At 36.6% G+C, this 72,089-nt stretch overlaps 4 protein-coding genes across 4 annotated transcripts; 3 read left to right on the top strand and 1 right to left on the bottom strand.

The window, feature by feature from the left end:
• The first annotated feature begins 17,757 nt into the window (after nt 1-17,757).
• Nucleotides 17,758-20,884, top strand: ARA12 (Subtilase family protein). Its single transcript, XM_016330285.3, has one exon. The coding sequence runs from the start codon at nt 18,252-18,254 to the stop codon at nt 20,517-20,519; it is 2,268 nt and encodes a 755-aa protein (XP_016185771.1). The 5' UTR covers nt 17,758-18,251; the 3' UTR covers nt 20,520-20,884.
• An 11,271-nt stretch (nt 20,885-32,155) lies between these two features.
• LOC148575987 (uncharacterized) lies at nt 32,156-33,014 on the top strand. Its single transcript, XM_088502425.1, has one exon. The coding sequence runs from the start codon at nt 32,338-32,340 to the stop codon at nt 32,608-32,610; it is 273 nt and encodes a 90-aa protein (XP_088358551.1). The 5' UTR covers nt 32,156-32,337; the 3' UTR covers nt 32,611-33,014.
• Nucleotides 33,015-33,880: 866 nt separating this feature from the next.
• Nucleotides 33,881-39,684, bottom strand: LOC107627442 (small RNA degrading nuclease 1). Its single transcript, XM_016330278.3, has 13 exons — nt 39,327-39,684; nt 39,036-39,187; nt 38,006-38,188; nt 37,781-37,864; nt 36,913-36,981; nt 36,252-36,389; nt 35,939-36,055; nt 35,795-35,864; nt 35,535-35,635; nt 35,160-35,297; nt 34,980-35,087; nt 34,766-34,873; nt 33,881-34,328 (listed from the first exon to the last, which is right to left on the bottom strand). Exons 2-13 carry the CDS (start codon nt 39,066-39,068, stop codon nt 33,957-33,959), a joined length of 1,521 nt encoding a protein of 506 aa, XP_016185764.1. The 5' UTR covers nt 39,069-39,187; nt 39,327-39,684; the 3' UTR covers nt 33,881-33,956.
• Nucleotides 39,685-54,812: 15,128 nt separating this feature from the next.
• On the top strand, nt 54,813-56,454 carry LOC148575986 (uncharacterized). Its single transcript, XM_088501274.1, has one exon. The coding sequence runs from the start codon at nt 55,055-55,057 to the stop codon at nt 56,204-56,206; it is 1,152 nt and encodes a 383-aa protein (XP_088357400.1). The 5' UTR covers nt 54,813-55,054; the 3' UTR covers nt 56,207-56,454.
• Nucleotides 56,455-72,089: the final 15,635 nt, after the last annotated feature.

Here is a 72,089-nt window from a genome sequence, read left to right as displayed (position 1 = left end):
GGCTGACGCTTGCGCGTCGTTTGGCTAATTTTCAATCCGCGCATTCGCGCGTATGACGCTTGCGCGTCGATGAGTTTTAAGGCCATCCACGCGTGCGCGTGGAGTGCGCGTACGCGTGGCCCTGTTTTCATCCCAAAGTTGATTTTTGAGTTTTAAAAGCCAAATTTCATACTTCTAAGTCTCCGATTTCACCACTTATGTCTTAAATCATTATGATATGCCTAGCAATGAGAGAATGGGCTAGTGAATGTGGTAACTTGCGAGTGAAGCAAGGGAAAATGGATGATCATTGAGGATCAAAGATGATTATGTGAGATGCGGTGGATGGCGGTGGAAGTGCTTGTTATGCCATGGGCCGAAGGGTCGTGATTATTAATGAATTGGCTGGTTATGGATTTAACCGTGAGCCGGATGGCTAGATTATTGCCGTGTTACGGCGGAGCCATGATTATGGCTAAGTATAAATGCATATATGCTGTTGAATGAATTGTGAATGTTTGCGCTTCCACCATCAGAGATGAGGGTTTCCCTGGGAGGAAGCAGTGGCTAGCCACCACGTGCTCCAGGTTGAGACTCGAAGCTCTTGTGACCCTATGTCGTAAGTGTGGCCGGGCACTGTGAAAGGCCCGGATGAGCTCGCCCCCGTAAATATTTACCAGTGAGGGTGATGGATATGGATCATGATTATGATCAAGTTTATGATGAGTATAACTCGAGTTGGGGATGCGCGACAGAGGGACAGTCCAATGGTTAGCTACCAGGACTTGTCGGGTTGGCTCTATAACCGACAGATGATATCATCAGCCACTAGGGACAGGCATTCATCATATGCATACTATATGAATTGTTTGAGATTGCCTATTTGACTGCATATTACTTGCTAATTGCCTAAATGCCTTATCTGTTCCTATTTGTAAATCTCTTGTCTGATATAACTGTGTTTGCTATATTATACTTCTGCTGGTGGTTGGGAGGTCTGAAGGAATTGGAAAGGGAAGTATTAGTTAGACTGAAGGATCTTTAGTTAGTTGCCACTTACGGTTTAGTTTGTTTATAAGCTTTGATATTATCTAGAGGAAGTTCTAGGATTGCCTTCGGCTTTCCTCTATTATTATGTATTATATATGTGGAAGCTGTTACCATGCTGGGGACCTCTGGTTCTCACCCATGCGGATTTTGTGGTTTTCAGATGCAGGACGTGAGGTTTCTCGCTGAGGCATGCTGAAGACTTCTGGATTAGCGAAGATCCTTTGTTCTCGGGACTCTGTTTTGGTTTATATATCTTGTTTAGATACTTTTATCTCCACTAAATAATACAAACTGTGATGACTCCTCTTATAGGAGATTTTTGGAGAATAGGGTTCTGTATTTGTGTCCCTTTGGGTTTCCTTTGGGGTTTCCTTATTTTATTATATGTATATATATATTGCTATGCTTGGACCGGTTATCTTCGTAAACGGATTTGAGTTTTGATATTCCCATTTTTGACACTCTTTTGTATATATATAATCTCGCGGTATCTTATCCCTGTTCATTACGTTATCGATCGGAGTGTTGTACTTTCGAGTTGTGATTTTTGTTTACCCCTTTTTCTACAAAGGCTCCTAGTTATAACCAATCATTCATACTACTATATGTACTAAATTTTTTTATTTTAGAGATCGTAATACCTTGCCATCTCTAGATTATGACTTAAGCATAAGACTCTGTATGGTAGGGTGTTACATTATGGTATCAGAGCAGTTCGTTCCTGTAGAGCCTGAGGAATGGACTGACTATGCTTCTGTGCATTCTCTGTATGTGTTTTATGTGCTGCTAGTATATCTACTTGATATAGTTGGCATAAATGTTCATGAGCATGCATTTGAGACTTTGAAGCACTAAACTCCCGATATTGAGACTGATCAACTTAATATCGATTGTTTGGTGTGTATAGGAACCAGATGGCATCTCGTGTACGCGGTAGAGGCCGTGGGAGAGGTCGTACTAATGCTCGTGCGCCAGAGATTAACCCTAATGACCCGGTGAACTTTATGACTGCGTTGGAGAACATGGCTGCTGCTATGCAAGCCACTGCTGAGGCTCTCGGTCAATAGATGAACAACCATGGAAATGACGGAAATGGAGCTCAGGGACCAATGGAGATCAGAACTTTCGCTGTGTTGGTGAACAAGTGTGGGGTTGCTGAAGAGTGTGTGAAGAGGGCAGCCGCTGAGAAAGGAAGTCACATGGGATCATTTCCACAGAACCGAGGGAAGAGCTTTACACCTAGAGGTCTGCCTTTCAAGAGGGGAGGTTCCTTTAGGAGGCCCAACAACAACAACTCCCAAGGGAAAAGGTTTGGGAAGCAGCCTCAGAATGATCAAGCTTGTACTAGGTGTGGAAGTCACCATCCGGGAGCACCATGCAAGGCCGGATGGGGTTTGTACTACAATTGTGGAAAGGCAGGACATAAGCTCCCAAGGTGTCCGGAGAAGAAGAAACAAGGTGCCGGGGAGGTGCAGCAGACTGGTCGGGTGTTCACCACCTCAGCTGTGGGTGCAGAGGGATCCGAAACACTCATTCGAGGTAACTGTGAAATGGCTGGTCAAACTTTAAATGCTTTATTTGATTCGGGAGCATCGCATTCATTCATTGTATTTGAGAAAGCCCATGAGTTAGGATTGAAGATCGTAACCTTAGGTTATGACCTAAAAGTGCATAATGCTACCCATGAAGCCATGGTAACTAGGCTAGGATGCCCAAAAGTTTCGTTTAGGTTCAAGCAGCGTGATTTTGTCCATAATTTAATCTGCTTACCGATGATCGGTCTTGATCTTATCTTGGGATTGGACTGGTTATCTGAGAACCATGTCCTGCTTGATTGTTCTACAAAGTCGGTGTACTTTATGCCGGAGGATACAGAAGGGTCGGTCGTGGTGAATAATTATTACTTGAATTCGATGATGGTGAACTGTTCTGGAATCAAATGTCAGGGTATCCTGTTGTTAACCACTGGTGTTTCGGGTGATGATCAAAGGTTGGATCAGATTTCGGTAGTGTGTGAGTTTTCGGAAGTGTTTCCCGATGATATTGAGGAATTTCCACCTAACCGAGAGGTCGAGTTTGCTATTGAGTTGGTGCCTGGGGCGGGACCAATCTCAAGTGCTCCTTATAGAATGTCACCATTAGAAATGGTCGAGCTAAAGTCTCAGTTAGAGGAATTGTTGGGTAAGAACTTTATCCAACCAAGTGTTTCCCCGTGGGGTGCTCCAGTGTTACTGGTAAAGAAGAAAGATGGAAGTATGCGACTCTGTGTGGATTACAGGCAGCTGAACAAGGTTACCATAAAGAATAAGTACCCATTGCCAAGGATTGATGATCTCATGGATCAGTTACAAGGAGCTGGGGTTTTCTCCAAGATCGATTTGTGATCCGGTTATCACCAGATAAGGGTGAGGGGTGAGGATATCCCTAAGACCGCTTTCAGGACTCGTTATGGTCATTACGAGTACACTGTAAGGTCCTTTGGGTTGACAAACGCTCCTGCAGTATTCATGGATTACATGAATAGAGTGTTCCGTCCGTTTCTAGATAAATTCATTGTTGTCTTTATTGACGACATACTAATTTACTCCAAGACTGAAGAGGAGCATGCGGAACACTTGCGGACCGTGTTGCAGATTTTAAAGGAGAAGAAACTCTATGCGAAACTATCTAAGTGTGAGTTCTGGAAGAGTGAGGTGAAGTTTTTGAGTCACGTGGTGAGTAAGAAGGGAATAGCCGTAGATCCAACTAAGGTGGAAGCTGTGATGGATTGGAAGCAACCAACCACAGTAACTGAGATAAGGAGTTTTCTGGGTTTAGCTGGCTATTACCGAAGGTTCATCAAAGGCTTTTCGCAATTAGCTTTGCCGTTGACAAAGTTAACCCGCAAAGACACTCCGTTTGTTTGGACTCCTGAGTGCGAGGAGAGCTTTCAAACATTGAAGAAAAAGTTGACCACTGCACCTGTGTTAGTGTTACCTGAGCCGAACGAACCATTTGAGGTGTACTATGATGCCTCATTAAAGGGTCTAGGATGCGTGCTGATGCAGCATCATAATGTGGTGGCGTATGCCTCACGACAGTTAAGACCTCATGAAGTTAGTTACCCTACGCACGATTTGAAACTCGCTGCGATTATGTTTGCCTTGAAGGTGTGGAGGCATTATCTCTATGGGGTTAAGTTCCAAGTCTTCTCCGATCATAAGAGCTTGAAATATCTCTTTGATCAGAAAGAGCTTAATATGGGGCAGAGGAGGTGGATGGAATTATTGAAGGACTATGACTTTGAGTTGAATTACCATCCGAGAAAGGCGAATGTAGTGGCGGATGCGTTAAGTCAGAAGTCGTTATATGCGGCTTGGATGATGCTTCAAGAGGAGAAGTTGCTCAAGGGATTCGAGAGTCTAAAGATTGGTGCTCGAGAAGTATCTGGAACCTTGTGTTTAAGCCGATTAGAAATCTCGAGTGACCTTAAGTCCGAACTCCTAAAGGCTCATGAAAATGATGAAGCGTTATGGAAGGTGTTACCGGCTATCGAGCAAGGAAAACAGTGGAGAGTGTCAGAAGAAAAAGATGGGTTATAGAGATTCAAGGGTAGGATCATTGTGCCGGAAGTTGGCGCTTTGAGGCAAGATATCTTAAAGGAGGCACACAAAAGCGGATTCTCCATTAACCCGGGAAGTACTAAGATGTGCCATGATTTAAAGGCGAAGTTTTGGTGGCCGGGTATGAAGAATGATGTGGCGGAATATGTTTCAAAGTGCTTAGCTTGTCAAAAGGTAAAGATTGAACATCAAAGACCTTCTGGAATGTTGCAACCTTTAGAGGTTCTGCAATAGAAGTGGGAAAGTATTGCAATGAATTTTGTGTCGGGATTGCCAAGGACTAGGACTGGTTTTGATGCTATCTGGGTGATTGTGGACCGACTGACGAAGTCAGCTCACTTTTTGCCCATCGGATGACTTACACCCTTGAGGAGCTAGCTCGGTTATACATAAAGGAGATTGTGAGACTCCATGGTGTACCTGCTACTATAATCTCTGATAGAGATCCTCGTTTCACTTCGAGGTTCTGGGGTGCATTTCAGAAAGCTTTTGGAACCCGATTAAGCTTGAGTACAGCGTACCATCCTCAAACAGATGGTCAATCTGAGAGGACGATCCAAACACTAGAGGATATGTTGAGAGCTTGTGTTTTGGATCAACCGGCGAGTTGGGATCGGTATATGCCATTAGTGGAGTTTGCATACAATAATAGTTACCATGCGAGCATTGGAATGGCTCCGTATGAGGCATTGTATGGGAGGAAATATCAATCTCCGCTATGTTGGTATGAAGCTGGAGAGAAAGGCTTGTTGGGGCCGGAGATGATAGCTGAGACCACTGAACAAGTCAAGAAAATCCGAGATAGGATGCTTACGGCGCAGAGTCGCCAGAAGAGTTACGCCGATCAAAGGCGGAAGCCCTTGGAATTTGAAGAAGGAGATCATGTTTTCCTGAAGGTTACTCCGACCACAGGAGTAGGTAGGGCGATTAAAGCGAAGAAGTTGAATCCTCGATACATTGGTCTAATTCAGATCCTGGAGAGGATTGGACCGGTAGCGTATCGGATGGTTCTACCACCTCATCTTTCGAACCTGCACGATGTGTTTCACGTGTCACAGCTTCGGAAGTACACTCCTGATGCTAGCCATGTATTAGAACCTGAGTCGGTTCAGTTAAGAGAATATTTGACGCTTCCAGTGGCTCCAGTTAGAATTGACGATACTAGTATCAAACGGTTGCGTGGAAAAGAAGTTTCATTAGTCAAAGTGGCTTGGAGTCGAGGCGGTGTTGAGGAACACACTTGGGAACTTGAGTCGGAGATGCGAACGGATTATCCGCACTTATTCTCAGGTAATTGAATTTGAATTTTGTGGGCAAAATTCCCATTTAGGTGGGTAGAATGTAAGACCCGGTTAATTAATGACTAATTAACTCATAAATGAGAATTTATTCTAGAAAGTCAAAAATGTTATTTTTATGGCTTAATATGATAGAGGAGATTGAGATGAGAATTTCGGTACCAATTTTATAGAAATCGGACCAAGATTGGACCGAACGGGTCAAACCGGTCCAATCGGACCCAAAATAGACCCTTGGCCCAATTAAACTAAACCAAAACCCTAGTTTTCAGCACTCTCTCTCCTCACTTATCACTCAAACACGCTAAAATGGAGTAAGGGAGGGGAAGAACACTCTCTCAAACTTCTATCTCTCACTTGATCTTCAAACTACCATAAGTTTTGATCTAGAACTCCGATTGCCGCACCGTTTGCGGCCACGCATTCATCACGGAGAGCTCTACAAAACCCATACAATCAATCTTGAGGTAAGCCACGTTTTTCTCTTCGAAATTCCAGCCCTTACTTTCGAGTTTCATGGGTGAAATGTTGAGATTTTAGGTTCTTTGATGTTATAGGACCCAACTCTCTTGAAGGAGAAGGTTAATCTTGTCTCCTTAGACCTTGGGTGTGGTAAGATTCTCAACCCTAGTGTAATTTGTTGTTCTATGATGTTTGGGTATTGAGATGTTGTGTATGGATATGATTATTATGGCTTAGGTTGTGTATATGTGAATATTGGAGCTTGATTGGTGATTTTGGAAAGCTTGGAAGAGGGTTTTGTGTGATAAAAATATGTTCTTGGAGGTATTGAGACCTTGAGAGCTTGTGGACAAGTGGTTTGGAAGTGCTCCGGTTGAGCGTGGGAAATCGGCTAAGGTATGGTTTCGGTTTTCCGTATCTAATATGTAATGTGGTAGGAAATACTTAGGCTAGGGGCCCTAAGATAGGCATTGAATTGTTGATGTTGTTGAATGGTTGAGATATATGATGTGATCATATATGTGATTATGAATATTGATGCCTTGATTGTGTGATATATGAGAAATGTATGTTGTGATATATGCTTGATGGATGATTGAGGTTGAATTGATGGGTGGTACCATGTTGATGGTGAGTATGATGTTGATTATGTATAATGATGGTTGATTGGAAATGGTATTATTGGAAATTGGGATGAGGGAGGATGTATGACATGATATTGTGTTTGTCCTTTAGCCATTTGATTGAGAAGTGTTAAAAGGTTTGGATGGTGATTTTGGGAAATTTGGTAAAATGTCAATGTGTAAGTTGAGGATGGCTTGATGTTAATTTTGGTACATTTTGATTGATTTCAAAGAAAAGGGATGAAATTGGCATGTTTTGATTGATTTTGAAAAGAGTTGAAAGTGGCTTGTTTTGAAAATGGCACTTTATGGTTTTGTATGAAAACATGGTTTTTGGGCATACTTTGACGGGACATAACTTGGACTATAAATCTCTGATTTGTGCCAAATCTATTTAGAAATGAAATTGAATCCGGGATGTCCATGTCGTTCGAAGAACGGGTGAAAAACGATTTAAAATGATAAAGTTATGTCCGTCGGAAGATTGGGGGTTGAATCTGTAAATTCTGCAGCTTTTAACTTAGAAAATTTTTAGCAAAATGACCCCCCCGCGCGTAGGCGCACTTGGCGCATACGCGCCGTTCTTCGAGAAAGCACCATCCACGCGTGCGCGTGGTGTGCGCGAGCGCGTCGGTGTGCTGCACCAAATTCCCGAGAGATGTGCCAGAGTTGTGCCAGTTTTGTGCCTGGGGCGCAAGAGCACCCACGCGTACGCGTGGCTGACGCTTGTGCGTCGTTTGGCTAATTTTCAATCCGCGCGTTCGCGTGTATGACGCTTGCGCGTCGATGAGTTTTAAGGCCATCCACGCGTGCGCGTGGAGTGCGCGTACGCGTGGCCCTGTTTTCATCCCAAAGTTGATTTTTGAGTTTTAAAAGCCAAATTTCATACTTCTAAGCCTCCGATCTCACCACTTATGTCTTAAATCATTATGATATGCCTAGCAATGAGAGAAGGGGCTAGTGAATGTGGTAACTTGCGAGTGAAGCAAGGGAAAATGGATGATCATTGAGGATCAAAGATGATTATGTGAGATGCGGTGGATGGCGGTGGAAGTGCTTGTTATGCCATGGGCCGAAGGGCCGTGATTATTAATGAATTGGCTGGTTATGGATTTAACCGTGAGCCGGATGGCTAGATTATTGCCGTGTTACGGTAGAGCCATGATTATGGCTAAGTATAAATGCATATATGCTGTTGAATGAATTGTGAATATTTGCGCTTCCACCATCAGATATGAGGGTTTCCCTGGAAGGAAGCAGTGGCTAGCCACCACGTGCTCCAGGTTGAGACTCGAAGCTCTTGTGACCCTATGTCGTAAGTGTGGCCGGGCACTGTGAAAGGCCCGGATGAGCTCGCCCCCGTAAATATTCACTAGTGAGGGTGATGGATATGGATCATGATTATGATCAAGTTTATGATGAGTATAACTCGAGTTGGGGATGCGCGACAGAGGGACAGTCTAATGGTTAGCTACCAGGACTTGTCGGGTTGGCTCTATAACCGACAGATGATATCATCAGCCACTAGGGACAGGCATTCATCATATGCATACTATATGAATTGTTTGAGATTGCCTATTTGACTGCATATTACTTGCTAATTGCCTAAATGCCTTATCTGTTCCTATTTGTAAATCTCTTGTCTGATATAACTGTGTTTGCTATATTATACTTCTGCTGGTGGTTCGGAGGTCTGAAGGAATTGGAAAGGGAAGTATTAGTTAGACTGAAGGATCTTTAGTCAGTTGCCACTTACGGTTTAGTTTGTTTATAAGCTTTGATATTATCTGGAGGAAGTTCTAGGATTGCCTTCGGCTTTCCTCTATTATTATGTATTATATATGTGGAAGCTGTTACCATGCATGGGACCTCTGGTTCTCACCCATGCGGATTTTGTGGTTTTCAGATGCAGGACGTGAGGTTTCTCGCTGAGGCATGCTGGAGACTTCTGGATTAGCGAAGATCCTTTGTTCTCGGGACTCTGTTTTGGTTTATATATCTTATTTAGATACTTTTATCTCCACTAAATAATACAAACTGTGATGACTCCTTTTATAGGAGATTTTTGGAGAATAGGGTTCTGTATTTGTGTCCCTTTGAGTTTCCTTTGAGGTTTCCTTATTTTATTATATGTATATATATATTGCTATGCTCGGACCGGTTATCTTCGCATCCGGATTTGAGTTTTGATATTCCCGTTTTTGACACTCTTTTGTATATATATAATCTCGCGGTATCTTATCCCTGTTCATTACGTTATCGATCGGAGTGTTGCGCTTTCGAGTTGCGATTTTTGTTTACCCCTTTTTCTACAAAGGCTCCTAGTTATAACCAATCATTCATACTACTATATGTACTTAATTTTTTTTATTTTAGAAGTCGTAATACCTTGTCATCTCTGGATTATGACTTAAGCATAAGACTCTGTATGGTAGGGTGTTACAGCTTTGATGCCATTGCTTGGAGTGAGAAACACATCCTTTTTCATAGCTTTTTTAGTATGGATGATGTTTCTATAAAGAGCCATTTTCAGGTACTTGCCTGAGATGAAATTCGGGTGGCTAGGGTTTGTACAGCTTTATTGAGAGAACTAGAGAAGACTCCTCTTGGTGACATTCGGCGCACTTTGACTGATCTACAAGTTGAAGTGGCATCCTTAAGGGAATAAAAAAAGGAGTGGGAGGGTGAAAAGGAGTCCCTTATTTCTGACCTTGGCAAAGCTCGGGCGAGAGTAAAATAATCTGAGATTGTCCTAGCTATGGTGGAGGGCTTAAAAAAAGAAGACTGAAGAGAGTTATACTAGGATTTTTGGAGCGAAGCTAGATTTGGTAGATGAGATCACTAAATCCAGGGAGAAATATGCCGAGCTGGAGGAAACCATAGATGTGGGAATGGATGAATTGGTGGAAAATTTGAAGGCCCAATTCTGAGTTGTGGCTCCCGAGGCAGACCTCTCCATATTAGTCCTGATAATGTGGTGGTGGAAAGGAAGATAGTCCCTATGCATGAGGAGGAGGAGGATACTCCTCTGCCTGACCCGATGACCTCGGGGGCTCGGGCCGAGGGAGCTTCTCAAGGTTTTTCTACTCGAATTAATGATGAGCCTACTCCTTCTGGAACTCTCCCGATTTCCGCTATGTAGCCTGAAACTCTGCTGACCTCCATTGTGCAGCCTGGGGACGTTTCTAACTCAACTTCTAGTGACCAAGTTTCTTCTCCTTAGCTTTTTATTTTCTAAGTATCTAGATGGCCCGGCTTTTGGGTCTGTATGAAAAATTTTAATTTTGTAATAGTTGTAGTTTAAATACTGTACTTCTTCTTACTTAAATACCTTTTTCCACTGCTTAGATGTGTGGTGGTTTTTTGCATGAATGAGTATTTTCTTATCATCCTTTACTTAGTTGTAGCTCCTGCTGTTAGCCTTTTATGACTTAAAAATTTTCATTAAGTCACTTTGGTAGCTTTTGATGCTACTTTCGCTAAGTTGAAAACGATGTCGGCAAACTACATTGGTCATTTTTTAATTTTTTATTGTAAATTTTGTTTTCCCTTAGTTATGTAGACTCCGACTTTGATGTTACTTTCCCTTACTTATAAAGTTACTCTTGCATTTTATTTTAGGCCCAACTCTTTTAAGGTCGACCACGTACTGTTTACATAACTTCTTACACTAATTTATACCTCGTCGCTTCATCTTGCCAACCACTCAGGTTGGACAATAATTTTCACGATTTTTCGAGCTTAAACTAATGCATTTAAAGGAGAAAATCAATAGAAAAAATTATTTATCATTAATAAGTAGAAATGATTTACATAAGTTTTCTTGATACTAAGGATTTTTTTTTTATTACCCTTAGCCCCTTGCTATGGTGCCTCATTAAAATTCCCTTCAGGAACACCCTTTTTGGAAAAAAAAAAAACTACGAATTCAGGAAAAAGAGTACACCAGAGAGCAAAGTTCACTTTCTAACCATAGTACCTCTTTAAGTTACATGCGTGCCACAACTTTGGGATCTCGTTCCCCTTCAAATCGGATACTTTATAGTAACCTTTCCCTAAGATTTCAGCAACCTTATAAGGTCCTTTCCAATTCGCAGCCATCTTTTCCTCGCTTGACTTCTATACTCCGATGTCATTTTAGATTAATATGAGATCGTTTGTGGCGAAACTTCTTTTGATGACTTTCTTATTGTACCTCAAAGTCATTCTTTGCTTTAATGCTTCCTCTTTTATCAGAGCTTATTTTCAGACTTCTAGAAGGAGGCTGAGTTCTTTCTTTTGTGCTCGAACATTTTCTAGTTCATCATAGAATCTAACTCTTGAAGATTCTTCATAGACTTCTATAGGAATCATAGATTCTATTCCATAATCAAGTTGGAAAAGTGATTCCCTAGTTGTGGAGTGAAGAGTTGTCTGATATGCCTACAAGACTTGAGGGAGCTCGCCTGCCTACGCTCCCTAGTAGTCGGCACTTCATCCTAGCCAGTACGACTTTATTCGCAGCTTCTGATTGTCCATTGGCTTGGAGGTATTCTACCGACGTAAACTGGTGCTTAATTTTGAGGCTTGCCACTGATGCGTGAGCATCTTATACCCATTTTCGGCTTATTTTCTAGTTAAATTTAGTTAGAATTTAGTGAGTTTAGTTATATTTTAGTGTTAAAATTCTCTTTGGATACTACTTTGAGTTTTTCTGGTATTTTTATGATTTTAGGTGAAATTCGGATCAATTTTGACAGAGTTTTGAGCAAAAAGGAGAAGTTTTGAAGCTACCCCTTGGGCGTTAAACGCCAAGCTGACGTTTAGTGCCAGCAACCACTAAAGTCAGGAGCATTTCTGCCCCCTTTGGGCGCTAAGCGCCAATCCAGGCAATCTGAATTAAAAATCGGGTAAGAAACTTCCTTTCCAGGTCAGCAAAGCAAGTCACCGACCAGGATTGTAAGCTATTGAACAACTTCACTGCTGCTTTGGTTAATGTTGTCGGGAAAGCCTTGCAACGAGTCACATTGGACGCGTCGGCCAGATATATCCTATTTTTAAATTGCTGAGATGATACCTTGGATCGATCGCGCCATCATAAAGATCCATGTCGAGGCTTTTAAAATTCTTTGGGACTCTAGCCCGCATGATCTCTTCTATGAATAGATCTTTTTCCCCAAAAGGGATTTTTTTGTCGTTCAGCGTTGTTGGTCAGATTTCATAGATAAGCTTCTAATTATAGAAGCTTTTTCTCGAGTTCCCTTCTACGTCGTACCTCCCTTCGTAGATCTCTTTCAACTTTCATTTATCACTCGATCTCCTGTTCGAGTTGCTCCAACCGGCCATGATGTCTGTGTACGAGTCTTATGATCTCAGTTGGGTATGGAGGTTCTTCATTCTCAGGTGGATGTACCTCTGACATTAGTCGTCGATTTTGAGGATTTTGTCATGTTCCTTCCACATTAGGATTACTTGTTCCTTCTTGTCGTGGGGGTATCACAAGGGCTCGGTCCTCGTTACGAGGTTCGGGCTCAGACTCAGATGCAGTGTGTCTGTCTTTAAATTGCTCGTCTGCTATAGTTAGATGTAGACTTCCAGATCCCCGATAACGGCACCAATGTTTCGAGGGTTACCTGAAATTTGGTTGTTTTTTGGCTTGGATGTGAGGTCCAGACTCCTTCTAAGACAGCATCCGACTTGTAGTGGTGCCGAGGTGCCACTGTTCGAGTTCCTCGTGAGGAAGTGGGGGTGGTACCAGAAAGAGACTCCAATGCTTAAGTTTGTAACGGTTTTAAGCAGGATTTTAGTAAATTAGGTCTTAAATATATCTGAGGATGTTAGTGTATTTATAGTAGAGTAGATACTACCTTTTGTAGAGTAGTTCTACCTTTTATGGTGGATAACTATTTCCTTTTTCTAAGAAAGTTGTTGAGATATTTCTTCTAGATAAGAGGAGATATCTTAGGAGTTAGTTACTAGGTAGAGCTGAATCATTATTATCGTGTTCGATCTCTATGAGATCGGGTATGTGTAGTAGTTAGATCTCTTGAGTGGGCTTCTATTCATTTTGGGTCTGGCTTCATTTTTGGGTCAAGGTATGAACAACAAACATAAAAAAAGGTTAAAATAAAAATTAACACTTATATAATAAAAATTATCCAGATATTTAATATTATGATCTTATCGTAATATTGTATTTTGAATTATCTTGTAATTTCAACAGAAAATTACCCTATCGCTCTCTCACAATTTAAGCTCACTCCTTATTCAGAAGAACAATAAAGCTCCCTGGAACACTTTCCTTCCTCCTCTAACACAAAATCTTCTATAACACACATTTTCTAACAAAAGCCCCCTCCCCTCCCTATATTTATTCACTCCCTTGCCGTACACAAGTTTGATCACTACTATGCATGTTTCCCAACTTTTTTCACAACTTGCGAGACAAAAGTAGCTGCATCCTTCACCAGAATATAGTTGTTAGCTTATTTAGGTGCGGGAATCATTTTTTTTCAAAAAAAAAATTATACATAAAAATATAAAGCGGCTAAGAAAGAGACAAAAGTGGTTGTAAGCGAAGCAAGAACAAGAGCATATGAGGGTCTCTACCAGTCTTTAGGCACGAAGGAAGGAGAAAAAGGTATATATAGAATTGTAAAGAGCCGTGAAAGAAGAACGAGAGACTTGGATCAGGTTAAGTGCATAAAGGATAAAGACGGGGAGGTTTTGGCTCAAGAGGAGAAGATCAATGAAAGATGGAAAAGCTACTTCTACGAGTTATTTAATGAAGGATAGAAGACTCTTCTGAGCCTTGGTCGGTTACGTACGAGGGAATAAGATCAAAACTTCGACTACTATCGAAGGATTCAAGACTTCGAGGTAAAATAGGTTCTAAAGTGGATGAAAAATAGCAAGGTAGTAGGACTCGATAATATTTTGATTGAAGTTTGGAAGGGCCTTGGAGAGAAAGGTATCAGTTAGTTAACTAAGCTTTTTAATGAGAGTTTAAGATCAAAAAAGATGCCAGACAAGTGGAGAAAGAGCACCTTGGTACCTATCTACAAGAATAAGGGTGATATACAAAGTTGCAAAAACTATAGAGGGATCAAACTCATGAGCCATACCATGAAGTTTTGGAAAAGGGTGATAGAACGAAGGCTAAGACAAGAGACACAAGTAACAGAGAACCAATTTAATTTTATGTCAGGTAGATCCACCACTGAAGTGATATACTTGTTAAGAAGGATGATGGAGGGGCATCGTAGTAATAAAAGGAATTTACATATGATGTTTATTGATTTGGAAAAAGCGTACGATAGGGTGCCAAGGGAGCTCTTATGGAAGGTTTTGGAAAGGAAGAGAGTAAAGATCACATATATTCGTGCAATTAAAGACATGTATGATGGGACTACAACTAGTGTGAAGACTCAAGGTGGTGTGACAGAGAAATTTTCTATTGGTATAGGATTACACCAGGGATCATCATTAAGTCCATACCTTTTCACATTAGTCTTGGAAGTACTCATAGAGCATATCCAAGACCCTGTGCCATTGTGCATGCTTTTTGCCGATGATATCGTCTTTATGGGAGAGTCAAGGGAAGACCTAAAAAAGAAGCTGAATTTATGGAGAGAAGCTCTAGAAGTGTATGGCCTATGCATAAGTCGTAGCAAGACAAAATATATAGAATGTAAGTTCAGTCGCCGAAGAAAAAACCCTAATACAAAGGTGAAGATTGGAGAAAACATCCTACAAAAAGTTTAAAGTTTTAAGTATCTTGGATTCATTATACAGGATAATGGAGAGATTGAATAGGATGTAAATCATAGGATCTAAGCAGGTTGATCAAAATGGAGGAGTGCATCTGGTTTTATATGTGACAAAAAAGTACCTTTCAAACTTAAAGGTAAATTCTATCGCACTGCTATCAGACCGACTATGCTTTATGGTACAGAGTGTTAGGCGGTCAAAGGGGGCACAAACATAAGTTAAGTGTGATAGAGATGAAGATGTTGAGATGGATGAGTGGTCATACGTGATTGGATAGAATAAAGAACGAAGATATAAGAAAGAGAGTTGAAGTAGCACCTATTGTGGAAAAGATGGTAGAGTTGTGTTTCAGGTGGTTTAGACATGTGAGAAGAAGACCGACAGAGCACCCAGTCAGGAGGGTGGCTGAGATGGAAGATGGACAAGGAGTGAAAGGCATAGGAAGATCTAGGAAGACCATCCACGAAGTAGTCAAACGAGATCTACATGTAAACGATCTCTCTGTAAACATGATACATGATAAAGATCAATGACATCGTTTGATTCATGTAGTCGATTCCACCTAGTGGGACAAGACTTTATTGTTGTCGTTGTTATAAATATATTATTTTATTATATACGATTCTATTATAGTTAAATCTCGATTGAATTTTTAAATTTTTTAGTTTTACTAATTCAATAATAAGAATTCACCAATATATATAAATCTAAAAGAGTATAAGAAATAAAAAGGGTTAAGTACGATTTTGGTCCCTAAGGTAGAGGCTGAAAATTTTTTTCATCCCCAACTTTTTTTTATTATAAAATCGTCCCTGAACTTTAACTTAGTTTTAAAATCGTCCTTTTTATCAAAATTTTAATTTTTATTTCGAAATTTCCTTAATTAAAAAAAAAAAGAAAACAGGTTAAATGGGGGAAGGGATCACCAGGGCAGGGGAGAGGGAAGAAGAAAGAGGAAGGGATCACGAGGGGAAAGGGGGAGGGAGCCGCTATCGTAGTGGGTTCGTCGCCACTGTTGAGCCACATCGTCGTACTGGGTTCGTCGCCGCCATTAAGCCAACGTCGCTAACCACGAAGAGAGAGAGAGAGAGGGATGCGCGAGTTGAAGGTAAGAGAGAGAGAGAGGGATGCGCGAGCTGAAGGTCCACTGCCGCCGCTGCCACCACTGCCGCCGGTCCTCACCCCTCACCGCTCGCTGTTGTTCCTCCCTACTCGCCGCTCGTCAACCGCCCGCCGCTGTTCTGCTGGTCCTCTCCACTCGCTGTGCTGAATTGTAGCTTGTTTTGTAATTTTTGTTGACGTTGCTTGTAGCTGTTGTTGAACTAGGAAACCTTTTACTGAATTTCTTGTAGAACTTCTGAATTTTTTGTGAAATTTATTGTGGAATAATTGAATTTTTTGCTTGGTGATTCTAACTTTGTTGTAGAATTTGTTCTGAATTTGTTGTGGAATTTGTTGTAAAATATCTAAATGTCATGCTCTGTTGATTGGGTGAATCTTTACTTTTGATTTGGCTTGAATCTGAAATATTGATACTGTTGAATTTGTTGATTATTGCTCAAAGTGCAAGTTACTTGAATTTCTTTAAGTATTTTGGTCTGTTTTTTATAATTTGAAGAAGATGAAAAAGATGAAGAAGCAGAACAAGAAAAGAGATAACGAAATTATGATAGAGGGTAAGGATATAATTGTCCGAAAGACGATTTTAAAATCAAGTTGAATTTTATAAACGATTTTGTAAGAAAAAAAGTTAAAGACAGAAAAAATTTTTAGTCCCTACATAATAAATTTGAAAAAAATTTAAAAAATCTTATTTATATTGAATAAGTTAAACTTAGTCATGTTGAAAGATTTATGTAAAATAATCTTTACACAAGTTACGATATCTAAGATGATTGAATAATATGTAGTTGAGTCGTGTGGATTAAAAATGTTTATGGGCAAAAACCCCACAAATTCATGGGTGAATCCAAACCTATAGGCATCTCTAATAGTACTTATTTTGGATGTTACAAAAAAATGGATATTACCAATTAAAATTTAAATAATAACAATAATAATATTGAAAAAAAAATCCACTATGGAAATCTTAATCAAGAAGAAACGTTCATATTTTTTTTGTTTTTCATATAAAACTAGTTTTTAATAGTTCGTTCCCACTTCCCACTTACTCTATCCTAATAAATTCCAAGAAGGCAACACCATTAGCAAAGATCGTGCTTGTGAGCTTTCTCACTTTCTTCCTTTTGTTACACCCGTGACCATGAATTTCTTAAGAAAATAAATATTTATTGAAGCTAGTTTGGTTGGCAGGTGGTGAGGAGAAACGAAAACCTCCAAAACGAAAATAGAAAAATATCTTGCGTTCATTAAGGTTGAGTTAACTTTATCTATATAAATACCCGTGAACCGATGTGCGTGTTTTACATTTCTTTCTACCTTTACCCAATTAATGCTGCAATCCGCAACACTGCACAATCACATATTTACAGGATGCATTGGCCATGGATGCACCCCAACCCATTATCAAATATCGATTAATTAATTAATTTCCAATAACATATCCGCTAAAAGACACAGTTGCGGGAATTCAAGGTAGTAGGTCAAAAATTGGTGTACGAAGTTAACGTTTGGACTATGCAGTTAGTGATTGAAAGCCTGCGCAACCCTGTTTAAAGCGCCCAACTAGTGGTGGAGCCTTTAATCTGCAAAACAGCTAATATAAAGCTTAGAAAACAAATCAATCATATCGAACAAAAAAAAAATTATAAAATCAACTTATATTTACAACTCTATTAACAATTATATCCAATAATTATAACTAAACTAATTTATATTACAACTCTATTGTCAATTATATCCAATAATTATAATTTTATTAAAGATAAGGAAAACATAAAAAAATTTATCTATGAATATTCAAAATACGAATAAAACTACTCATAAAAATATATAACGAATTTTATATGACAAAAATATTAAAAAGTTATTCAAAAATCTCAAAATATTCTCATCATCATTCCCACTACCACCATTAACCCTCCTCTCTCGATAAACCACATAACTACATTACAATATTATGATTATTGGATAGTTTATTAAAGATGAGAAGGAAAGATATTTTATAGTTATTGGATATAGTTGATAAATAATCCTATCAGTGCTCTAAAATAAAATGACGGGACACTCTCAAGTGATGGGCTTGCAGTAGTGGAGAAAGAAACGGTGGTAAACGCACATGCGAAAGCAAGGCCCAATTGTCTTACACTACTACACATACAGGATACAGCTACTACAATTTCCCCACTCATCACTCACTCATTTTCTCTTTCCTCCTCCTGCTTTTTGTCTCCAATGCAATAATTCAAGAGAAGCAGACAACCACCCACCGCTTCCCTTTTTCACACCACAATCACACACACATAAAAAACCTGCTTCTCCCTCTTATTTCTATTCCATTGCTACTTTACTCATCAAAACACAGAAAAATGGGCACGCCTCGTAAAGCGTCTCTTGCAGTGTTCTTACTTCTCTTTGTTGCTCTCTGCCATGGGGCAACTTCGGCGAACAAGAAGACCACCTACATAGTCCACGTGGCGAAATCTCAGATGCCGGAGAGCTTCGAGCACCACGCCGAGTGGTACGCTTCCTCTCTCAAATCCGTTTCCGAATCGGCGGAAATGCTTTACACCTACGAGAACGCCATCCATGGGTACTCCACCAGGTTAACGGAGGAGGAAGCTCGTTTGTTAGAGGCACAGGACGGTGTCCTCGCCGTGCTTCCGGAGACAAAGTACGAACTCCACACCACGAGGACTCCGTTGTTCCTGGGCCTTGACAAGAGCTCGGATCTTTTTCCGGCGTCGGATTCCTCCAGTGACGTCATCGTCGGAGTTCTCGACACCGGTGTTTGGCCAGAGAGCAAGAGCTTTGACGACACTGGGCTCGGACCCGTTCCCAGCACGTGGAAAGGCACGTGCGAAACTGGAACCAACTTCACTGCCTCTAACTGCAACAGAAAACTCATAGGAGCGAGATTCTTCGCCAAAGGCTACGAAGCCATGCTAGGTCCAATCGATGTGACTAAAGAGTCTAAGTCCCCTCGCGACGATGACGGCCACGGGACCCACACCGCCAGCACCGCCGCGGGATCTGTTGTAACTGGCGCCAGCCTCTTTGGCTACGCACAGGGGACGGCGCGTGGGATGGCCACGCGCGCTAGAATCGCGGCATACAAAGTATGCTGGATCGGAGGGTGTTTCAGCTCTGATATTCTCGCCGCCATTGATAGGGGCATTCAGGATAACGTTAACGTTCTTTCTATGTCCCTTGGTGGTGGAAGCTCTGATTATTACAGAGACAGTGTTGCAATTGGATCCTTCGCTGCAATGGAGAAAGGGATTCTAATTTCTTGTTCTGCTGGAAACGCTGGTCCCAGTCCTTCGAGTCTCTCCAATGTGGCACCATGGATCACTACCGTGGGCGCGGGTACACTTGATCGTGATTTTCCGGCGTACGTTAGCCTCGGTAACGGGCTCAACTTCTCTGGTGTTTCCTTGTATCGAGGTAACGCTTTACCTGATTCTCCATTACCGTTTGTTTACGCTGGCAATGCAAGCAACGCGACGAATGGAAACTTGTGCATGGTGGGAACACTATCGCCGGAGAAAGTTGCCGGGAAAATCGTGTTGTGTGAAAGAGGAGTTAGCGCCAGGGTTCAGAAAGGTGCTGTGGTGAAGGCTGCTGGAGGATTGGGAATGGTGCTGGCTAACACCGCTGCCAACGGCGAAGAGCTTGTGGCTGACGCGCACCTACTTCCGGCGACGGCGGTAGGTGAGAAAGCCGGAGACGCCGTCAAGAAGTATCTTTTTACTGACGCTAAGCCAACCGTGAAGATCGATTTTGAAGGGACTAAGGTAGGGATCCAGCCGTCGCCGGTGGTGGCGGCGTTCAGTTCCCGTGGCCCCAATGGTTTAACGCAACAGATCTTGAAGCCTGATCTGATCGCACCGGGTGTCAACATCTTAGCGGGTTGGTCCAGGGCGGTGGGTCCCACAGGCTTAGCCGTTGATAACAGGCGCGTGGACTTCAACATCATCTCCGGCACTTCAATGTCGTGTCCTCACGTGAGTGGCTTAGCTGCGCTGGTCAAATCGGCTCATCCTGAATGGAGCCCAGCTGCGGTTCGGTCGGCTCTCATGACAACGGCATACACGGCTTACAAGAACGGCCAAAAATTACAAGACAGCGCCACCGGAAAGCCATCTACTCCGTTCGATCACGGATCTGGACACGTGGACCCCGTGGCGGCCCTTAATCCTGGACTCGTCTATGATCTAACCCCTGAAGACTACCTAGGCTTCTTATGTGCTTTGAACTACACCGAAGGTGAGATCCAAAGCGTTGCGAGAAGAAATTTCAAGTGCGACGCGGGAAAGGCTTACAGTGTGACCGATCTCAATTATCCTTCGTTTGGTGTGGTGTTTGAATCATCAACGGGTGCGGTGAAGCACACGAGGACCCTCACTAACGTGGGACCCGCAGCAACGTTCAAGGCTTCTGTGACGTCAGATTCCCCATTGGTGAAGGTATCGATTGTGCCGCAGGTGTTGAGCTTCAAAGAGGGGGAGAAAAAGTCGTATACAGTAACGTTCACTTCATCTGGTGCGTCCCCACATGGTAATGCCTTTGGACGGTTAGAATGGACGGATGGGAAAACTGTGGTTGGAAGCCCAATCTCAATTAGTTGGTTTTAAGTTGTTAGGAAAAAAATAAAAAGAAAAAAGTCAAAAAACGAAGGTCTAATGTTGATCAAAGGTTCATCACTCACTCGAAGAGGGGTGTCTTGATTGGCTAGTGGTTAATTTTATAATTTTATAAATATAATATATTAATATTTTTATTTGTTTGAATCTAGTGAATGAAAAAAGAAAAGAAAAGCAGCTTTAAATTAATTTGTAGGTGGGACCTATGTTTTTATAGTTTGGGTCGTTGTGTTTGTTGCCTGGGGGAAATGGCAAATTGGCTAGGGTGGAGAAATTTGTCTGGGTTGTTGATTAGTACAAGTACACCGTTATAATCATTAAAGAACATGTGACCACACTACACTGGCATTGAGTCCCATTCTACTGTTGGCAACATAATTTAGAAGTCTTGCTTTTCCTATTTTGCCTGGAAGTGATTTTAATTATTTTACATTCACGCTAGTTGTATCAATCTGTTGACTAGTCTTCAAAATTTTATACTGATATCTCTTATAAGTCTACAACCAATCACCCATATTGACCAAATACTGGTGTAAAAAATGGTTATTCCTAAATGGACTGATCATCATTGAAACCGAACTTCATGAAAAAAATCGATTCAAGTCAAGTTGCTGAAAGCGTTGCATGTATTGAGATCATTGTAATATATGAAGCAGGGACATCATGACATCATGTTGATAATTTGACGTGTAGTGTAAGCGTGATACATTTCGGACACCATATTAATTCGATATTTGTTACATGTACTTCTTATATTCAATTGTATTTTAATTAAAAATAAAAAATATTTTTTGAAATAGATTTAGATATATTTAAATATTATTATATATTGGCGGGTTTAATTTTAATCAAAATTTATATTTTTAAAATAAATTTAGAAATATAATATATTGGATAATTTACTAAAATAAAATAATTAGAGTTTATATTTACGCAAATACAACCGTTTCAAACTCATTATATATGAGTCCTATTACAACTTTATATAAACCGTATAAATCCTATTACTTTTTATAAATACACATAAACCGTAAAATCCCTATTATAGTTTATAAAGAGTTAAGTTTGTACATAAATCGCTCTACTCTAACCACAGTTTATGAAGAGCTACGACTCTATATATATACTAAGTGAAGCTAATTGTTTAGAAGAGTGTCATTTTTACAATGGCTAGTGAAAAGAAGAGTTTTTTAGTGCTAGTGCATTGCTTTAATTTATTCATAAAAACAAAAGAGAGGTGTAAAGTTCACCGACAAAAAATCCTTGAGTGTATTTATCCGTTCATCGAATACGGTTGAGTTTATAGAACTAAATTATGATCAAGATGATGACTAAACATTATTGGATTATTATCCAATCGTTTGTGTGATTCGTTTTGTTTAGTGTGCAAGAATTAATTTAACTGAAACTAGTCCACACACTCAAGCCCAATATCAAATTCAACTTGAACAAACCTTGATTCATTAAGTTGTTGAACCATATAAAAGAAAAGCAAGAAATCTGCCTAAAACCAAACCTAAGCTCAAATGGTGGTCCACACCCAAATTCATTCACTCCACTTAGTTACTAACTAGGTAATTCAATTTCATTTAATTTGAAGCACACCACATCTTAACCACTGAACCAAACTCTCTCTTTTCTTTCGCATCACACTACGTGAACTCTGAAACAAAAGAAAAAAAAAGGAAGCTCGGAGCTAGAGAAAATTGAAGAACATAAAAGGAGGTTTCCAACTTCAAGCAAGAAGAGAAGGTCAAAGGGCTATAGCAAAAAGGCAAAGATCACATCCAAGAGCAAATCACAAAAATGAGATTTCCGCATTCGTGCTTCGTTGAATCATGTTGAAGAAATTCTCTATGTTACAAGCACTAATTTGGAACAAAATGAAGAAAGTAAACATGATAGTGCTCTGTTAACGTTCAAAAATCAAACTTGGGGCCAAAGCAAGAATGCACGGCTCAGATTCAAGAGGCAAGATGAAAAAGGTTGAAAGAGAAGATTGAAGTTATGGTTGCATGTTTGATTTGGTCACTGCTTCTACCATCTCTCTCCTCTATGAACGCCGCTGTTACATCTGATCTTGGAGAAGAAGTCAAACAAGGTGCAGAAGCAAGTTTCAAGCTTAGGAAGCTTCGTTCCTCTATTAAAGGGCTGAACGACCAAAGATTGAAGCGAAAAGTGAGAGCACAACGTTTGGGTTCCCATAACTCACTAAACTGTCTATTCTTCTCCTTCATAGTTTTCATTGAGTATCTCTTTTTCTCAGTTTAATCTTTCTATGTTCCGATGGTAAAAGGCAAAATGGTATTAGTGTATCAAAATTAAATTTATATATAAAATATAATGTACTTTTAGATAAATATAATGATATGTTAATATTTTATTCATATTAAAATATAAATGCTATATTTTAATCATTTTTAATTATAAAAAATTTAATAATAATATATACTATATCTAAACTCAATTTAAAAATATAGGTTAAGAATAAGATTAGACATGGTTGACACATCATGATATTTAGGTGTGTTCAAGTGTGTCTGGAAAAGCATTTTGTATTTTTTTTTTTTATTAAGATATGGTTGGACTCAGAAGACATGCGTGTCAGATGAGTGTCGAATGAGTGCTGTGTCGTTTCCAAAATGTGTTTGACATGTGAACACTACAACTCGAGAAAGTGCCTGTGTTTCATAGTTTTAGACAAATTTTTCTTACATTCAATTGTGTATTCTTCTTATCTTTAATAGTTTTATTAGGTGTTTAAACTAATAAAAAAAATATAAAACTATCTCTAAGTATAAATATAACTACTTCAACTCAAGAAGAGACACAATAAGTTAGTAAATTTCAACAGATAACAATGTTGGTCGTATTACTTTGATTCCAAAAATAAATATAGTATCAACAGATTATGGGTTTTTTACTTAAATAAATTAAATGCATTTCAAAATTACTCAATTCCCCTGAATCAGATTCTGCAACGTGATTATCCTTTTTGTATTATTATATAAATCGTCCCAGGGTGCAAAGGATTATATTAAACGTAAATCATCTTACCCTAGGACGATTAATGAATGAATTTGTGATGCAAAATAAGAGTAAATCGTGGCAGGGCTTCTTGGGTTAGTAGTTGGGCATAAATCGTCCCAGGGTAGTAGGTTTTACTAGTTAATGGGCTAAACCAAACTGGGCTGGCACGATTTACTTGTTTTTTCAGACCCTCAGGACCCTGGGACGATTTATGTGTTACTCTGTAACACTCAAAGGGGTGGGACGATTTATGGCCAAGTGATAACCCTAAGGACTCAAGCACGATTTATGCAGCCAGAAACTCTATAAATAAACGAGTTTCAAACAGACGAGCCACACAAAACATATGTTGAGGTTGTGAGAGATGGCAGAGAGTATTTTCTTGTTAGTGCATCACCGGGGAAAAATAGATGAAAACACAAGTGAGGGTGTAACTTTTTCTAGCAAAAAGCAGATAGGAGTGTTTATTACTCCGTCGACGACGTTGATGGATCTGCATAGTAGTATATTAGAGAAGGCTGGAAATTGTGGCAAGAAGCGCGTGAAGCAATTATTTTTTCGTATTCCGATATCGTTGAAGCCAGGTTATGTTAAGTTTGGGAAGTACGCGATGTTGGGTGATGACGACATGCGAGTTATATTTCATAGTCAATCAAAATTTCCCGACTTAGGCGCGCTGGAGTTGTTTGTCAGAATGGTTGACGTGGAGGGCAGTAGCGGGGGGACTGCTCCGAATCTGCCCACTGGCATCATAGAAGGAACTTCCACCGCCGTTCCAACAAGGCAACCGGCGACTCCACTTGTTTTGTCCCCATCTTTTGCTGCTGATTTGCCTGTCTCGGGTGATGACTTGGGTGATGGGCGTAGCTTCGGCCAGCTTGCAGCTGCGATGGGAGCTGATCCTGTAGTGGACGGTGCACCCGCATTCATGGAGGTAAGAGAGAGAGATCCGTTTGTGGAGGCTATAGGTGATGATGGGTCAGATTCGGAGCCACCAATTATTGGTGACGAGAGCGACGCTGACGATGACACCGCAGTTGCCGTGGGAGCTCAAACCCATGGTAGCAGTGGAACGCAGCAGTACCCTCGACACTTTACCACATTGAACCTTGAAGCAATAAACCCGGCCGCAAACTTAGATCAGCATCACCCGGTGATTCACGGAGAAAGGCCTAGCGTGATTGGCACGGACGAGTTTGAGGTTGGGCAAAGGTTTGAAACAAAAGAGGAAGCTGTACTGACAATAAAGAGTTATAATATTCGGCGGGGAGTCGAGTATAAAGTGTTTGAGTCCGACCAGTTGAAGTATCATGGGAAGTGTGTCCAGTTCGGGAATGGTTGTAATTGGCTGATCCGTGTCACTATGAGACAGAGAAAAGGCTACTGGGAAGTTAGAAAGTACAATGGACCACACACGTGTCTAGCAACGGAGATATCAATGGATCACAGGCAGCTCGATTACCATGTCATATGTGCCTCGATTTTATCATTGGTGATGGCTGATGCATCGGTGTCGGTTAAGGTGTTACAGAATGCGGTGTCATCGAAGTTTGGGTTCAAGCCAAGCTACAGGAAGGTTTGGATGGGCAAGCAGAAGGCAATTGCGCAGATATATGGAGATTGGGAGGAGTCTTATAACCACATACCACGGTGGATCATGGGGGTTCAGTTGTATATGCCAGGTACGATTGCGCTTTTGCGTACTTCGCCAGTGAGGATAGGTAATACCGTTGATGCGTCAACGGTTTTCTTTCATCGACTATTTTGGACGTTTCCTCCATGCATTGAGGCATTTAAGTATTGCAAGCCACTTATATCCATTGATGGGACCCATTTGTATGGGAAGTATGGCGGCACTCTGCTAATGGCTATTGCCCAAGATGGAAACTCGAACATTCTTCCAGTGGCTTTCGGGTTAGTTGAAGGCGAAAACACGGATTCATGGAAGTTTTTCCTCACTAATCTCCGCCAGCATGTCACCCCTCAGCCCGGCATTTTAGTCATCTCTGATCGGCACAATGCCATCAAGGCTGCCTTGCTGGCAGAGGACGGTGGATGGCTCCCACCGTCGGCATACCGGGCATTTTGTGTGCGACACATCGCGTCTAACTTCGCACTGTCATACAAGTCTAAGGAAGCCCGGAGGATTCTAGTGAATGCCGCATACGCAAAGACTGAGGAGGATCACCGGTATTACATGGATATTTTGAGGAAGGAAGATCCTGCGATGGTTGCATGGTGCGACAGGATTGGGTTGGAGTTGTGGACCCAATATCGGGATGGTGGTCGTCGATATGGTCATATGACGACAAACATCTCTGAGTGTATCAATGCCGTGTTTAAAGGCACACGCAACCTCCCGGTGGGTTCATTAGTTAAGTCAACATATGGGCGGTTGGCCGAACTCTTTGTGAGGAAAGGAAAGGAGGCCGAGTCTCAAGTCGGAGCAAATCAAGAATTCTGTCAGACCCTTGTGAAGGCGATCGAGAGGAATCTACAAGCCTCAAGGAATATGCGGGTGGATCTATATGACAGGGGAAACTCCGAGTTTGTCGTTGAGGAACTTGCGCCGACCGCGGGTAGGATTGCAATGAGTGTGTGTCGGGTGTCTCTATCCGCCCGCACATGCGACTGTGGGAACTTTCAAGCACTCCACTATCCGTGTCGTCATGTGCTTGCCGCTTGCTCATTTTGCAGACTGGATTGGAGGACATACGTTGATGATGTATACCGCATGAAGACCGTGTTCAATGTTTACAAGATGGGTTTCTCTCCGCCTATCCACGATGATCTCTTACCCGTGTATGAGGGACCTCGTGTCATCCCCGATCCTGGCATGATGCGGGCTGCAGTTGGAAGACCTCGGAAAACTAGGATAAGGAATAGTATGGATGAGGCGGATCCAGATAGACCCAAGAGATGCGGACTGTGCAGGACCCCTGGTCATACCAGAAGAAACTGTCCACAGCGCCCGGGGGCTTCTGGATCGCACGAAGGTAGCAATGCGTAGGCACGGTTGGCTTAGGAATGTTTACTATACCTCATGCCTCTTTATAGTTTGTCGTCTATTTTTTAAGTTCACATTCGTGGTAAACCTTTGTTAACGTGATATATATGTATTTCAATTCGGTTGTTCACACTCCCCAAATGGCATGTGGAAGGTATGTGTTTCGGGACGCCATCTCTCCACAAAAGCACTGATCAGTGGCTCATCAAGCTTGAACCAGTAATCATTCAACCGAGCAACATGTAATAGGTTCGCACGATCTAAGTACGGGAGTATACGATCATGCAGTATCATCTTCTGTTGCCGATGCACGCTCCTAACGCACCGTGTAGGCTGAAAATACGCAAGAATAACCACATCATTATTTCGGGTACTTATACACACACACATAGAAAATAACTTATGCCATGACAGATATTCAACTCACAGATGCCATCAAAATGGATATGTTCATAATAACATCTCATGTTCAAATCGACATTACCAATACAATGTAAAAACCATAAAAGTCACAACCGAACCGATCATTTCAACGGGTTAACGGTTCAACCGGAAATTCACCGGTTGAACAGATTGACCTCGTCCTATATATTTAAAAAATAAAACATATTAATAATTTTCAAAACTTAAATTTAAATACATATTTTCACCATTAATATCTCTACAACTTTTTTAAAAAAATTTTGAAACTCAGGCGGTTCGGTCGCCCCGGTCTTACTAACTGATATCAGTTTAAACCATTTCATTCCGGGTTTGACCACACCGAACCGGTTCGTTCCCTCATCCGGTCATATCATCAGACTGGCCCGGTTCAGGATCCCATTCGCCGGTTTAACCCTCCGACCGCTTCGTTCCGGTCCGGTTCAAACCGGTCCGATTCATTCCGGTCCGGTTCGTTCCGATCCGGTTCAGTCCGGTTCGAGCCGGTCCGAACTCCATAGTAAAATCAGCAAATTCCATGGGATTCTACCGTCAGAACCATCACCCTATGATGGGTGAATTCCATGATCTTTTAAGACCACTGATTTCTAACATCTTATACTAAACCAAAAACTAACTAAATCACTATACATGATATCCGGCAACGTCTTAATAATAAAATATTCTAAGATGCATATTCACCCTATACAATATCATCCAACATACTAATATCATCCAAAATTTAAAACCATTACAAAATTTATAAGATTACCTCTTGATCGATAAATCCGGCAACATGCGCAACGCCGTTCAGGCGGTACATATCTCCTTGGTTCGCGGCCATTACCACCGCCGGAGAGATCCCCCAACTCCTCCTGCCGACCACCTGCGGCCCGCTGCCACCACCCCCGGTGCCACTCAGACGCCTCTGCCCACCACCAGTTGCACCTCCGCCACCGGCTGGTCCCACACCCAAAACCACTTCTCCACCCAAACTCTCTCCGGTCAACAATGGTGGCTCCAATACCTCCCTCAACCCTTTACGCCGCAGCAACAACAAAGATGACTCGTGGTTGAGTCCTTAGGGTTATCACTTGGCCATAAATCGTCCCACCCCTTTGAGTGTTACAGAGTAACACATAAATCGTCCCAGGGTCCTGAGGGTCTGAAAAAACAAGTAAATCGTGCCAGCCCAGTTTGGTTTAGCCCATTAACTAGTAAAACCTACTACCCTGGGACGATTTATGCCCAACTACTAACCCAAGAAGCCCTGCCACGATTTACTCTTATTTTGCATCACAAATTCATTCATTAATCGTCCTAGGGTGAGATGATTTACGTTTAATATAATCCTTTGCACCCTGGGACGATTTATATAATAATACAAAAAGGACAATCACGTTGCAGAATCTGATTCAGGGGAATTGGGTAATTTTGAAATGCATTTAATTTATTTAAGTAAAAAACCCACAAATAAAATAGTTTTAAGTTGATTTTAACAAAAACAATTCTCAATATTAGTATTTTTTTTTTACTATCATAATAAAAAAGGTTCAAGGACAAACTTTATCTCATATTAAATTGTTCTTACTCATATCGATTTTAACATAAAAGTAAGAGAATTTAAAAGGTTTATTCATAAATCATTAAAAAATATTTACAAATTCAACCACCAATCTCATTTAAAAAAATGTTTGAAAAAATAGAATCCTAATATCAATATTTTAATTTGATCACAAACTATGTATTATTATCGATCAATAATTGTTCTACTTTAAAACAAGTAAAATAAATACTCATTGTTTTCGACCTTAAAAATAGTTAAATTTAAATATAATTAACTTTGTAAAATTTGTATAACAATAATTGTTATGTATTTTTATTTAAAACTTTAAAATAATATATTATATATATTTTTGTATATTTTTCTATACAAGGCATGGATAAATATACTAGTACCTATAAAAAATTGGGTTACTTCAACAAAATTACTTAAAATGGATAATTGTTTTGGTACTTTTGTGGAACGTTTTTTTAGATAATTTTATCAAATTAATTCAAATTTTGATGAATATCGCATTAAAAAATATTATATAGACACACAAAATTTGTTACAATATATTTAAATAAATAAGTATATTATTTTATATATTTTTAATGAATATTTTATATTCTAATATGTATTTTATATATGTGTCTAATTTGGTAGCATAAAATCACAAACTATCGGCAAGAACATCGAATGTATCAAGTAACATCACGGGAGTGAATTATCGTTCCTACGAGGATTAATGGACTAAGAAAGCAATAGTCAATTGATTATTCTATTCAGACAATAAAAAATTTAGGGTTTCAAGAACAATTGCATAGAAACAGTGAATTGAATAAGGCAAACAGTAATTGGTTAAGAAAATAATATGAGTAAAAGAGTTAAGATTTCAGAGATGTTAAATTTTTGAAAAAATGCTTTTCACTTTCTACCTTAATCATACAAGATGTCCTTATGGCAAATAATAAATAATCAAATTCTCATTCTTTGATAATTCAATTTCTCTAGTCCTAATAAATTATCAATTTCTTGATTAATTGATTTTGATAAGAGATTAAATGCTTTCACTGATTTAAAAAATCATACAATTCCTAAGAACTAAACTTAGTTGATTCAATGTCACTTATCAAGTCTAAGTTCAAAACCTAAGAATTATGAGAGGGAGTTTTCAAGCTTAATTCAAATAATTAACTCTTCCAAGATATTAAGAGAATTCAAGTCAAATTTAGAATTGTCTCTCAACACATTCAAACCCGTTAGATGAAGAACGAAAATTCTTTTTTAAGAAAGCATCAATGCATTAGTCAAATATAAACAAGTTATAACATTAATCTATTAGAATCAATAGAGCTCCTAACTTTAATCGAGGAGTTTAGTAACCCATGCTTCAAAAGAAAACCTAAAATTATAAATTGTAAAAACTATCGAAGAGAAGAGAAAAGGCATCCTCCCACGTATGTGGTTCCTCTCCTTATATATGTTTACCTCAAACCTCAAATTCAAAATTTAAAACAGAATTAAATTAAAATAGAATCAAATCTAACTAACTAATATTTTCCTTCTCAAGTCAAGCTTTACATCCTTCTCCAATTGATCCTCAATCAATGCTAGATGACATGGGTCTTGTGCCTAATCTTCACTCCTTCATTTAAAGCTTAAAGGCTTGGAAATTAGTGAGAAGAATCAAGAAGTCCTGGAGAGTGGAAGGCCCATGCGTTGAATACAAGAAGACACGTCCAACGTGGGGTTGAAATTGATCACTGGAAGTGCCTTGATTAAAGGCAAATTAGACGTTCCTCCTAGCATGTTGGATGTGGCCTTAGAGATGAGCCACTGAAGGTGCCTTGACAATAGCACGTTCGACGCATAGTTGCTCACATTGGACACAAGCTTGGAGATAGTCACTGGAGGTGCCTTGGCAATGGCACGTTGGACGTGCCATCTTGCATGTTGAACGTGAGCCTTGAGAGCTTGTTAGTGCGTGGACATACCTCCATGCATGTTGGACTCAAGGGAGAAGTGATCCCCCTGGGAGGGAGCTCCAATGGCACATTAGACGTGCCTCTAGCTTGGGTTGCACGTGAGGTTGGCTTTCTTAGAGACAAGTTGGACGTGCCTTCCTTAAGTTGGACGTGAGGATGGTGGCAAGTCCCTGGAGAGGGCTTCAAGAGGCACGTTGGACGTGCAGCCCCTCATGTTGGACGGGAGGTGAGTGTGGTTGCTTTCAACGCGGGAAAAAGTGATGTTAGACTCAGGTCCAGCATATATATTTCTAGGGTAATGCTAGGTAGACAAAAAAAAACAGCCAGAACTTGTCTTATTTAATTAATTATCGCAACAATTAATGAATGCTAAATAAGGCAAGTTTTCGCTGTTTTTGGCTAAATAAGGCAAGTTATGTTAGAAAGCTCTGAATGTTAGCATTCTAACGGAACCACTTCATTTGGATCTTTAAAGTTCAAGTCATGCTCGATAGAGTGTGCATAGATCACGTTAGACGTAGATACCTCACATTGGGCGTGAGCTGTTTTCAACGCCGAAAGGAGAGGGTCGTTCAAGGACCAAACTGAACGTCCACTATAGACTATTATATATCGTTGTAAAGTTTTGGAAGTTAGCTTTCTAATATCACTGAAACCGCTTCATTTGAATCTCTATAACTCAAGTTATCCTTGCTGAAGTATGAAGAGATCAGGGTTGCAATTTATCTTTGAATTTCCGTGGCTTGTTTTCAACTCTTGCTTCCCTAAAATGTTACTTCCTCTTGCTTGCCATCTTCCTTGTTTCTCCCAAAGATTTCTTTGATTGTCCATCTTCTCTTTTATTCTTGTCTAAAATCTTTCAACAACTCTCTACACAAATCAAAGCACAAGACAACTCCACGAAACCTTGATTACAGCACACAAATCTCAATTAAGAATAAGAAAAACACTAACTTTATTCAAACAATTAATAACTAAAAAAACTAAAGATGCTCATTGATTAGTAGCAGAATTTTATATACACATAATATAGTTGTATCAAATTAATTATACATTTCATAGCTAAAAATAGTAATTAATCCAAATTAAAAATTTAAAAATTTAGATGTTCATTCAAAATTCAATAAAATTCAATTAAATATAACAAGTAGATAATGATTTAGAGTTAATTATATGTAAAATTCAATCATTATTGTAACTATATATATAAATTAGAGATAATTATTTTGTTGATTCAAATTATAATAGCTAGTACTAATAGGTACTAATATGCTTTTTAATTCATTTTTTATAAATTAAATATGAATAATAATAACAAATATTTTTTATAAATGGTATTTTAAAAAAATTGTGTAGTAAATTTCTTCCCATCCCCTATTATATAAAAAATAATAATAATAACATATTTATTAATAATAATATTTTATTTTTTAATATTTTATCACATAATATAAAATATTTAATTTAAACCATTTTATATATTCTATGATTAATAATAAAATATGTAAAATAAATAAAATTTATTACATCAACATAAATATATATTTTAAATATTCCAAAGTATTTTTTCAAAAACTCATTCCAATGAATATATGGTGTTGAGAACTTTGGCGAGAATTCAGCTACTTCATTAGTTATTATCATCTTTGGGATAAACTTGGGTATGGGAATAGCAAACTTGTCCTAAAGTTAACACATTCCCTAGAAAATCTCCTGAACCAACACCTGTCTTATGGCACAACAATCAGCAACCAATGGAAAGTGCATTATATAAAGAACCAAAATACAAGAGTTTCTTCATTATTAGCAAGGAAATCAAAGATGGAGGCTCAATTGCGCAAAGAAACAAGCACACAAGGAGAATCTGGAAAACAAAGCATTGAAGGGCTTTCATTTAAGGACAGCCCCTATCTTCAATACAAGGATTTGGAAGACTATAAGCGTCAGGGGTATGGGACACAAGGCCACATGGAACCAAAGCAGGGTCGTGGTGCTGGTGCCACTGAGGCACCCACTCTCTCTGGGGCCCAGGTTTCTTCTGAGGCCCAATTTGCTGCTACCGAAGCCATTAGTGGTGGAGGAATCCTTAAGTGATGCAATATATTTGAGAAATTCACTTTGCATGATATGATATATCACATTGACCAATCTTCATTGCTAATACATAATTGTATTACACTTAATTTATTGGTGATCGAGGTGTGACACAACCGAATATACGATGCAACTAGTTCTTGAATTTTTCTAGTTTATGATTTTGTTGTATGCCTTGTATTCCTAAGTGCATTATGTGCTTTTAGAATTAGTGTATAGCAACCTTGTATCTGCCAAGTAACTTAGTAAGCTGTCCGATTATCTATATAATCCCTTGTCAAATTTATACTCTCTTTGTTAGGAGGCAGGATAATTTTGGATTGGTGAGATACCATAGAAGTAGCCAAATTAAAACAATACTTTATATGATTGATAAATACCGAGTATCTAGTCGATTATATTTATATTGTTACTATGTTGTCTCTGGATCAGTTTTGCATTTAGTCCCAAATCAAGACGTTCGTTTTAGATAATTGAATAATGAATTTAGTTTCATACACTTATTTTCTCTGCATAGTTTCCCCCTCGATAAGAACTAACGATAAGTGAGATCTGTCCTCCCCTCTAAACAACCCTGTTTGGCTTATATCTTAAGTTTATTTTGGTGTGCAAAATTAAGATGCGCAGTACTCCAACTAGGATTGTTTGGTTTGAAATCTAGTAATTGGTTAAAGTTGATTAATCTAATATCCCAAAATTAATTTTGATAAAGCTATATAAAACTACCTTTTTATTTTCGGCGAAGACTTTGCAAATACCGTAAGAACAATTATTCCAACCAACCTTCAACCCAAAAGACCAAGTACTCTAATCTGATCTCTCATTAGGAAACGCCAGCTTTTATTTAAAAGACAAGTTAATCAGACCCTAACTTTTACTCTCTCTAATCAAATCAGATTAGAGAAGGCCAGCTTTTATTTATAAGACACAAATTAATCAGACCAATTTTCAAAATTATTTTCCATGTTTTTTTTTTTTTTTGTTAAAATAAAATTGTTTCAAATGTTATTAATGACACCCAAGAAATAAATAAATAGAGATAAATCGCAATTGATTTAGGAATGTTGTAAAGCAAGAATAAGAATCAACATAACAAAATTGTAGTCAAACATATACCAATGATGAATGGTATTGAGCAAAAACATTCGATGTTAGATTCATCATTCTATCGACTCAACTACGAGGCAAAATTTCAATTCAAAACTAAAATTTGAATTGACATAATAGAATAAGTTTTGGAACTTAAACTGAGAAGTTACTAGAAAATATATGCAAGTATCAAAGCTAAATGTATGATTTCATTGATTAAACAATTCAACACCATTGCAATGCATTCCCAACAATATTTACTTTCTTGCCCTCTTTTTTATGGAGGCTACCATTTTATTGAGCATATTGATTTCAAAATCCTTCTTACTCGATTCTACCCTCAAAGACTCGATGTCAAGATCCTTCTGTTTCAGCTGTTCCCTCAAAGATTCAATCTCTGACTCGCTTTCCTTCAATCGTTCATTCAGGGCTTCAATCTCCTTCAACTGGGTGTCATTGTCACACTTTGATTTCTTGGAAACATGGACTTCATCGTCCGTTTGTAAACCTCTCTTCAACGCAACAGAGTCACGAGGCTCACGTGTCATCATCTTCCGAACGAAAATACTTGCAGTCATACCTGTATCTAGCTGAAATTTGACAAGCTTCTGCGGAATCCCATTTGAATCCTAACAACAAGCAAATATGTCACTGGTACAGGATTGATCGAAAGGGAACTCAGCTTTCCAGAAAGTGCATGAATATGTATTCATAATACGGTCTCCTAATAAGCCTCCTAAATACTAAATGAATGAAAAAATAGATGCAATCAATGACTTGGATTATTAAAAAGTAATTAATTCTTTCTTTCTCCACTCAATGATTAGGAGGATGTTTAGGAAAATTGAATCGGAGGATAAATCATTTCTCATAACAAAAACATGTCAAGAAAAAATTTGTGCAGAAAACTATATCAATTTCCAGGATAGGGTTATTTACTCCAACAAATCCAAAATATTTCGATTCATTTATCATTGTAGAGAATGCAAACCACACCTAAGCATTAGTTTTCCCCGGCCAATTACAAACGGAAATTAATTACATCAAATTGCACCGATAAATATACCTTTAATTCAGTGCCTTGGATACATTCATAGGCATTGTGTGCTTCCACTGGATTCTTAAATATAGCAAAGGCGGAGTATTTATTTCCTTGTCCTGCTTTCTTGGAAGGCTGCAGCAAATTTTACAAAACTCCAGAAAAAGAGATCTATGCTTTTCGAATAAATATGAATGAACCTCTTCTTTAAAAAGTCGAGACAACTATAGACCAACTCTACCTTCACTTCTATTGTGTAGTCTCCAGGAAGAACTTTATCCAGTGTTTCGCTGTTCACAGTAATTGGTATCTTATGAAGCAGCAGCTTTGCCATCTCACTTTCAGAAACCTAAAATTAGAGAAAATTAGTTAAAGACACCATCAGTACAGTATAGAACAGGTGATGTATTCGTAATCTTACTGGCTCTTGAAGTTGAACCGGAAAATCTTTATCAACACCATGCTTGATCCTTGCAAGAAAAAGTTTCATTGCTGCACGTGCATCATCTAGACAATTATGTGGAGCTCCATCTTTTCGAACTTCATAACCTAACACAGTCTGTCACAATAATTGTTTGAGAAACTACAAATGTTAGACCAATATTTGCTTCTTCATTTTTCCCATTATTTGATCAGATGAATTAATTTAGTGCAATATCCTAAATTTCAAAGGAATGAATTCCTCCAAAGGAGTGAATAGCTGGTCATAAATTCATAATGCCACATATTAAAGTAGTTTATAGCTGGCAAGCAGTATAGAAGGTTAACATAAGCAAATAAACAATTCGCTACTTGCCTTGCACAAATTATTTAAAGAAGGTCTCCTGTGAAGTGATCCATCTGAGGATTGGAAGATATATGCAGTATCAACCACTCTAACATGATATACCTTCAGCACTGCAAACAAGAACAGTTAATAAATAAAAATTAAACAGTAATACACATAAAAAATTAAAAATAAAACAGAACCAAGATAAATGACTTCAACAGAAGGTATTCAAAAACAAACGGTAGGCCAAGAAACAAATCCAGAAAAAATGTGATTGTGACATTTACCACGGAGATCATTATGCAAACTGTGTCCCACTAATATGGCTCCATTTGCTAACAACTTCTTCATGGATTTCTATGAAACACCAGCACTTATTTTCATGACTTATATCAGTAATACAGGATAACCACAATTGAACTACAAAATACCTGTATATCAGATAAGGAGCATGTGACTGCCTCTAGATCTTGAGAAGAAACACCAGTAATCTCTGTTCTATAGTCTACAATTTCTTTCTCCGGTTTCACAAGTTCATTTAGCTTGACCTGAAATTTCATGAAAATTATCTCCGTCACAAAGATCAGAAGTCATTTTTAAGACAATTATCTGGAGTGTGGAGCCTCAATTATTTTTCTTTGTAATTTCTTTTGTTTCTTTCTCTATTCTGTGTCTTTTTGTGGAAAGGGGGATGCGGGTAGGATTGGAGAATAACCAAGTACAACTAACAACGGGAAAACTTACCTCTAAATTATGGTCTACCACACATACTTTTACTAATGCTTCAGTCCCATCTTCACAGAGAACCATTTCACAATCAACAGCAAACATTTCAGTTGACTTCATTATCTTTTTTTTCCTAAGGTTTAAAATTATCCATCCCTTCAATTCAATAATAAAAAAGCAAGTTAGAAATCATACAGTCCAATCCATATATTTCTATAACTGAAGTAGAACATGCCTAAATGGTCCATTAAACTAGTAGAAAGATACATGGGTATCACAAGTATTAATAAAAAATATGAGTTAGTGCGAAATCAAGGTCACGAGAAATAATCTTTATATTGCAATATTCTCGCAAGATATCCAAGGCTTCTCCAGTTTCTTCTCAACCAAATGGAAGGTCCTTGCATATTTCAAGTTTGGACCGTCATCTAAAAGATATGTATTAAGCTGTTATATTGCACACTTCTCATGTTTCTTAAAATCTTCATGTGCAATTATTCATTCAAAGAATTGAGAATAGTTGAATAACTGAAACAGTGACATGAAAGGCAAGAAAACCCTTCATTTTCACATGGTGACCAGCTTCATGTTTACGCGGTGCACACATTCAACATCTATTGCATTATGTATATGCACAAAGGCTGACCAAACATATCAAAGCATAGATAGTACAACAAACCTCATCAATTGATGGAAATGAATAATCCAATGGATACAAGGGGTGCTGAAGAGTTAGTTGGACTAGACTCTGTTCTGCCAACACCATAAAGATTATAAAATTATACAGAATCATCAAGAAATGTAAAGGTTTAAAAGAAATAAACACCATTAAACTGTAAAGCAGCAGCCGTACGCAAAACCTTTGTTGTTGGACTTGAAAAAGATGCACATTCCATTATCAAAACTCAAACCATAGAAAGAATGGGAAGAAAAATTAGCAGCATATCATACTTCAATATTTTTGTTGTATCTTAGATAAAACATACTATGCCACTGTCAACTAGAATTCATAATATCTTGAAACTTAGATTCTGCATCCATTTGATTGAAGCAAAAAGGTTAAAGGTACAGTTTGACAATGGTATGATGCATTGATGCTTTAGACAATATAAATTATAATGCAGTAAAACAACAATTGACACAATCATAAGTACCTAACTCGTAGTATTTTTTTTAATAATGACAAATAAATAAAATTAAGGTACACACAAATAAGTATTTAGAAGAAGGTTTTATTGTATGAAATTCAATAAGTTTAACCGTTTGCAGAAACAAGTTACAAGGGTGATATGCAGGCAGAAAAGAGAAAACCAAAATCACATGCAAAATATGCAACTTTTCAGGAAGGAACAAAAAATTTAAAACAGAATGAAGAATGTATACCAATATTTGGTCATATAATCAAATTGCTTTAAATCAATCTAGCATGTCTATTATAATAGTGCTATTGCGTATTAGTAGCAGTTTAGTCTAGAAACGAAAGCTTATTTATTTAACAGCAAAAATGAGCCAGATTTCCAGAAGGAACAAGACTACAAAAACTGTACCTGATAGGGAGAATCATGTGAATTGTCTTTCAATTGGTCCAGTAAATACTGATTTGAATGATGGCGCAATATGTTGTCAAAAAACTGATTACATAGAGTAAATGGGTAAGATTTATCTAGTAATCTCGAAGGCTTTGTATTAACAATGCCTCCCACTAGAATACGTGGAAACTGGAAACAAAAAAAAAAAGGAGAATTTATATGGGAAACTCAGAAATTCTTTACCTTCAAATCATCCTCGTTTGAAAATGTTTTCAGAAATGCAGCCAATATCTCATGGGACCTCTTCGATGGGTCACTGACACCTGCCCCAAACTTTTTATCATGACTGTTCAAAAATTCTTTCCATTCTCCGAGTTCACCTTTCAGTCCTCTCTTTTGTGCCAATTTTACAATATCAACCAGCACCTATCCACATGGAAACATTAGTCATCTTGCAGGAGAAGAGGACAGCGAAGAAATAAAGGGAGAAGTAGAAAACCAAAAAACACCAAACCAAAATAAGGGGGAAGAAAAAGGTAAGATTTTGCCCATATAAATAAACAAGCAGATATGTACATCTAAAAGTCCTAGAATGCTTCATAATTTATCAAACTGATCATGGGATCACAATTATCATCCTAAATAGGCAAAGAAGTCACAATGACTTTTAGGTAACATACGATTCTAAAACTTGTCTTATGAACTCACACACTAAACTCATACTTCATAGGAAATGTAATCCTTCGCCTACTAAATGAATACTGAATAATTTTATCTGATGATGGTTAATTCTTTCAATGTTGCTCTTGAAATTCTAAAGGGAAGGGAAACAAACATGAAACTAGCATTATGATAAATAGAGACAGGTTGTTTTATTCCTAGCTTCTCTTTTTACCATAGTTAACTAGCTAAGTGCGTATAACAATAATTAAAATCCTTGTTAAATCTCATTGAACACAACTAAATGGTAATGATCCTTAACTTACTTTGTTCCCTTTCAATTTTTCTTCACAGCCAAGGGGTTTATCATGAAAGATATTAGAAAAATTAAAAAAAAAAATGGAACTGTGAACTTCTGCCGTAAACCTAGCTTTAGCTTATTCTCAGATCTCTTACTCACTGCCACATCCCTATAAACTCATTCAAGCCTCCAATACATGCAAAATGAAGCTCTTTTCTACACTCAAACTGAATCTTATATTATTAATTTATCATTATATCACTGAAAAAAATGTGATTTTCCATGGAAAAAGGAAGGCGGGAAGTTCATTACCTTTTTGTCAGCGGTGTCAAACTTTTCGTCCATGTTAGCTAGCTAGTTTAGATAAGAAACAGTGGACGGAGGAAACAGTTGTCGGTGATGGTGGCGGCCGAGCCGAAGCCGAACACGTAGAAGGTGCAACCAGAGCGGTACGAAGCTAATAGCTGGAGGAAGAAAAAGTGGGAAATTATGGGAAGGGTACTAAAATGTTCAATTTAAGGTTCACAATTTCACATTTTTTACAATCACATAATCACACCAAAACCATAAATTAATAAATCAGAAATTATAATCAAGACATACAGCGACGGCGACTGATACGAGCACAGAGGAGGCGACGATGACAGTAGCAGTGACAACGACTGGCAGCGAGTGGCGATAGCAGAGTGAGAGGCAGCACAGAGCGATAGAGCCACCGAGAAGTGGAAGGCGGGATGTCTGGGACGAATTATGAACTAAGGGGTGCCCTAACAGCCTAATAACCAGTGTTACTCTTAACTCGACCGGGCCAGGACCGGGTAACTTTGGGTAATTAGACCGAGTAACATTTTTGTAGGTTTGGGTTTGACCCCATGTTGTTAAGTCGGGCTGGATTTTGACCTAAACAACTTGAATCTGAGCTGCTTTTTGGATTCACTTGGGTCATCCATTCTTGAGAGTTGAGATGACTGAGGCGAGTGAAGAAGATTATGTTTGGAATTTTGCCCAGGATGTTGAAGACTTAAGCTGAGACCTAACAAAAAGGTTGGGCTAGTCCATCGTATTTATGGGTCAAAAGATAAACAACTGAAACAAAAACTGCTGTATCCATGTACCAAAAGAAGCACTTTATTTCTATTTGGCAAGCTATTTCGGACCTAGACCAAACTTCCAAGCACAAAGGCGCACAGGCTTGCATGACACTTGGTTTTTTTTTTTGGTGAGTGCATGACACTTAGTTTGATCCAAAAAGCGACTATCAAGGCTACAAAGCATAATTATCAGATAAATATAAAATTACAAAAAATAAATTTAAAATAAAAAATTTAAAAGTATATTTCACAAGTACATTAATAACAATCAAGTATCAAAATTAAAAAAAAAAAAACAAAACAAAAAAATAAAAAAATAAATCAATAAGATAATGATTAACAAACTAATTAAAAACTAAATTCAACTAATTATACCAAATCAATACTGCCTATGTATAAATAAAATCAATCATTTTGAAGAGTCAAATCTATTCTTATAGCAATAAATTCAACTCATTGATAATTTTTAATAACAAATTTAACTATGATAATTTTTAGCAACAAAAAGTTTAACTCTAAAGATGATTTACAGTAATAAAAAATTTTGGCTAAATAATTATTTCAGTAAGACAACAACAAATTTAACTTAGTGATGTCATCAACAAAAAAATTAGATCAGTGATATTTTTAGCAATAAATTCAATTTACAGTAACAAATTCAATAAATCCTAGTTTAGTCATGATTTACAACAACATTTAAATCAACAACAAGGCAAATTCATTTATTAGCAATTTAGCAATAGAGAAAAATGTAGGGAGAAGGAAAAGCTAGAAAAGAGAGAACAGGAGAAGCGATGATGCAAGGATTCACCAACTGTACATGGTCCACGGCGATGGCGAGGACCCAAAACCAGAAGATGACGAGTGACGACGACCCTACAAAAGGCGACGAAGCAAGCGACAACCCCACGAGTTGCTTATGCCACTAGCGACGAGGAGCCCAGGAAAGGCCATGAGACGTTGAGATGCTAGCAACGAGACAGACAAAAGACAAGATGCCGGCAGTGTAACTAAGACAAGACTCGAGTGAGACTGAGAGGCAAAATTGAACACAGATAACTATGGGCGCTGCAGTACAGGCAGCAACAACCACGCACAGCTCGAGCACTCACTAGCGATGGGAAGCCTGGCAAGATGTAAGCGGCCAAGCATAAAATGGAGGAAAGAGGCAAGACTTGAGCACACGACGCAGAGGATTCAGCGAGTGGCGCAACGACGGCGGAAAGTGTGCGGTGGTGGGATGGGTAGCTTTCAGAACTAGGGTTTCTTTTTTTAAGCGTTAAACAACATCATTTGGGGGATGAGGTGGAAGACGATCATGAGCAGATGACAATATGCATATTTGTAGCGTTGACGGTATGATGATGACGTGAGCTGGGATGTGAGAAGGTGCATTGACAACGAGACTGTCGGCAGAATGGCGATAATCTGACAACAAGGAGGAGGTTGGATGAAGCGATGATGACGCGACGACACCACAGCAGGTAGTTCAATGACAGTGAAGCAGAAGTCAAGGTGAAAAAGGAAAAAGGAAGCAGGGGGAAGGTGAGGCAACCTCGCAAATGAGGAGGAGCTTAGCTGCGAGTCTAGGAAGTGTGCAACGGAGGTAGCGGTAGTGACGAGGAGAGGCTGAGAATGAGGCTCACGGATAGAGTGCAAGGGCTGTGTGAATGACGTGAATGTGTGAAGGAAATAGGAATATGATTTGTAATATATATATATATATATATATATATATATGGGATATTTTCGTAATTTCAGATATACGAGTATTAAACAGGTATCACGGGGCGAGTACTTCAACCCTTGCCCTTGCCTCGTTTATTAAACGGCTACTCGTCCCTCACCCCGCTCGAAGAAAATGACCCCCAAAGTTATCTTCCTCGTGGATAAATCCTCGCGGATACCTTTCCCGCCGATCAAAATTGTCATGCCTAAAAATAATCATACCTAGAACCAAGAATTGATTGAAAGTGTTTTTCCATCGAGATTGTAACTCATATCCTCTCAGTTCTTGTGAATAAGGATGGTGTTGATAGACTGATCTGAGAAAGTGATAGAAAAGGACAATACACTGTGGCCTCAGGGTATGGCATTGCCTATGCATTCTCACACACCCCAATTCATCATTATCCTCTATTAATGTGAAATTCTACAATTCGTAGAAGACTTTGGTCACTAAAAATCTCACAAAAAGTGTCATTTTTCTTTGGAGAAAACTACATGAAAAGTTACCAGTACTTATTCTTCTTTATCAATGTTTCCTAACATCACCCCTTTGTTCAAGATGTAGAGCCGAGAAAGAATCAATTAACTACTGCCTCCATCAGTGCGGTTCTACTGTTGATGTGTGGAATCTCTCTTTGATAGATTTGTCTATTGTGCTCCTCCCATGTTGTGATTTCACTGAGTAGTGGTAGAGGGTGGTGAGCAAAATTGAAATAGAAGTAAAGGAGATACCAAACTAATGATGTTTGCATCTGTATATTGGAATGTGTGAAAATCCCGTAATGTGGAGATATTTGAACAAACAAAGAGGACTTCAGAAGAGATACAGGCTTCTTTATTAAAGCTACAACAGGAATTAAGTCAAAGATGAATACTTTCTCTAAGTTTCTTACTTTACTCTTTTCTCTTAGAATCTCGCTAGGGAACCAATGAGAAATCTTGACAATGTTTACAATGAACAATTATTTCATATCAAATTTCAAATTTTAAATTCTTCAATTTCAAATTTTTAAAAAATTCAATTAGTTATTTCAAACAAATAACCATCTAAAATTCTAATTTACTAAAGTATTTCGCTCCAATACTCTCTTCTTTTTCAACCGGCGGCCACTCCACCATTATCAATAATCATCCCATTTCACCGTCGCTGCTTGGCTTGACACATGCCACTCACCTTTAGTAAAAATAACTATCCACTTAAGGATAAAAATAATCATCTGCATACCTAATGAATTGAACATCTAACATATTTTAATTATATATAACTAAATCCAATCCAATCAAAATAATCATCTACATAAAAATTAAAATAACCATCCGCATACCTACTAAAATGACCATCCTAAATTGACCATTAAAATAGAAGAAGAAAATGAATAAACAGAAGAAACAACTATGATCATCCAACAATTTAATTTTTATTAAAAAAAAGGAAAAATGTATAATTTGACACATGAGTCTTATGATTTGATGTAACCATAAAATTGAAAAAACAAAAAATAGAGAAAAAAAAGCTTGAACAGATGAGAAGACACGAGTGGGAATCAAAAGTAAGCAATTGAGCGTTTGATTTGATATTATCTTCAAGCATGCGTATGTTACATCTACCATACTCACACCGTTAATTCAAACAGCGGCGTCGTTGAGCTTTTGGCGGCGCATGCGGGAACCCATGGCGGCGTCGGCTGGAGTCTGTGGCAGCGTCGGCGGCACGGTTATATGAGGGGAAGAAAATGGTTATATTCACGGTGAGACATCGGGAGGAAGACACACGCCGGCTGCGACGGAGTCGTTCCAGTTCTGGGTTGATGCGGTGTCGCGAGTACGACCCACACGATCGGAAGGTGCTGCTGGGTGGTCGCCGGTGTGGACGTCAGCGTCAGTCGGAACTCTTCCGGTGAGAAAGGACGAGAAATGGAGAGAATGAGTTAACACCGTTGAGAGAGAGGGTCTTCGTTTTTGTGTGGTAACACCGTTTAGAGAGAGAGGGTCTTTGTTTTTGTGTTCCTATATAACTTACGGCAATCCTAATTTGTTTTAAATTTCAAATTAACAAATATTTGAAATTAATTAATTGATTATAATTTAATTTTAATTTCAATTTAACTGTATTATACACATTATACACTAATAATATTGGCTCCTCATATTTTCTCTTTCTCTTAAGAATGATATTTTATTCTTGTAGCTTTTGTTACATTTTATGGGTGAATCCCTGTTCTTTTCTTTCGATCCCATAATAGACAATATATGGCATACTCATATGAAATGTAATTATCATTACTTTTGAAAAAAAAGAATATACATCGTGAAGGATTTGAAAATATATCTACAATAACTGGACTCGATTTAAAGTTTTACAGACTCTTGGACTTTTAATAGAGTTTAATTTATTAATTTCAATTCTATTGAATCAAATTAAAATTCAACTAACAATTTAACTAGTGGTTCTAATGCTTAATCCTCAGGTCAATTGAATTTTATTGTTGTTTAATTGAGACTATGACAACAATTAAATGTTTGATTGACCAATTATTTTAATTTAGTTTAACCTAATTAAAATTCAATAGAAATATAATCTCCACTTATATTGAAATAATGATTTTATTTACATGTACAACAAAATAATAGTCTTTATTGAACACTTACAAACTTGCTATAAAAATACTAAGTGAGCTCACTTGTTATGAAATAACAGTTTGATTTTATTTTTTATTTTTATTTTTAGTATTTTAAAATTTTATAATCTAAACTTCTTACAAGTTTGGGATAGACTTGAATGGACTTGGCACCTGACATCTTTAGGCTTTACTTAGCTAGTAGCAGATACAATTGGCTGTAAGTATATGGCGACTTTAAATACCAAAAAAATTCAACTTCTTTATTTGGCTTAGTCTCCAGAATGCTTTCTCTATGACAGAGTTTAGAGTCGATTGTGGTTTAGATCTGTCACATTCTTGTCACCAATGCCAGTTTGCTCTTGAAATTTTTTTCATTGTCTCCAAGATTGTCCTAGTGACAAAGAGGTCTGGACGATGTTAGGCATATACCCTGATCACTTGGACTTATGTCACTGGCTCTACTCTATAGAGATCTTAGGTTTGGTGATGCTTTTATCTTCTCAGCTATTTGTTGGATCTAGAGGGGCAGGAATAATGAGCTATTCAATCTAGATGATCCCTCGAGTGCTAGCAGAATGGTTGTAAGATCCAAAGCTCAATAATAAAGTTGCATACCATTCTCTCAATGCACCAAACTTTGTCTCCTCCCTCCTTGTGTTTGCATTAGATTCTCCTTCCTATTGATTCCATCAAATTCAATTATGATGCTAGCTTTGTTGTCTTTAGTGGTTCTGCGATTTTTGGATGTATATATAAAGGTTGTTGGTTAAAAAGTTGCATTAGAAAAGTTGAGACATGTAGTGCTATGTTTGTTGAGTTGTATTCCATATGGAGGGGATTACTTCTAGATTGGGATAGTGGGTTCCAAAAGGTACTTGGCAAAACAGATTGCTTGGATGCACCTGCCTTGGGAAATAGATGGATGTTGAGTAATTATATTTTAGAGTGGATTCGACAAAACAGATTCAAGGTGAAGGTTCCTAAGTGAGTTGAAAAGGAGGTTGAATCAAGGAACCACTTTTATTGCTTAAAAAAATTGTGTAAAACTTCTAGTTTTAGGAGATTATTTATGATTTTATCGCCTCCGAATATGCAGAATAAAAAGTGCAGAAAATAGGGAAGGAGAAAGAGCGTGCCTCGATATATCTTGGTTCAGCCACGAAGTACAATATGACCTACGTTTAGTCTCCATTACAACAATGGTAGAATTTTCACTATAATCAAGATAGATTATAATCACTAATTCCAAGAGACTCACTCTTGTAAACCACCTAAGCTATCACAAGCTTAGTAAATCACTTAGGTGCTAACCCAACCTAGTTAAGGAAAACCAAGTGCACTTTAATGCAGCACACTTTTGAAACCAAAACACTTAAATAAAGGTTAAATGACTTTTGTAAGTAGTACTCTCTTTACCTTTTGTATCTCTCAAAGTAAGCTTGAATCTAGACAAAAGAGAAGTAAGAACACACTCAAAAAGCAAAAAAACAAAGGCTGCTTTTAATATCTTCAATATGCAAGAAAATGGTTGCATCTTCCTTGGATAAAATCCTCTTATAGAGCTTGATTGCTTCCTTCAATGTTACAATCGTTCCTAATTTGATCAAGCTAGTTGTTGCATCTTTAATGCTCTTAGCCATTTTGAATAAGAATTCATTCCTTGTTTAGCTTGATAAAAATTTAGCAGCTATTCAATTGCTCATGAGCTTGATTCTTAGAGCATTTCTTGTTGTTTTAATTGTACAATCTCTTTCCAAACTTGGCTTGATATGATGATATGTATATTAATGTTGATGATTTGCACAAATCCATGTTGCTTGACTGATCATCTTTGATTGGTTTTTATAATGCTCATTATAATTGTTATTTATAATAGAAAATAATCAATTATGTTTATCGTCATAAAATACTAAATCAAATATGGACTCAATCAATATTAAAAGTATAAATAAAAATGAGATATTAGTAAATGATAATATATTCTATTGTGGAGAATAAAAGTAATGAGAACATAACATCTCACTCTAATTAAGTTTTTGAACAAATCTTTTTAAATTTTGAAGTATTAGTTTTTCGCGTATTCTTTAAAGGCAGAAACTCACCTACAGTCGACTTCACATGAAGTTGTTTCTGGATTGCTGACACGTGTTATCATTTAGTTTGAAAAAAAATCAATTTATTTTATACAAATAGTTTAATTAAAAAAATTAATTTAAGTTGGACCAGTTACTTTTACTCTCTTTTTCTTTGTTACGCCTTTAAAATTCGCTCTCTTCCAATTTTTCATAACTAATATAATAGCTAGTTGGTTGATTATCATGAAATTTAATTTAACTGTAAATTTGTAATTGAACATATTTTTACATCTTAATTTAAAATTTATGTTAGAGAAGGAATTTAGCGACTGAAAATTTGAGTAATTGAAAACAAAACAAAGCTCCTCAAAAATATAGAAATAAAGATAGAAAAAATAGAGACAGATGGTACCATTTATAACTTTTTGTTTGTATCGCAAACTCAGTTTATTCCTTCCACGCGAATTCTAATTTTTTTTCTCTTTTCTTTCGATTCCTAATTTTTTCTTTTTTGTCATTCCTATATAGATAAAAAACGTGAATTTTTTTTTTTTAGAATACCAAACATCACCTTTTCAAACAATTTGTATATATATGTTTGACGAAAATTAAATAAATAAAAATAAAAGATAAATTTAAAGAAAGATTGGTCAAGAAGGATGAAGAAGAAGAATGTACTAAATTCATCATTTAGAAATTTAAGGATAACACGCATAAAGAATTGAAATTTTTTTTAAAGGTGGTTATTTAATCTATCCAAACCGATTTTTTTAAAAAAAAATTATTTGTATAAAATAAATCGATTTTTTTCAAACTAAATAGTAATACGTTTCATCATCCAAAAATAATTAGAGTAAACAATTTCATGTGAAATCGACTGCACGAGTTTTTACCTCTTTTAAATAAAAGTTAAAAAAATATCATTTTCAGTCTTTAATTAATAGCCACCACTCACATAAACATCACAAAAACAACTTTTTCTAAAGACGCCTACGTGGTAAAATCTAAACCACACATTTTAAAGCCACACTTTTCACTTAAAACCGTAACTCTTCACAAAGAAAAGCGTCACCTAATGGAAAAAAGTAAATTAGAAGATTTAAGAGAAGAAATTATTAAACTATCAAAATTAATAGATCAAAAACTAATGATTTTAACTAATGTTAATTGTAATGACACCGAATTCCTAAAATCAATACAAAATGATTTTTCTAAAATCTTTATTTTACTATAAGTTTTATTGAAGGACTTCAAAAACCTGAAAAAACTTATATTTCACACGGAATTTCTAAAAAATGCTACCATGAAAATGATTCCCCACATCTTTATCATACTTTTAACCCACAATTAAATTCTATAGTAGATATGCTTGAAAAAATTTTAGTATCCATAAAATTTCAAAGAAATAAAGAAAAAGAGGAACCTAATATAAACGAAATCAAACAGATATTAAATAAATATTTTCAGAAAGAGAATCCCAAAAAAGAAAATTTTCAAAATATAATCAACATAACAGAATTAAAAGTAAAACCACCATTGAAATTATGAATATTGAAGAAAAATTAGAAGAAGTTACAATGCTTTTTAAACAATTAAAAATGGCTCAGGAAAATAATATTATGGAACAGGGATTTCAAATAGAAAAAGAATTAGTAAATTCTGAAAATATAGAAAATGAAGAACACATACTAGATTATTCAAGTGACGAAGAACCAGCAATTCCAATACAAGTAAAAAACGAAGCTGGAACATCTAAGGATAGTCAATCCCAATTTAAATGGGAAACAGGTTTTGATAATTATGCTTTTAAAAAAGGGTTTATAAATAAATATTCAAAATATACAAAAATACCATCAAAATACGTTCCTAAAACCCAGGAAATGGAAGGAGAAAGAATGCTCAATTTAGACTGTAAAAAGAATGAAAAAGAAATTTTCGAAAATTGGTTGAATTCCTTTTTATTAGAAGCCTTTACTAATCCAAAACTTAGTGAATTATCTGGAAGAGATATTTGGAATTATATAGGGTTTCATACTAAAGGAACTATAAGAGATTATATGACATCAATAGAAAACCAAATAATAGAAGAATTAACAACAAAAACAACAGCTTATGATAAGATATTACATATAATGATAATTCTATATAAAGAATTTTTTGGAAAAAATATTATAGATCATAGACAAGAAGTCTATAATAAAGAATATCAAGAAGTAAAAAACCATTTAGCTAATATTCAGATATATGATTTATGTAATGTAGAGTCTTATATATGTGAATATAGAATACATTATTACAAATTAAAAGAAGAAGATAAAAATCATTATCTTAGTATGTATATAACAAAACTTCCATATCCTGCTAATGAATTTATAATGGGAAGATTTATAAGAGAAATAAATAGGGGAACAATTGAAAATAATTTTGGTGGAGCAACCTCTGCAATAAGAGAGGAAATAAAAGAACGTTGTATGCAAGAAGCGACTCAAAAAAGATTTGCAAATATAATTAGAATTTGCTGTCAGGATAATGAAGACATACCCCAAAAATATGGTCTTAATAAAAATTTTCAAAGAAAAAGAAAATATCAATTTAGAAAAAGAAAATACTATCCAAACTGGAGAAAAAAGAGGTATTTTAGAAAAAGAAATAACAATAAAAACAAAAGACAAAAAAGTGACTATTGCCCAAATAAAAAAGAAAATTGTAAGTGTTGGTATTGCCAAGAAGAAGGACACTATGCAAATGAATGTCCAAAAAAGAAGGATAAAAATGATCTTACCAAACAAATAGAAATTGCTAAGTCTTATTTCATGGAACCATTAGAAGAATATGATGATAACCTAGACTATATTTTTGAATATGTCTCAGAAACAGACTCAGAGACTGAGTAATAATGCCACATTTATTACTATAAAAATAACAGAAAAATTTATAAATGCTTTCATAGATACTGGAGCAACACAATATTTTGCTAGTACAAATATAAAACTTGATTGGAAAAAATTAAAGAAACCATTAAGAGTTAGAATAGATGACAAATCAATACATAAAATTGACCAAAAAGCAGAGATGGCTGAAATTTTTATTCAAAATTATAGGTTCATTGTTCCATCTATATATATGTTAGATTCTGGAATGGATTTTATCATAGGAAATAACTTTTTAAAGCTATATCATCCATTCATTCAAGAATTAACATACATAGTTTTAAAAGCTCCATACGATTCTTCAATAAATCAAAAATCAAAACGTATAAAAATACCAACTACTACTATAGATAAGATCTTAAAATTTAAAATATTTTCCATATTAGAGACATGTTATTTAAATTTATACTTTCAGATAAATATTCCAAAAAATAATCTTGAAATAAAGATAGAAGAACTTTTGGATGAAATTTGTGCTGAAAATCCTTTAGATATTAAAAATACAAATAACGAATTAGTAAGAATTAAATTAAAAGATCCTACAAAAGAGATAAATGTTCCAAATAAAATTCCTTATTCCGCAAGAGATAGAGAAGAGTTCTCATTAGAATGTAGAGATCTTTTGGAAAAAAAAATTATAAGATTAAGTAAAAGTCCTCATGCGGCTCCAGCCTTTTATGTCGAAAACAATAATGAAATTAAAAGGGGAAAATGAAGAATGGTTATTAACTATAAAAAGATGAATGAAGCAACTATTGGTGATGCTCATAAACTTCCAAGAAAAGATTCTATTTTAGAAAAAATCAAAGGAGCAACTTGGTTTTCATCTCTTGATGCAAAATCAGGATATTGGCAACTTCGTTTAGACGAAGAAACAAAGAAATTAACTGCTTTTACTTGCCCAACAAAAGAATCAACAAGTGTGTTGCTCTATGAATGGAATGTATTACCATTCGGATTAAAACAAGCCCCAGGTATTTATCAAAGATTTATGGAAGAAAATCTAAAAGAGTTAAATGAATTTATTTTAGTATACATTGATGATATACTAATTTTTACAAAACAGGATAATGAAGATCATCTTCAAAAATTATTAATAGTTTTAGAAAGATGCAAAGAAAAAGGATTAGTTCTTAGCAAAAAGAAAGCAAGAATAGCAAAACAAGAAATAGAGTTTCTTGGATTAATTCTATCCACTCAAGGAAAGCTAAAACTTCAATCAAATATTCTAGAAAAAGGTAAATTTATTTCCTAATAAAATAGAAGATAGAAAATAATTACAAAAATTTTTAGGGTGTATAAATTATATTTCTGATCAAGGATTTTTAAAGAATATAACAGAATACACTAAAAGCTTATTTCCAAAAATAAGTACTAAAAAAGAATGGAAATGGGATGAAAAAGATAGTATGCAAATTCAAAGAGTTAAAGAATTATGTGAAAAACTTCCAGAACTTTATATTCCAGAGGAAAACGACTATTTAATAGTAGAAATAGATGCTTCAGACATAACCTGGTCAGGATGTCTAAAAGCTAAGAAAGCTATAAAAAGTTTGGAACAAGAAAAAGAATCACTAGATTCTAAATATTCTCCGAAGGAATTACTTTGCAGGTATATTTCAAGGACTTTTACTCCAACAGAACAGAGATATACCACTCATGAAAAGGAAACTCTAGCAGCAATTAAATCTCTTAAGAAATAGAAAATTGATTTACTACCCAGAGAATTTACATTAAGGACAGATTCAAGTTACCTAACAGGTTTCATACGATATAATTTAAAAGTTGATTATAATCATGGACGATTGGTAAGATGACAATTATTTTTGTTACAATATCCAATAAAAATTGAATATATTAAGGGTGACAAAAATGTTATTGCAGATACATTAACAAGAGAATGGAGTTCGTCTACAACGCATTAGATCAAGAAATTAAAAAAAATGAGCAAGAACTCGAAAAATGCAAGCATTGTCAGCAAATAAGGACACAGATCCAATCCCTCAAGAAGGCCATTGAAGCAATGAAATCAACACAACAAACAAAACCATCAGAGTTCAGCCAGCTAAGCATGGTGGACAAATCAGGTGAAGAAAAAATTTCAGAAAATAAAACAATTGCTGAAATTATTAAAAAATTCACCCAAGATAAAAAATATTATGTAATTTATAATGGCCCTATGAAAGGTGTATATGATGCCTGGGAAAAAGCGGCACCATTCACACATCAATCAAGGATAATTCATAAAGGAGGGTTTTTAACACTGGAAGAAGCAAAGGAATCTTTCAGGAAATATGAAGCTCTCCATCCAGAGCAAACCCTAAAAAGAGCAGATAAAGCTCCAATTCAAACCCAGAGAACAGGGATAATTAGAAACATTCCTACAAGGGCTAAAATCAAGGAAAAGAAAAGGGTCTGTAAATCAAATCTCAGAGAAACCCTTAACATAGTTCTGAATTGGACTGAAGAAAAAAGGGCAATTTTGGGATATTATCCTATTGCCAAAGAACAGCTAACAAAGCTGGTTATATTTTCAGATGCTTCCCCATCTGACACCTATCAGTTTTTCCAGTATGGATTAATTGATACAATTTTAATTTTTAAAGATCTAAAAATTATTAGTGAATTTTCTGCAGGATTTGTTGATGCAGTAAAGAGATTTAAAAATATGATTGACAATGTAAATCCAAGGGATATATCCCTAAAATTTACAAACAGTCAACCTATTTTTAATGAAGAAGAAGAATGCTTGGTTTCAGCACACCAAGTAATATTCATGTCCGTCTTCCCAGGAAATTTTCAACCAATTGATCAGATTCAAGATCTAACAATTTACAGTCATGAAGGAAGGCTAACCAGCGCATTAGCAAGGGTCTTTGAAAGAACTCAAAAAATAACGAAGGAATCTCACACAAGGATTAATTATAAAAGTAGAAATACTCTACTTGTGTCCAGTAAAAGAAATGAAATTGAAGAAAGAGAGATGAGACTCTTCGTGGAATTTGAATCAGCATTCTACAACTTATCTGGACTTTTAGAAAAGCTCCCTGAAGGGATAAAGAGGAATCTCTGCTATTTGATAAAAGACAGAGAAGACCACAAGTGCCAGCTATGTGCCTCAGAGATATTTGAAGAAAGCAATAATGAAACGGAATCAACCCACATGATAAAGGAAGAAGACAATGCATCTGAAGGTCACATGATAAAAGAGGAGGACAGTGCATCTGAAGCATCTCTCAACATTATTGCATAGTGACGTAAGCACTTAGGTCATAAAGCACCAACAATGTAACTGGTGCAAGATAACAAAACAATGACGTAAGCAATGACGTCATAAGAAGGGTAAGGATGGGAATTGTCCATCAAACCCAACTATTATAAATAGGTTGCTTAGGCAATTGTAGAAGCATCAGAAAACAGAAAGCAGAAGGCTAAGAGTACTCATATGCTAGGAGAGCAAGGAGGAAGCTGCCGAGGCGATTCTGTAGTCTGACAAAGAATTCCCTTAGGGAAAAATAGTTCTAAACTCCCCTCTGAAGTTAGTATCTACAATCTCCCCTCTGGAGATAAAAACACCTCATGTAAAATATACTAAATAAAGGAAGTTTTTCTCCAGAAAGGTACATCTTCATCCTAGTCTTTAAATTATGAATTATTTAGAAAGTTTAGAATTAACAGAAGAATCTGATTATTATAGATTAACTGCTTTATTAGATAATGAAAAACAGGCTGTTCTAAAAACAAAATTAAATCTCAAATCAAATGAAAACTTTAATAAACAAAATCTTTTAAAAGAAGTTTTTAATAGAAAAAATATAATATACTATGGAAAAATTCAACTTGAAGCCCCTATAAAGATAAAATCCGCCAATGGAGAACTTGAAATAGCTTTGATAAATGATGAAGAATTGGGTAAACAGATTGAGAAAATTAAGGATCAACAAAAAAGATCTAAAATTGGATGGATTCATATTAGTACTATACAAGTCTTAATCAAATCTACATATATGAAAGGAATTAATTCACCAATAAGCTTAGCAATTTGTGACAAAAGAATTACTGATGACCCAATAGATCAAATAATCGGAATTGTTCATGGAAACTTGGCAAACGTAAATGTTAAATTCAATGCCCATCTTGGATATGCTATACCTTTATCAACTGAAAATCTTGGAAGATCTATAAATTTGGCTTATAAATTTCACAGAAAGAATCTAATGGAACAAGATGATGAACCATTTTCAATTAAATATGCAGTAAATTATGCTTTAACAAATAGCCATCATAGTATAATATTTAAAAACAGAGAAAGAATTTATGTCGATGAATTATTTCAGAAAATTATAAAAACAGAAATACCAAAATATAAAGCTATTGAAAACCCGGTTCTATTATTAAAAGAACCATCAGGAAAATTAGTTTCATCAAATTTTCAAATAAGAGAATCTAAAATTAATAGCCCTTTAAGTTTATCTAAGTTAAAAATTAAAGAAGAAAATTCTGAAATAAAAGAATTAACAAAAAAGGTCGAAAAATTAAATGAAACCCTAAACACTAAATTATGACAATAAATAAAGAAGAAATATATGTAACTTATCAAGACAAGAAACAAGAGCTCTTTGAAAGAGAAAATCGTTTGAATTATTTACAGTTCTCTGAAATAAATCAAAGAGCATTTGAAGCTCTAAAGATAATCTATGACAAGTTGAAAAGAGAAGTTGAAGAATTAGAAAAATTAATAGAATCTCTAGAAAATAGTGATGAATCGTTGATAGAGTTCGCGAAAATTCTAAAATAAATAATGAAGTATAAAAAGATTGAAAAAGCAGAAAATAAAATAAAAAGAAAAAGGGCGGAAAAATTGAAAAGTAAAATAAAGGAGTATAAAAGGGAATTAAATAATCTTCAGATCGAAATTGATGACATTTTGATAAAGAGGATAGAAATAAGAATAAATATAAATAAGTTAGAATTAAACTTAAAAAATTTTTAAATGCCTGAAAAACCATATTATGACTTAAAAGAATTAAAGTTGTTGAAAGAAAAAATGGAGAATGAAGTCGAAAAATTAAAAAGATATTTAGAAACAACAGAAAATGTAGAAATAAAAGAAGTTTTTGAGGATTTGAGAAATTATATTAAAGAAAAAGACAAACAGATAAAAGATTTTATATACAATAATCCATGCAAAAAAGAATATTACAAACTAAAACAAGATTGAAAAATTAAATCAGAATTATAAATATACATCAAGGACTAGTAATATATGATCATATAACAAATACAAGAAAAATAGTAGAAATGGTCAGTATTTTAGATTATGAATTTGCAAATTATTTTTATCAAAATCCTTTAAATAAAGCACCACCAATTGAATCTATACAAATTATAAATTTATTCAAAGTAAAATATGAAGAGTTAATAGAAATTTCGAAAAAGAAATTAAAAGAAAATTCGACTATAAAAAATTGGTATCAAAGCCAAGTTAACGATTAAGGGTAATACTTTCTCTTTAAGCAACACTTTTAGTGACACACTTTTAAATCAATATCAACCACAAAATGAAAAACATCTTTAAAAAGAAGTTAAAATTGGCAAAGTGACGCCTTAATTGATAATACATATTTGTTATCTCACCAGGGATCGGCACAATCTCTTTATATTATTTTCCATTCCCTTTATATGCGTTCCAAAATCCAAATGTCTACACTTTCGGTGTCAACTGTCACCCACAGATTCTTGCACCCTCTCCTATTCAAACACCTCAACCTTCATCCTGGCTGCTAATAAACAACAACCTTAAACCTTAAACCTTAAACCTTAGCTTGTTTACCCGACACACAAACACCACTATAACAAAACCTGTTCTCTAATTTCCATTCACATATGTACATGGCGACAAATAGAGTCCATGAAAAATCGGATCACCACGTAAAAGAAGAGGAAGATGAAGAGGAAGCATTGTCGCTTTGCGATCTTCCGGTAACTTTGATCCATCACAAGGTTCAGCAAGACCAACCAAGACCGGACCCTTTCTTAATTAGGGAAAGGAGGGAAGAACCAGAAGACAACTTCAATTTCAATTCACATGGCGATTCCTTCTCCAAAGAGCCAGAAATGTGCGCTGCAGACGAAGTCTTCTTTCAAGGCCAGATCCTCCCGCTGCACCCAAAAACCAAACCATCCTCCAAAATCGACGACGGTAATGACAATATAAATCAATTCAAATCCACGCCTTGCGAATCAAGGTCCGAGTCCATGCACCATGGTTCGCTAGGCGAGTTTTGCAGCAGCAACAGCAGCAGCAGAAGCAGCAGCCTGAGAAGCCAGAACTCATCAAGCAGCAGTAGCTCCACCACCACCAAAACCAAATCCAAACCCAAAATTCGAAACCAATTCCACACAATTCCAAGTCCTAAACCCCAATTAAGACAGTCGAGTTCCCTTCCAAGAAATTCAGTTAGTTCTCAAGGTCGCAAATCGTCGTCAGCATGGGAGTTTTTCCGTTTAGGCGTGTTCCCTGCACCGGAGCTAGGACTCCATGACATAAAGACCCGAAACAATAACGGTAACAGAAATTCCGTTAGTCGCAATAGCAGTAGCGGTAGTAGCAACAACCGTAGCCCTTCCTTGAACGCTACAACAAAAAGCAATACTAATAATCATGTGATGAAACAGTTTGTTGGCAAAGGCGGTGGTATATTCAGTGGTTGCAGTTGTTCCGTGGAAACCGTTGCGCGATTCAACACGCGCAAAGGCGGTGCTGGTGGGGTTGGTGGTAATAATAATAAGAATAAGAATAAGAATAAAGGATCCAACAAACAAGAAAGTGAAACGCACGCCGCGAAAGAAAAGGTGTTGGCCGAGTTGAAAAACAAAAAGAAGATGGAGAACAGGGAAAAGAAGCAGCAATTGAAGACAGTGGTGATGTCACGTCGTCGTCTTAGAACGTTTGAATGGCTAAAGGAGCTATATGCAATAAGCAATGATAATAGTGTTGAGGAGAGGGCTTTGTTATCATCATCATCATCGAATTAATTGATCATGCCATATCATGAATGTTAATGCTTTGGGGCGTGCTCGATCGCATGCTTTTAGTTTAATCTTTTAGATTAGATTAGATTAGGTTAGATTATTAGATTATGAGTTTGTGGATGTAGCTTTTGCTTCCCTTTATTTTGAATTGAATTTATAATATTGTAGTGCAGGCTCTGTAATCTATATTTCTTACTTTCTCGTGAGAAAGAGGCAGTCATCAAAATAAAGTAATTAATTTCTAATTCAAATACTAATAGCAGAGACTAAAAATTTAATTTCCAACTCAAATACTAATAGCAGAAACTAAAACAAAAAATTGTTAGCGTATGCACAAAAATATGGGAATGAATTGAATGGGCAAGGTTCTTCTTGCATGATTTTATTTTTAATGAAATTTCAGTTGAGATAACATTGTTTGTCTATACTCTGAAAATAGTATTAGTTCGAATGTACGATTATTTAATAATAGAAGATACATATACTTAGCTTGCAAAAGAATATGTGGGCATAAAGTAATGATTGATTATAGTTGGATTAACTGAGATTTGTGGCCATGATGGAGTCTAAGATGATAATTGATAAGTGCCAAAAATAAGAGGTGAAATATGTGTTGGTGCTTATGGTTGTCATGATTAAAGTGTGAAGTTCTATGCTTTATGGTTGGCTGGGTGGAGAATAGTGGGAATAGGATTCGGGGAACGACTGCACAAAGTCACGCGAGCAACGGTGGCTGGGAAAGCCGTAAAAAGATAAATAAAAAAAATAAAAAAAGTTTTTAATTAATTCTTGGATTCTTGTCTTTTTCTCGTTTTGTACCAGTGTAAAAGTTTGAGTCTTCTCGGTGTGTCTCTATGGTCCTTTCCTTTCCTTCCCTTTTTTTTTTCATCTCTTTAAAAGTTTTGAACCACATCAAAATATGATACTTTTTCACCTTATCAAACGTAACTTTGAAAAGAAAAACATCCCGCGCGAGTAGCGGAGCTTGAAACAAAATTTTGGGATGCCAGACAGAAGATAATTGTTAAGATACTTTTGATATGAACTCCATTTAAAGATAAGCTCGTCTAACCTTATTTCTCTGATTTGGGTGATATTGCCAAATTTAAAACCGTTTTCTAGGGTCTTGTTCCAAAAAATTAAGGTCAAACTCATCAGATGCAACTCTTTGAATTTTTAGAGGTTGTATCTCACTTTTTTTGTGATTCATTAAAGTAGAAAAACTATCTACAGGTGTTGTAAAAGTTATATGTTCTCCTTCTTAAATATTAGCATTCCTCTTAAAAATGCATCAATTCTTTGATTTTTCATAATTATTTTATATAAAATTTTGAATATATATCCTGTAAAATATGTAAAAAAGAAGTTAGAATGACAAATATTAAAATTTATAATATTTATTGAATTTTTTTTTATCAATTTATACAAATACAATAATATCAATACTTATTGAATAGTCACCAAAAAAATACTTATTGAATATTCTAATATTTTTTATGATATAAAAAATTAAATTAGATAAATATTAAAATGTAAAATATAAAATAATACTAAATTACATAAATAAAAAATACCTAATTTTTTATATTTGAACTCAAAGGTAGAGAAAGTGTTGCTTATTGAATAGAGAAGAACTATGAAATATGAATACACTTAGTTAAGTCCAAATCTAACATGTTTTGAATATTTAAAACTAAAAATTATTGTGTAATAAAAACAAAAAATGAAGATTGAACTTTGGTATTTTAAGTCATAGCAAAGTATTTGAACCAATTAAACTAATTTTTTATTTTTTAAAAAAATATTACTAATTTTTTTACCAAAAATTTGGAGAGCATGACCCCTTGTCTTAACTAAGTTCCGCCCCTGCCTTACGCATGAATATATTTGAAATTAGAATTTTAAAAATATTATATGTACATAAAAAATTTAACAGTTATATTAGTGTATACTAATTTTAATCATTAATTTTAGCTGCAGTATATAAATATGTATATAAATACAAAAATTCAATAATTGAAAAATAAATTTTCCTTACACATGCTATTATTAATTTAGCTGCAACTAGCAACTTTGATGAAAGATACATGGTACATACATATATATATTCTGATGATCTTTTTATTTTTTCTTAATATAAAATTAATAAATTAATATTATTTTGCAGGTATAATATATCGTTGGGCCTAAATACTTTTGGTGTTAAGCACATCATAAACTTGTCCAAAAAATGCACTAAACTCGAAGTGCTTGTACATATATCAACAGGTTTATATATATATATATATATATATATATATATATATATATATATATATATATATATATATATATATATAAAAGGGGAAGGAAAATACAGGGAAAGAAAACGGGTGAAAAGTCAAGTTTTTCATTGTTTGGTTTATCAAAGAAAATGAAGAGGAAAAGAAAAAAGTGGAGTGGGGTCCACGAAAAAATTTTCTCTTCGGCTGGGAGATGAAAACTAACAAAAAAGAGGAAATAGTGATATAATTACAAATTTACCCTCTATTTAATAAAAAGATCAAAATATTTTATTTTATTTTTTTACATTTAAAAATTATCTCTTGTGCTCTTCTTAATTTTATAGCACTATCAAATTTAATTTTTTTTTCTTAAATATAATTAAAGAGATTAATAATATAATTTATGAATAATTATTTACTTGTAAAATTATTTACTTGTAAAATTAATAAATTATAATTTATATATAATATAAGTAAGGATATTAATGTAATTTTATTCTAACATAATTTTCTTTCTTCTCACTTTTCTTTCAAACCAAACAAAAGAAAATTTTCTCTCTATTTTCTTTCCATCCATTTTCTCTTAATTCAAACAACATACAAATAACTCTACTTTTCTTTCTATTTTCTTTTCTTTCATTTTCTTTCCTCTTATTTTCTTTCCTTCCATTTTCCTTCTTATATCCAAACAAAGCCTTAATTCTAATTGTATATGCAACCAATGTTTGTATTATACTGTTCATGTTCTATTGTCTTAAAAGTTAAAATTGTAAAGAGAACGACATTGATGTAATACTGTCCAAACTTGTATACATTGATTATAATTTAACATCTACGAAACATCAAAATGCATGCTAGATTTTATCATAGGCACATCAATGTCTTTGTAGTATTTAGAATTTTTTTTTGAAAATTGTTTTAAGACTCTGAAAATGTTTAATTGATTGAAACTTGTGACTAATCCAGTGGAGTTAGAGTGTTAATAAATATTTGTTGTTACACTTAATTAGTCAAAGTTTCAAACCAAAAGCATAGCTATAATCTGGTCAAAAGTTTAGGTTCTTTCACAATAAATTTGGATAGAATTTATGTACATGGATTATTTTTGTAGAATTTAACTTGGAAGGTTTACTACTTGAGTCTTTTCTCTTTCTTTTTTCGTTCCTTTTACATTAAGGAAGAAAAAGAGGAGTCATTAAGCAAAGGAGTCTCCCAACATTTTTTAAACTCTACATAGGTTTTTTTTTATTACTTTGTCTTTCCATCTCTATTCTTATTATTCTGAATTTTATTATTAGTAATGATAATATGGTGAATTCTGTGGTGACTTTGTATTTGGTGACTAAGGGTGATTAAGGATGACTTTTGGTTGACCATCGAATAAGCTTTAGACACTTGGATTCTTGGATTAAGTTGGTGAAGGCTTAGTTAAAATGAGTTATCCGTTAAGCACGGTAACTATTTTTTGTTTACTGCCGGAACTTTTTGGAGATTTTGTAAGACCCGGTTAATTAATGGCCAATTAACCCATAAATGAGAATTTATTCTAGAAATCCAAAAAATGTGATTTTTATGGCTAAATATGATAGAGGAGATTGAGACGAGAATTTCGGTACCAATTTTATAGAAATCAGACCAAGATTGGACCGAACAGGTCAAACCGGGCCAACCGAACCCAAAGTGGACCCTTGGCCCAACTAAACTAAACCTAATACACTCATTTCAGCACTCTCTCTCCTCACTACACTCAAGAAACACGCTGAAATGGAGGCCATGGAGGGAAGAACACTCTCTCAAGTTCTTTCTTTCATTTGATTTTCAAACCACCATAACTTTTGATCTAGAGCTCCGATTGCCGCACTGTTTGTGGCCACGCGTTCACCGCGGAGAGCTATACAAAACCCATACAATCAATCTTGAGGTAAGCCACGTTTTTCTATTCAAAATTCCAGCCCTTGTTTTCGAGTTTCATGGGTGAAATGTTGAGATTTTGGGTTCTTTGATGTTATAGGACCCAACTTTCTTGAAGGAGAAGGTTAATCTTGTCTCTTTGGACCTTGGGTGTGGTAAGATTTTCAACCCTAGTGTAATTTATTGTTCTATGATGTTTGGGTATTGAGATGCTGTGTATGGGTATGATGATTGTGGCTTAGATTGTGTATATGCAAATATTGGAGCTTGATTTGTGACTTTGAAAAGCTTGAAAAGGGAGTTTTGTATGATAAAATATGTTCTTGGAGGTGTTGAGACCTTGAGAGCTAGAGGAAAAGTAATTTGGAAGTGCTCCGGTTGAGCTTGGGAAATCGGCTAAGGTATGGTCTCGGTTTTCCGTATCTAATATGTAATGTGGTAGGAAATACTTAGGCTAGAGGCCCTAAGATAGGTATTGAATTGTTGATGTTGTTGAATGGTTGAGATATATGATATGTTCATATATGTGATTATGAATATTGATGCCTTGATTGTGTGATATGTGAGAAATGCATGTGGTGATATATGCTTGATGGATGATTAAGGTTGAATTGATGGGTGGTACCATGTTGATGGTGAGTATGATGTTGATTATGTATAATGATGGTTGATTGGAAATAGTATTATTGGAAATTGGGATGAGGAAGGATGTATGACATGATATTGTGTTTGTCTTTTAGCCATTTGATTGAGAAGTGTTAAAATAGTTAGATGGTGACTTTAGGAATTTTGGTAAAGTATCAATGTGTGAGTTGAGGATGACTTGATACTGATTTTGGTACATTTTGATTGATTTCAAAAAGGGTTGAAATTGGCATGTTTTGGTTGATTTTGAAAAGAGTTGAAAATGGCTTGTTTTGAAAATGGCACTTTATGGTTTTCTATGAAAACATGATTTTTGGGCATATTTAGACGAGACATAACTTGGACTACGGATCTCCGTTTTGCACCAAACTTGTTTATAAATGAAATTGGATCCGGGATGTCCATGCCGTTGAAAGAACGGGCGGAAAATGATTTAAAATGAGAAAGTTATGTCCGTCGGAAGATTAGGGGTTGAATCTGTGAATTCTGCAGCTTTTAACTTAGAAAATTTTTAGCAGAATGACCCTCCGCGCGTAGGCGCACTTGGCGCGTACGCGCCGTTCTTCAAGAAGGCACCATCCACGCTTGCGCGTGGTGTGTGCGGGCGCGTCGATGCGCTCCACTAAATGCCCAGCTATTTTTCCGAGAGATGTGCCAAAGTTGTGCCAGTTTTGTGCCTGGGGCACAAATGTACCCACGCGTACGCACGACTGACGCGTACGGGTCGTTTGGCTATTTTTCAATCCGCGCGTTCGTGCGTATGACGCTTGCGCGTCAATGAGTTTTGTGGCCATCCACGCGTGCGCGTGGAGTGCGCATACGCGTGGCCCTGTTTTCATCCCAAAGTTGATTTTTGTGTTTTAAAAGCCAAATTTCATACTTCTAAGCCTCCGATCTCACCACTTATGTCTTAAATCATTATGATATGGCTAACAATGAGACAAGGAGCTAGTGAGTGTGGTAACTTGCGAGTAAAGCAAGGGAAAAATGAGTGATCAATGAGGATCAAAGATGATTATGTGAAATGCGGAGGATGGCGGTGGAAGTGCTTGTTATGCCATGGGCCGAAGGGCCGTAATTGTTAATGAATTGGCTGGTTATGGATTTAACCGTGAGCCGGATGACTGGATTATTGCCGTGTTACGGCAGAGCCATGATTATGGCTAAGTATAAATGCATATATGCTGTTGAATGAATTGTGAATGTTTACACTTCCACTATAGGAGATGAGAGTTTCCCTGGGAGGAAGCAGTGGCTAGCCACCACGTGCTCCAGGTTGAGACTCGAAGCTCTTTTGACCCTATATCGTCAGGGTGGCCGGGCACTGTGAAAGCTCCGGATGAGCTCACCCCCATAAATATTCACCAGTGAAGGTGATGGATATGGATCATGATTATGATCAAATTTATATTGAGTATAACTCGAGTTGGGGAGACACGACAGAGGGACAGTCCAATGGTTAGCTACCAGGACTTGTCGGGTTGGCTCTATAACCGACAGACGATATCATCAGCCATTAGGGACAGGCATTCATCGTATGCATACTATGTGAATTGTTTGAGATTGCCTATTTGACTGAATATTACTTGCTATCTGTCTAAATACCTTATTTATTCCTATTTGTATATCTCTTGTTTGATATAACTGTGTTTGCTATATTATACTCCTGCTGGTGGTTGGGAGGTCTGAAGAAATTGGAAAGGGAAGTATTAGTTAGACTGAAGGATCTTTAGTCAGATGCCCTTTATGGTTTAGCTTGTTTATAAGCTTTGATTTTATCTAGAGGAAGTTCTAGGATTGCCTTCGGCTTTCCTCTATTATTACATGTTATATATGGGGAACTATTACCATGCTGGGAACCTCTGGTTCTCACCCATGCGAATTTTGTGGTTTTCAGATGCAGGATGTGAGGTTTCTCGCTGAAGCATGCTAGAGACTTCTGGATTAGCGAAGATCCTTTGTTCTCGGGACTCTGTTTTGGTTTATATATCTTGTTTAGATACTTTTATCTCCATTGAATAATACAAACTGTGATGATTCCTCTTAGAGGGAATTTTGGAGACTAGGTTCTCTGTTTTTGTGTTCCTTTGGGTTTCCTTTGGGGTTTCTTTATTTTATTATATGTATATATTGCTATGCTCGGATCGGTTATCTTCGCATCCAGATTTGAGTTTTGATATTCCTGTTTTTGACACTCTTTTGTATATATATATATATATATATATATATATATATATATATATATATATATATATATATATATATATATATATATATATATATATATATATATATATATATATATAATCTCGCGTTAGCTTATCCTTTGCTCGTTCCGTTATCGATCGGAGTGTTGCGCTTTCGAGTTGCGATTTTTTTTGTTTACCCCTTTTTCTACAAAGGCTCCTAGTTATAATCCTTATTCACACTACTATATGTACTAAATTTTTATTTTAGAGGTCGTAATACCTTACCATCTCTGAATTATGACTTAAGCATAAGACTCTGTAGGTAGGGTGTTACAAATTTCAAGGTTAATAATTGTGTATATGAAATGGACCGTAGTAGTTGGACACCAAAAATTTATAGGATTTTTGTATACAACAAAAAAAAAAAAATGGATCGTTTGCTCCCGTTACCATAGGATTTTTGTATACAACTAAAAGGCTCGAATAACATTATTAGTATTATTATCATCAATTTTATTAATGTTATAATTATAAATATTATTATTGTCATTATTATTATTATTATTATTATTATTATTATTATTATTATTATTATTATTATTATTAATAATAATTAAAATGTGTCACATGATTATTCTTTCGTTAAAAAATAGATAACATATTTTTTTTTGAATTTAATGAATTCTGTTGTTCTGTCGTCTTATTTATGTATAGATTTATTTGTATGAAATAATACTTTTTTGTATAATTTTTTTTTACTATTTTTTGTTATCGAATGACATGAATTTAATTTAAATAATTTATATTAATTTTGTATCCTCCTGATAATTTGAAAAAAAATAAAATCATTCACACCGTAGATAATTTAAATGATGTCTGAAGTTTTCAATAGAAGAATTAAAATTGTAAAGTATAATTATGTATTGTCCTATTTTTTATATTTTTTGAAAATTAAAAAACCAAAAGAACAATTAAAATTATGAACAAAATAAAAAGAATTAAATTTTTATGTTTTTCGAGAAGATAAAATAGTTGAAATAGATGAAGAAATAAGATTTATTAGTTTAATAAATAACTTTTTTTTTTTGGATTTGGGATAAGGTACACAAAAACAGATCCAACCCCAAGAATTCTACCCTTTCCAACGAACTCATACCCTCGACTTGGTTCCCACCCACCCCAATGCATACCTCTTTCTCCGTTAGCAACATATGAGAGCTCAATGAAAGTTGAAAAAGATGATATCCTTTGTGGACTCATTACACGTTGTTGTGGAAGTTTCTTTCGGTTACGTCTCGTTTCTGCGCATGCCTGTGTGATATCATTGTGTAAAGTGAATCAATGATCGACCCGATCAGATTACTGGGTTACTGGTGCACGAAATTGTGATCTCCAGGCTCGAACAAATCCTGGTAATGGCTCCAGAGCTTGGTGCTCTGATCTTAATTCATAATTGTCACAACTTCGATACAACTAACCAGCAAGTGCACTGGGTCGTCCAAGTAATACCTTACGTGAGTAAGGGTCGAATCCCACGGAGATTGTTGGTATGAAGCAAGCTATGGTCACCTTGTAAATCTCAGTCAGGCGGATTTAAACATGATACTTGATTAGATTAAAATAAACAATAAAAGGGATAGAGATACTTATGTAAATCATTGGTAGGAATTTCAGATAAGCGAGTGGAGATGCTTTTCGTTCCTCTGAACCTCTGCTTTCCTGCTATCTTCATCCAATCAGTCTCACTCCTTTCCATGGCTGGCTTTATGTGATACATCACCACTGTCAATGGCTACTTTCGGTCATCTCACGGGAAAATGATCCAATGCCCTGTCACGGCACGGCTAATCGTCTGGAGGCATCACCCTTGTCAATGGCTTCATCTTATCCTCTCAGTGAATAATATGCTCACGCACCCTGTCACGGCACGGCTATTCATCTGTCAGTTCTCGACCATGCTGGAATAGGATTTACTATCCTTTTGCGTCTGTCACTAACGCCCTGCAATCGCGAGTTAGGAGCTCGTCACAGTCATTCAATCATTGAATCCTACTCGGAATACCACAGACAAGGTTTAGACCTTCCGGATTCTCTTGAATGCCGCCATCATTCTAGCTTACGCCACGAAGATTCTGGTTAGGAGATCTAAGAGATACTCATTCTAGCTTATTTCATGTAGAACAGAAGTGTTTGTCAGGCACGCGTTCATAAGGGAGAAGGATGATGAGCATCACACATAATCATCACCTTCATCACGTTCTTGAGTGCGAATGGATATCTTAGAAGCGAAATAAGAAGAATTGAATAGAAAACAGTAGTACTTTGCATTAATCTTTGAGGAACAGCAGAGCTCCACTTGGTGTGTGTTTGGGCTGAGCTTAAGTGTTGCACGTGCAGAGGCCATTTGTGGAGTTGAACGCCAGTTTCTGTGCCAGTTTGGGCGTTCAACTCTGGTTTTGGATCCTTTTCTGGCGCTGGACTCCAGATTTGGGCAGAAGGCTGGTGTTGAACGCCAGTTTACGTCGTCAATTCTTGGCCAAAGTATGGACTATTATACATTGCTGGAAAGCCCTGGATGTCTACTTTCCAACGCAATTAGAAGCGCGCCATTTCGAGTTCTGTAGCTCCAGAAAATCCACTTTGAGTGCAGGGAGGTCAGAATCCAACAGCATCAGCAGTCCTTCTTCAACCTCTGAATCTGATTTCTGCTCAAGTCCCTCAATTTCAGCCAGAAAATACCTGAAATCACAGAAAAACACACAAACTCATAGTAAAGTCCAGAAATGTGAATTTAACATAAAAACTAATGAAAACATCCCTAAAAGTGACTAGATCCTACTAAAAACATACTAAAAACAGTGTCAAAAAGCGTATAAATTATCCGCTCATCACAACACCAAACTTAAATTGTTGCTTGTCCCCAAGCAACTGAAAATCAAAGAGGATAAAAAGAAGAGAATATACTATAAATTCCAAACTATCAATGAAACATAGCTCCAATCATATGAGCGGAACTTATAGCTTTTTGCCTCTTGAATAGTTTTGGCATCTCACTTTATCCATTGAGGTTCAGAATGATTGGCATCTATAGGAACCTCAGATTTCGAATAGTGTTATTGACTCTCCTAGTTCAGTATGATGATTCTTGAACACAGCTTCTTTGTGAGTCTTGGCCGTGGCCCTAAGCACTTTGTTTTCCAGTATTACCACCGGATACATAAATGCCACAGACACATAATTGGGTGAACCTTTTCAGATTGTGACTCAGCTTTGCTAAAGTCCCCAATTAGAGGTGTCCAGGGTTCTTAAGCACACTCTTTTTTTTTTTTTGCTTTGGACCTTGATTTTAACCGCTCAGTCTCAAGTTTTCACTTGACACCTACACGCCACAAGCACATGGTTAGGGACAGCTTGGTTTAGCCGCTTAGACCAGGATTTTATTCCTTTAGGCCCTCCTATCCACTGATGCTCAAAGTCTTGGGATCCTTTTTATTTGCCCTTGCCTTTTGGTTTTAAGGGTTATTGGCTTTTTCTGCTTGTTTTTTCTTTTTCTTTTTTTTTTCTATATTTTTTTTTCGCCTACTTTTTTTTTCTTTTTTTTTTCTGCAAGCTTTGTTCTTTGCTGCTTTTTCTTGCTTCAAGAATCATTTTTATGATTTTTCAGATTATCAAATAACATGTCTCCTAGTCATCATTCTTTCAAGAGCCAACATATTTAACATTCTTAAACAACAACTTCAAAAGACATATGCACTGTTCAAGCATACATTCAGAAAACAAGAAGCATTGTCACCACATCAATATAATTAAGCTAAGTTCAAGGATAAATTTGAAACTCATGTACTTCTTGTTCTTTTGAATTAAAACATTTTTCATTTAAGAGAGGTGATGGATTCATAGGACATTCATAACTTTAAGACAAAGTTACTAACTACTAATGATCATGTAATGAAGACACAAACATAGATAAGCACATAACATAGAAAACGAAAAATAGAGAAAGTAAGAACAAGGAATGAGTCCACCTTAGTGATGTCCTTGAGCTCTTCTATGTCTCTTCCTTGCCTTGGCTGCTCCTCCTTCATTGCTTTTAGATCTTCTCTGATTTCGTGAAGGATGATGGAGTGCTCTTGATGTTCCACCCTTAGTTGCTTCCAATAATTGTGTGGAAGAAAATGTATCCCCTGAGGTATCTCAGGGATCTCTTGATTTGCAGTCAAATGTTCTACCACTGAGCTATAGATCCTTTACATAATTGTTTTACCACACCAAACTTAGAATGTTGCTCGCCCTCGAGCAAAAGAAGAAGGAATAGATGAAGAAGAAGATGTGGAAATAAAAACTAGGATTATGAGGAGGTAAAGTGGGGATCCTGTGGGGTCCACAGATCCTGAGATGATCCTGTGGTGTCCACAGATCCTGAGGTGTCAAGGCATTTACATCCCTGCACCAATTTAGGCATGCAAAATGCCCTTGCACACAACTCTGGGCGTTCAGCGCCAGGTTGGTGCCCCTTTTGGGCGTTCAACGCCCCTTTGCTGCCATTTCTGGCGTTGAACGCCAGAACCATGCTTGTTCTGGGCGTTCAGCGCCAGGATGCTCCCATTCTGGGCGTTCAGCGCCAGAACTATGCTCTGTTCTGGCGTTTGAATGCCAGACAGATGCTCCTCCAGGGTGTGATTTTTCTTCTGCTGTTTTTGATTCCGTTTTCAATTTTTATATTTATTTTGTGACTCCACATGATCATGAACCTAAGAAAACATGAAAAACAATAAAAAATTAGATAAACATTGGGTTGCCTCCCAACAAGCGCTTCTTTAATGTCAATAGCTTGACAGTGGGCTCTCATGGAGCCTCACAGATGTGCAGAGCTTTGTTGAGACTCTCCAACACCAAACTTAGAGTTTGGATATGGGAGTTCAACACCAAACTTAGAGTTTGGCTGTGGCCTCCCAACACCAAACTTAGAGTTTGACTGTGGGGGCTCTGGTTGACTCTGCTTGGAGGGAAGCTTTTTCTGCTTCCTCTCCATGGTTGCAGAGGGAGATCCTTGAGTTTTAAACACAAGGGAGTCCTCATTCCATTGAAGGACTATTTCACCTCTGTCAACATCAATCACAGCTCTTGCTGTGGCCAGGAAAGGTCTTCCTAGGATGATGGATTCATCCTCTTCCTTTCCAGTATCCAGGACTATGAAATCAGTAGGTATGTAAAGGCCCTCAACCTTTACTAATACATCTTCTACTTGTCCTTAAGCCTGTTTTCTTGAGCTGTCTGCCATCTCCAGTGAGATTTTAGCAGCTTGTGTAAACCCCGATTAAATTAGTAGATAATTAGTCAATAAATTAGTTTTTAATAAGGAGGATTAGAAATGTGAATATTATATTAAATTAGGGTAGAGCTCGTCGAAACGAGAATTTTGACACTAATTTCGAGAAAATCGGTCCAAGATTGGACCGAACGGGCCGAACCGGGCCCAAACCGGGCCCGGTGGGCCCAACCAGCCCATCACATAAGAAGACCGAAGCCTTCTCTTTTCTTTCATTCAGCGTAAACGAAGCTTGCAGCTTCCAGGGAGAGGAGAAATGAGAAAAAGCTCCCGAAACCTTATGTTAATTTCCGATCCTCGTAACTTCTCCGTCCGAGCTCCGATCGCCACACCGTTTGCGACCACGCATTCACCACGTCGAGCTCTACGTTTCTACTGGAACAATTTCATAGGTAACTCATTATTTTGCACTCAGCCTTCTTTTCCCCCAATTTTCGAATTTTAAGTGGGAATGTTGAATTTCTTTGATTTCTGATGTTTTAGGATCCAATTAGCTTGAGAGAAACGTTCACTCTTGCTTATGTGAAGTTTGGGTAAGGTGAGGATACGATAATTCTATTTTATTTTCATTGAATTTGAGCTTTGAGTATTAAATTGGATATATATGTGTTATGAATGTGTATTAGGTTGTGAATAAATAATTGGAACTTGGAATTATGAATACTGGAACTTGGAGGAAGCGGATTAGTTGAGTTTTGAGGGGCTGCCTTGGTTTTGAATAAATAGCTTTGGTCGTTACGTGGAAATCGGCCAAGGTATGGTTTAGGTTTCTTGTATTTAATATATAATGTTCTGTGAAAACTTAGGCTAGATGACCATTGGATAAGTTGGAATGCAGGTGTATGTTTAATGTTTAGTAATTTGTCGATGAATATATTTGGTTGAAGTTTATTGGATAATTAGTTTTTAATTTTGGATGGTGAATGTTGTTATGTTAATTTGGAGAGAATTATGGTTGAATGTTATTGTTTATGAACATGGTTAGTTTGGTGCTTGTTGATTAACTAATGATTTGGTGAATTATTGATTTGAGGTTTAATTATTGTGGAGGTTGTTGTGATAATGAGGTATTTTGTGTTAAAAGCCTAGGATTTGTGAACTATGATTCTTAGTTGGATTTTGGTTGTTGGACTTGAATATTGCATGAGTTTAATTGTTGATCTGAGGTAGATTTATTGTGGTGATTGTTATGATGATGAGGAAGGGTATGTTGAATTGAAAAGAATGCAGGTTTGGACCCGAAAAGGGTGGCAAAGTCCGAGTTTTAGAGGAGATGCTGCCGAAATTTATAAAAAATTAGAGATTTTATTTAGATAATTATTTAAAAAGATTTAGATTCAAATGTTATATGGTTTGATTTTGAGTTATTAAGAAAATGAGCATGTTTTAAGTTTGATTCATTTAGAAAAGAATGAATTATGTTTTGAATCGAAACTATTGATGGACGGAAAGGGAGGTGTGATAATGAAAGATAGGGATTGAATATGATTGATTTATGATCATGAATGAGATGCGATTGAGAATGATGTGGATGTTGATGAATTATAATTGAATTATTTATATGGCTTGAATAATTTAATGATCTGAGATACGAGGTTCCCTGGATTAAGTGCCGTGGCTTGCCACCACGTGTACCAGGTTGAAAACTCGATACTCTGTTGACCCTACGACGTAAGTGTAACCGGGCACTATATAAATTCCGGGAATGTTACCCCCATTGAGCAATATTGATTATTTGAGAAAAATCTATGCATAGACTCTTGGGGATGCACGTCGGGGGACAGTCTAAGGACAATTCAGACTTGTCGGGTTGGCTGGATAACCGACAGATGAGCCTCATCAGCCATAGGACAGGCATGCATCATTTGCATATTACTTGAATTACTTGCTTGTGCTTTAATTGGGTGTGCCTATATGTACTTGCCATGTTAAATGTGTATTTGTTACCTGCAGTATTTGTAACCTTCTTGTGCTTGCCTTTATCTGTCTATTTGTCTGTGAAAATACACGATGAAGATGGAGGTATGGAGGAATGGCAGTATGGGACTTAGATTTAAGGTTAAGTTAAGTTAGGTTTAAATATTTTTAGAAAACCACCTTTTATGGCTCCTGTTTAATACTTTAAGCTCTATAATCTGAGTGTCGGCGTTCTAGGATTGCCTCTGGCATTCCCAGGACCTTATATATTATGTGTGTGGCACCTTTACCATACTGAGAACCTCCGGTTCTCATTCCATACTATGTTGTTGTTTTTCAGATGCAGGCCGAGAGACATCTCGTTAGGCGTCTGGACCCTTGAAGCGGAGTGGTTACAGAGTTATTTTGTTATGCTATGATGTGTATATATGTACTTAGTTTTCTCTCCGCATAACTTGTTCTTTTGATCCTCCTAGAGGTTTATGGAGAGGCAGGATTGTGTATATGTACTTTTGGGTCTTGGATATGTATGTATATATATGTAAATATTCTCTGGCCAGTCTTGACTTCGCAGGCTGAGTTAGGAGCTTGTTATTTTGTATCTTTGGCACTTTATTCCTACTTCTGTTATCTTATGTTTAATAGTTATGGTTTCCTTAGCACGCAGGTTAACTCGTTCCTAGAGCGTTACGCTTTTATTTTGTGATTTTTGTTTCCTCTCTTCTTCAAGGCTCCTAGCATATTATAATTCTTCTGCTATTACATGTACTCATTTTATTTTAGAGGTCGTAATACCACACCACCTCTGTTTTACGGCTTAAGCGTAAAGCTTAGTGTGGTAGGGTGTTACAGCTTGCACCCCATAGATTCCCAGTTTCTCTATTACAAAGAGGGGCATGAGGTTTATCCCTGAACCAAGGTCACACAGAGCCTTAAAGATCATGGTGCCTATGGTACAAGGGATTATGAACTTTCCAGGATCCTGTCTCTTCTGAGGCAATGTCAGTTGATCCAGATCACTTAGTTCATTGATGAACAAGGGAGGTTCAACTTCCCAAGCATCAATGCCAAATAATTTGGCATTCAGCTTCATGATTGCACCAAGAAACTTGGCAGTTTGCTCTTCAGTAACATCCTCATTCTCTTCAGAAGAGGAATACTCATCAGAGCTCATGAAGGGCATAAGGAGGTTCAATGGAATCTCTATGGTCTCTAGCTGAGCCCCAGAGTCCTTTGGTTCCTCAGAGGGAAGCTCCTTATTGATCACTGGACGTCCCAGGAGGTCCTCCTCCTTGGGATTCACGTCCTCTCCTCTCCTCAGAGGTTCGGCCATGGCGCTTATGTCAATGGCCTTGCACTCTCCTTTTGGGTTCTCTTCTGTATTGCTTGGGAGAGTACTAGGAGGGATTTCAGTGATCCTTTTACTCAGCTGGCCCACTTGTGCTTCCAGATTTCTAATGGAAGACCTTGTTTCATTCATGAAACTTACAGTGGCCTTAGATAGATCAGAGACTAGATTTGCTAAATTAGAAGCATTTTGTTCAGAGTTCTCTGTCTGTTGCTGAGTTGATGATGGAAAAGGCTTGCTATTGCTAAACCTGTTTCTTCCACCATTGTTAAAGCCTTGTTGG

Source organism: Arachis ipaensis, chromosome B1, assembly GCF_059453495.1.
Source record: "Arachis ipaensis isolate K30076 ecotype BB chromosome B1, ASM5945349v1, whole genome shotgun sequence".
Lineage (NCBI taxonomy): Eukaryota > Viridiplantae > Streptophyta > Magnoliopsida > Fabales > Fabaceae > Arachis > Arachis ipaensis.
Note: the sequence above shows the minus strand (reverse complement) of the source record. Positions and strands in the feature narration are given on the sequence as shown.

Bases quoted from the DNA above. Each gene is read 5' to 3' on its own strand.
- ARA12 (XM_016330285.3), top strand. From the start codon at position 18,252: ATGGGCACGCCTCGTAAAGCGTCTCTTGCAGTGTTCTTACTTCTCTTT.
- LOC148575987 (XM_088502425.1), top strand. From the start codon at position 32,338: ATGGAGGCTCAATTGCGCAAAGAAACAAGCACACAAGGAGAATCTGGA.
- LOC107627442 (XM_016330278.3), bottom strand. From the start codon at position 39,068: ATGGACGAAAAGTTTGACACCGCTGACAAAAAG. The intron at 35,636-35,794 runs GTAAATGTCACA...TCTTGTTTGCAG, and splicing joins TTTGCATAATGATCTCCGTG to TGCTGAAGGTATATCATGTT. The intron at 34,874-34,979 runs GTAGAGTTGGTC...AATTTGCTGCAG, and splicing joins ACTACACAATAGAAGTGAAG to CCTTCCAAGAAAGCAGGACA.
- LOC148575986 (XM_088501274.1), top strand. From the start codon at position 55,055: ATGTACATGGCGACAAATAGAGTCCATGAAAAATCGGATCACCACGTA.